Source organism: Amborella trichopoda, chromosome 3 (assembly GCF_054954075.1).
Source record: "Amborella trichopoda isolate Santa Cruz 75 chromosome 3, AtrichopodaSantaCruz75HAP2 v2.0, whole genome shotgun sequence".
Classification (NCBI taxonomy): domain Eukaryota; kingdom Viridiplantae; phylum Streptophyta; class Magnoliopsida; order Amborellales; family Amborellaceae; genus Amborella; species Amborella trichopoda.
The window spans coordinates 54,937,501-55,005,379 of record NC_142338.1 but is presented as its reverse complement, the minus strand read 5'-3'; the positions used below and the strand labels follow the sequence as shown (position 1 = coordinate 55,005,379).

At 35.4% G+C, this 67,879-nt stretch overlaps 2 protein-coding genes across 2 annotated transcripts; both read left to right on the top strand.

The window, feature by feature from the left end:
* Nucleotides 1-31,659: 31,659 nt before the first annotated feature.
* On the top strand, nucleotides 31,660-47,226 carry PAB7 (poly(A) binding protein 7). Its single transcript, XM_006838712.4, has 10 exons — nucleotides 31,660-32,162; nucleotides 35,407-35,525; nucleotides 35,650-35,849; nucleotides 36,151-36,410; nucleotides 36,552-36,658; nucleotides 38,399-38,588; nucleotides 38,784-39,067; nucleotides 39,358-39,507; nucleotides 45,261-45,500; nucleotides 46,691-47,226. The coding sequence occupies exons 1-10, from the start codon at nucleotides 31,976-31,978 to the stop codon at nucleotides 46,886-46,888; spliced, it is 1,935 nt and encodes a 644-aa protein (XP_006838775.1). The 5' UTR covers nucleotides 31,660-31,975; the 3' UTR covers nucleotides 46,889-47,226.
* A 2,425-nt stretch (nucleotides 47,227-49,651) lies between these two features.
* LOC18429425 (wall-associated receptor kinase-like 20) lies at nucleotides 49,652-52,089 on the top strand. Its single transcript, XM_006838711.4, has one exon. It carries the CDS (start codon nucleotides 49,673-49,675, stop codon nucleotides 51,671-51,673), a length of 2,001 nt encoding a protein of 666 aa, XP_006838774.3. The 5' UTR covers nucleotides 49,652-49,672; the 3' UTR covers nucleotides 51,674-52,089.
* The last annotated feature ends 15,790 nt before the right edge of the window (nucleotides 52,090-67,879 follow it).

Sequence of the window (67,879 nt, the reverse complement as noted above, 5' to 3'; positions counted from 1 at the left end):
TATATTTTAATTTTTTTTCTATGAAACATATTGACAACAAATTTTGGGCGTCATATCTTTTGATCGCCTCGCACCTATGAAAAAGATAAAATATATATTTGAAATAAAATGACCAAACTAACCCTAAAATTTTTAGGTGCAGTTTGGTGATATTAGTTTTTTCAAAATATTTTTTAATATTTTTAGGTGCGTTCCGTTGAGATGATGACATGTACCAAATTTCATATTTATTGGATTTATAGAAAAATTAAAAATGAAATATCTTGAGCAGTCAGATCTAGATCAAATGGTCGAGGCTCATTTGTGACATTACGGTTGAGCCTGTCCTAGCCTTTCATTGAGATCCAACGGCCAAGAGAGCATATATAAATTCCCTTGCAAGGTAATAGATGACATTATTAGAATTTGTGCCACCATAACATATATTTTCCTAAAAATATGTTGCAGAGCAGATTGCCCATTTGCTCCATCTGGCCCTATAGGTACACTTCCGAGAATTTTATTTATTTAAAATTTTGGTACCCACCTGCGAAAAGGAGATTATTGATTTCAAAAACTAAAAATATATTTTGAGTTATTAAATAACCTGTTCAATATTTTGAAGTAAATGTGCTAAACGAATTGATATTTTGTCTTCTTTCAAATCGGTCCCTAAAGTCAAGAGGTTGCATCCCTTGGAGTCGTAACAAGCGGGGAGATAAAAAGATAATTGTGGATAAACACGCCACTTGGAGGAAAGATGAAGAGAGGAGGAGAGACGGGTTTCCCCTCAAAGGAGATCGATTAAGAGAGAAGTGTTGGAAAATAACCATTTTGTTTTTTTGGTGAAGTTGTTCAAAAAAAAAAAAAAAAAAAAAAAAAAAAAAAAAAAAGAAAGGAAAACGTGAAGCACTTGAAGAGAGAGAAAGAGTGAAAGAGAAAGGTCGGGAGAGCCATCCAACTAATTATACAACATGTGTTTGGCGAGAATCATTCTCCCAATTAATGACAAGTACAAAGTGGTTAAATGCACCTTCATGGAAACGAAACGAAACGATTCCGAGTTTGGCGAGCCATTCTCTCTCTAGATTCCTTCAAACTTTCTCACTCTACAAATTATTAGAGAAAGGAAGAACAAGTGAAGGGTTATTTTCAAGGGTCTATACTCTATAGAAATCAAAGGATAGCAATCAAATGAGATTGGAAAAATAAGTTGTAACAATGTCCTCTTACCTAACTCGCCCACAAAGATGATAACGCACACTGGATACTTGGAAAGGCTAGGCCGCCACATACATGGCGTAAAATCCCAATATACTCTTGAGAACGATGATGCAACCAATGATATCATTTTCTTATTCTTTGGTTTTTTATTTATATATTTTTTATTTATTTATTGAAACAGTTGATTGATTAAAAAAAGCATTAGGTATGCAACTTACTCGAGCAAACATCCCTATGTCAACGCTTTGAAGGAGTTCTAACTTATAAGCTAGGAAGTATATAACATATCCAGGTCGGGATACATCATAGGGATTATTTTAGAGTCTTGTCATCGATTTGATATGGTTTTAGAAACAGACCAGTTGTTTTGAATGACAATAATTACATTTAATAAAACTACAAACCGACAGTTTTTCTTTGGGATAAATTAAAAACAAAGAACAGTTGTTATGAAAGATAATAATAAAAATTTGAATACTAGTTTAGATTGGAAAAAAAGATACTCTCTCCATAATAATCCCCTCCCCCCCTTCTCTCTCTCTAGTTTTTTATATCTCTCATCTCAATTTTCATTTTTTTTTATTTAATCGAGAAACAGACCAATCATTTTTTAAAAGAAAAAGCTTATATACGTACGAGGTTCTAAATAATCAAATATGTGCACACCTCAAAAATTTCATTATAAGAGGTTGTTTTGATGTCTAAATATACTCAAATTCATCATCTCGACCTCAAGATGCATAGACATGAGAAACAAACGGATTTCAAGTTTTGGAAGTAGTGCATCTTGAAATACATTCTTGGACCGTCAATTTTCAAAATTTTCAAGTTTTCATCAATCGGCTCAATCAACACTATTTTTTAAGCTTTAAATTTTATAATTAGAGATGAAAATATATTTTCAAAAATTTTCATTAATAAAATCGACACTATTTTTATTTAGAGCCTCTGCTATATACAAACCTCACCCAATAATAAAGGACACTAATCTATAATTGGAAAGAGGAGTGTTGATCCGTGGGTATATAGGCGTAAAGTCAAATAACCTTTTCAAAAAATAGTCACTCTCTCTCTCTGCGCATGTGTATTATTGTTTGGAGGGTAGCACTTGAATATCAAACTTGGCCATGTTTCTTATACACATATCTTTCAACGCTTGGTGAAAAGCCGCCGTCTTAGTGCCAAATTTCACCTGAAATGTGTGCGGTTTGAAGGTTGAAACTTAAGAAACTTCCCTGAAAATCGGTTTCTTTCTTCCAATCCCATGGGCTTTAGCTGTCACCATATGGTATTTGACCGCCAGCCGGATAAAGCTCTCTCTCTCTCTCTCTCTCTCTCTCTCTGGATAAAGCTCCTTTTATTTGTCGAACCAATGATTTACATAATTACATTCATTCATTAATGAAGATGGTAAAAAAAAATTAAATTAAATTTATGCCTTATGCCATTGGCCTTGTTTTCCAGCGGCCAGCCTACATATACAATAAATTAAAATCGCTTCACAGTTTCGACTGCCCCTATCTTTTACCAAAACTCCCCTTCGCTCCTTCAAGGGCAATGCATGAAGGTTAGGTTCATATTCCATGCTATCAAATCAGTATTTTAAATCTAGGTGAGTTTTTATTTATATCATTGATTTGGATGGGAATTGGTCAAAACAGAACCCGGTCTAATATTGGTCATGGCCCTTATTCTCCTAAAACCATCATTATATATATATATATATATATATATATATATATATAGGGAAAATATGAGATTAGCCCACTAGTTCATATGAACATATGAGTCCAACGGTTTAGATTGAATCTAGCTCGATCTGATGATCACGGATGTTCGGTAGTGCTTGAATTTTATTTTATTTTTCTACATATCCAAATCACTTGAAATTTTAGGCGTGTGTTCTTCTCATCAAAGCGCACTTAATAAAAAAAATTATTCGTGAAAAATAAAATGAACAAAATACTCCTTGAATCTTTTCAGAGATATTTCGTTCAGTTAATTTCATATAAAATATTTTTTTGATATTTTTCAAATATTAACTTATTTTTGATGAACACACACCTAAAATTTCAAGTAATTTGGATTTGTAGAAAAAAAAAACTAAAATTCAAATACTTCTGGACATCCGTGATCGTCAGATCGGTCCAGAATCAATCTGAGACATTGGACTCATACGTTCATATGAGCTAGTAGACTAATCCCATTTTTTTCTAAGTTCAAGATAGAGAGGGTTGTGAAGGGTGGATTTATTTACTTTTTAGTTTATTTCTTTAAAAAAGTTACTTTTGTGGGGTAATTTTGTAAATATTACTACAAGACAAATGATATTTTTGTCATCTCTATAAAGAGTAAAGTTGAAATTTTAACTAAAAGACAAGAGCATTCTACAAATAAAGTTCCATGATACTAACTTTCAAAATGTCATTGCACTTTTGTGAAAATTTCAAATTTGTCATTGCTTAATGATAAAGTTATCTATTTAAATAATTTGTTAATAAAAAAATAATGTTTGTTTTGATAAATACACCTATCATAACCTCTTTTAACTTGAACCTTTGTATTTTGAGGTCTTGTTAACTTTAGACAAACCTAATATATATATATATATATATATATATATATATATATAATTTGTACATTTGAAAGCGTAACTAATGTAGTTTTAAATCCCCTCTAAATTCTCACGTCGTGAATCCCTATTTATATTTAATTTTGGATCATTACTGCAATCCAACAATCCAATATGGATATGTACATGAACAATCCACCCCCACCCGAGTTTTGAATTAGAGGAAGGCCTGGGGCATGAATGTCGTAACGAAAAGAAAATGGCATTTTTGGTAATTTATAGAAGAAAAATAGGTCAAGGCAGAAAGAAATGGAAAATTTAAGTTGACGTGGCTTCGGGTGAGGCTGGAATCCACGTCACTATGCCTAACCAAACCCCTCAATTTTTATCCCTTGAAAATTTACAAATTTTTGTTTTATTTTTCGCCCTTTATATATACCTATCGCCACCACCAAGCGACGCATGCATAGACCTTCAAGCGAAGAACCGAGAGAGAGAGAGAGAGACGTAGGGAGAAAGAGAGAGAAACCCAATTTAGAGAGAGAAAGCACAAACTGTATTCAGAGAGAGAATGGAAGGCCTCATTCCTCTGGTTTATAGAGCCCTTGTCCAATACAGGGGTGGCGCTGCTGCACAGGCGGCTCTCGCCGGAAGTTCGTGGTTTAGTGAATCACCTTCAGCTCATTACGTGAGGCTTCCAGGTGATTCCGGCCGATTTTCACAGCCAGAGATTCAACTTTTCCGGCAGGACCGTGTATTTTCTGGCGCCTCATCCTCTTCTTCTTCTTCGATGGCTCCATCGACTGGAGGAGCATCGCAGTCCCCAATGCGTCGCTCCGCCTCTCGCCGCCACATGCTTTGAGTACCCTCCCTTCTTTCTTCAGGTCTGGCCTAAAACATAGTGCAAAGAGCACTAGGGGGCAGAGAAGAAAGACATGGGCGGCCTAGTAGAGTTTGTGGATTGTGAATTTAGGTTATGAATCTGTGATGTTGTAATTTGTGGAGAGTATTTCATTTGTTAGGCGGCCGAAGGGCGCCTTTAGGTCTGGTCCTCTGCTTTGTGTATATGGAGATTGTGGGATGAAGGTGAACTTGTACACACTGTTTTCTTTCTTATGTAATAAGTTGTGTTTCCTTTATTTTTCACATTTCACATTCATCATAGAGAAAGCCACAGAGAGAGTTTCCGCCCAAAATAATTACCCCCAATTTACTCCAACTATTCACCCAACAAAATATGATTCACATTTCACCCAAATGTAACCCTTAAAGGCATGTTTGATAACTCGAAGAGGCAGTTTTGGAAATCGAGGGAGACGGATATCCCAAGGTTTTAGGACTAGCAGTATCCACTTTCTAGTTTTAAATATAAGAAAAGTGGTAACCTTGTGTTTGATCGCTGTAAGACACGGTTTTGGAAATCGAGGGAGATAGATATCTCAAGTTTTTATGGTCCCCCGTAATACTAGCGGTTTTTAATTTTAAATATAAGAAAAGTGGTAAAACTTACCCTTTATGAAAACAGGGAAGTCCAATGTTTATTCATAGTCCTAATCGATGGCCAACATCTAGAAAAATCAAAGAAAAGGGCTTTTTGGTCTTATTTTTTATAATTGGGTATAATGCTTTAATCTTATGTTTTAAGACGTAGATGATAGCCATTTGAATATGGAAAAAGTTTATATAAGGTTACAACTTTGTAATGTAGAGCTAAGGATGCACCTCAAAAATCCATTGGAAAATGTAGCTTTAATGTTGAATAACCATCTCGACATCGATGAAAAATAAAAAGATTTTAAGTCTTAGAAATAGTACGTTTTACAACATATTATCTACATTGTCCATTTTCAAGATTTTCATCTATTTATAGATCTACTTGATTTTAACCATTTTTAAAATTTTAAATTTTATAATTAGATATAAAAATAGATTTTGAAATAATCCTAAGAACATTTTATATCAAAATTATATACCATGATAAAATTTGAAGGCGCACCTTACTTCTACAGCTACGGATGCATCCTGCATCTTTGAATATACATGAACATGGCTCTTTGGTCCCATGTTCTATAATTGAAAGTTTAGGAATATGTGGGTATAATTCTTTGGTCTTATGGTGTAAGAAGTAGACCTATATCCATACGCATTTGTCTTCACGAAAATGGCTCTTTAGTCTTATATTATAGTAATTGAGAGTTTAGGAACAACGTGGATTATGCAAAATGCGATAATTATTGAGTGCAGTTTATATAAAGTTGCAACTTTATTTATGAAAGTAAGCTTGCAATGTTTCGTACCGTCGATTTTAGTTGGACGGTTTAGATTTGACATGTTTTATAAGACTATAAAAAAGTGACACTGCCTCTTAAAATTGTATGAAATCTACCATACTTAAATAAAATAGAAAATATAGACTACCACAACTTTACTTCTATAAGTAAGATTACAACTTTCTCCAAGGTCGATATAAACTTTCTCTACAGTTATTTTTCAAGAAAAACCTCTTCAAAAGCTTGTATTCATTACTTAGATTGGACAAAAGGTCTGAGTGTACCTAAATGGGGTCCAACCTGTTAGTTCAACATTTGAAAACTGTGGGGTACTTATGCCTTAAGCTTAAAGTTGGGTGTTTGGAGAGTTTTGATCACTTAAAAAATGTTCTTGATTTAGTGGAGAAGAGGGGCATAACAGTCTTTATCTTAAGACATGGGGCACCATATAGACGTAGAAGCTACACAAGGGCGTAGGCGTCCGATAATCCGATTGATGGAAGAAACCACACACGAGTGGTGTGTGATGCATATGTTACACCCTCGTGACATCTATCCCCTGCCTTTGATTGTGGACGGTGGATAATGGAAGAGGCCCAAGCTCCAAGTCAACATAAAATAAAGTCAGGAGGAAGAGGTAAAAAAGAGGGGCGTCCGGCGCGGATTTTGAAAAGTAAACAAGGCTTCAAACTTCAAAAAAGAGTAGCACACATAGTCACGAATCTATTTTTTATTTAATGTAAAGAATAGTATAAATATAGCATATCTACAAATATTCGAGAATCTTGAAAATGAACGATTTTAAAAAAATATATTACAAGATGAAATATTTTTAAGTCTTAAAATCTTTGTATTTTTTTCCCTCACACCCATATATCTTAAAGTCGAGATGATCAATTGGGGGCTTTTTCGATGAAACGACCTTGTTTAGTGAGTTTTTGATGAACACCTTGCCTTTATAGCATAAGGTTAATGTCGTATATAAACTATTTTTGAATTAATTAAACCATAAATATAAAGATTGTATACAATGAGGATGTTAAGCATTTGGCAGATAATTAACAGTTATTTAAATATTTTTACAAGCAACGTTATTGGTGGCAATGGAAGATAATAGGGAAAATTACTAAAACTCCTCTAAAATCAACTTTTTAGACTCTTTACCCCCTTTTAAAGTTTCTTTATTCTTTTTTTAAGAAAATAAATTTTTATTACTAATACCCCCCAAATCTAAAAAAAAACGTAAGTAAATACCAAAATAACCCCCACTTATTTCACCCTAAATTTACTCTTACTCTTCCTGTAACAGTTCACGGTTTCCTTTTTCTTTCTCGCATTTTCACCGTTGGCCTCCTTTACTTTCTTCTTCTTCACAATTTGGTTTCTTTACCCATTTTCACCTCACGTTTTCACCATGGCCTTCTCCTCCCTCCTCGCGGGTTGCAGGTTCGTCTCCTGTCCTTCTCTTTCCTCATAGTATTCCTCTTTTTCTCTCCACAGTTTTTTCCCCATTGTTTGGGTGAGTTCTTTATTCCCATTTCTTCTCTTCAAATAATCTATTCTCTCTCTACAATTGAAGGTGTTATTGCCCATCTCAAGTTTTTTCTCTCCCACGAGTCTCTACGAAGGCCCCACAACAGAGCATAGCTATCAGAGCATAGCTATATTGAAACGAGGACCATCACAGGCCCAGCTCGATTTTTAAGGCTCAGGTATGAAAGAATAGTTCATTTAAATATTTAAGAACATTTTTTATCTAATATTTATGTTGTAACTTCCACTGTGGACAGATTGGAATGTGAAAACGTGTTTGTTAATTAAGTAAAAATGTGCATCCAAAGCTTGTTAATTGTGTTGAAATTTATGTTGTTTTTTATGAAAATATGATGAGAACCTTTCCCCAAAGTGTGTTGTTGGGTTTTTATTTAGCCATATTGGCGGTATTTAATTTGTCATTGACCATTGAATGAATAGATATATAATTCTTAAGATGTATTGAGTTTTTATTTAATTTGTTATGGGTATTGTCAATGTCTCTCTATTGTATTTATAATGTATGAATGTTATCAATGGTACTATTTTTTGTCTGTTTTTTTTTGTATTAAGTTGATCTTATAGATGTTGATCCACTATTTTTATTTTGTTTGGTTCAAATTTAGTAGCAATTCTTGTTTACAATAATCTTTCTTAAAATTTCCGTAGCTCTTGTTAAAAATATTGAAGGAATGACTTCATAATGGCTTATGATGAATTGAATGTTTTTTCTTAATTTGTTATAGATATTGTCATTTTATCTATATTTGTCATTTTTAGATATGGATGTGATTGAGGGATTGGGAGCCCCTATTTTTACCTCTAGTTTTGTGCGTGATCTTTTGCATCCAAACAAATGAGCAGCATATATGGTTGCTACCCTATCTCTGCTTACTTAAAGGCCATTTTCCATTGCATGTCTGCTTAGGGAAAAACACTCATTTTTCTCACATACAATTACCCCAGCTGTCAGTAGGGCTATGCAAACTTTCAAACTGGCCCTAGAATTGAAGATGAACCTTACTTTGATTGTTTAGTGCCTTGTACTAACAACTATGTTGATCCACTATATTTAATTTGTTTGGTTTAAATTTAGTAGCAATTCTTGTTTACAATAATCTTTCTTAAAATTTCCGTAGCTCTTGTTAAAAATATTGAAGGAATGACTTCATAATGGCTTATGATGAATTGAATGTTTTTTCTTAATTTGTTATAGATATTGCCATTTTATCTGTATTTGTCATTTTTAGATATGGATGTGATTGAGGGATTGGGAGCCCCTATTTTTACCTCTAGTTTTGTGTGTGATCTTTTGCATCCAAACAAATGAGCAGCATATATGGTTGCTACCCTATCTCTGCCTACTTAAAGGCCATTTTCCATTGTATGCCTACTTAGGGAAAAATACTCATTTTTCTCACATACAATTACCCCAGCTGTCAGTAGTGCTATGTAAACTTTCAAACTGGCCTTAGAATTGAAGATGAACCTTACTTTGATTGTTTAGTGCCTTGTACTAACAACTATGTTGATCCACTATATTTATTTTGTTTGGTTCAAATTTAGTAACAATAATCTTTCTTAAATTTCCGTAGCTCTTGTTTAAAATATTGAAGGAATGACTTCATAATGGCTTATGATGAATTGAATGTTTTTTCTTAATTTGTTATAGATCTTGTCATTTTATCTGTATTTGTCATTTTTAGATATGGATGCGATTGAGGGATTGGGAGCCCCTATTTTTACCTCTAGTTTTGTGCGTGATCTTTTGCATCCAAACAAATGAGCAGCATATATGGCTGCTACCCTATCTCTGCTTACTTAAAGGCCATTTTCCATTGCATGCCTGCTTAGGGAAAAACACTCATTTTTCTCACATACAATTACCCCAGCTGTCAGTAGAGCTATACGAACTTATGCGAACTTTCAAACTGGCCCTAGAATTGAAGATGAACCTTACTTTAATTGTTTAGTGCCTTGTACTAACAGCTATGTTGATCCACTATATTTATTTTGTTTTGTTCAAATTTAGTAGCAATTCTTGTTTACAATAATCTTTCTTAAAATTTCCGTAGCTCTTGTTAAAAATATTGAAGGACTGACTTCATAATGGCTTATGATGAATTGAATGTTTTTTCTTATTTTATTATAGATATTGTCATTTTATCTGTATTTGTCATTTTTAGATATGGATGCGATTGAGGGATTGGGAGCCCTATTTTTACCTCTAGTTTGTGCGTGATCTTTTGCATCCAAACAAATGAGCAGCATATATGGTTGCTACCCTATCTCTGCTTACTTAGAGGCCCTTTTCCATTGCATGCCTGCTTAGGGAAAAACACTCATTTTTCTCACATACAATTACCCCAACTGTCAGTAGAGCTATGCGAACTTATGCAAACTTTCAAACTGGCCCTAGAATTGAAGATGAACCTTACTTTGATTGTTTAGTGCCTTGTACTAACAACTATGTTGATCCACTATATTTAATTTGTTTGGTTCAAATTTAGTAACAATTCTTGTTTACAATAATCTTTCTTAAAATTTCCGTAGCTCTTTTTAAAAATATTGAAGGAATGACTTCATAATGGCTTATGATGAATTGAATGTTTTTTCTTAATTTGTTATAGATATTGTCATTTTATCTGTATTTGTCATTTTTAGATATGGATGTGATTGAGGGATTGGGAGCCCCTATTTTTACCTCTAGTTTTGTGTGTGATCTTTTGCATCCAAACAAATGAGCAGCATATATGGTTGCTACCCTATCTCTACTTACTTAAAGGCCATTTTTCATTGCATGCTTGCTTAGGAAAAAACACTCATTTTTCTCACATACAATTACCCCAGCTGTCAGTAGAGCTATGCGAACTTTCAAACTGGCCCTAGAATTGAAGATGAACCTTACTTTGATTGTTTAGTGCCTCGTACTAACAACTATGTTGATCCACTATATTTAATTTGTTTGGTTCAAATTTAGTAGCAATTCTTGTTTACAATAATCTTTCTTAAAATTTCCGTAGCTCTTGTTAAAAATATTGAAGGAATGACTTCATAATGGCTTATGATGAATTGAATGTTTTTTCTTAATTTGTTATAGATATTGTCATTTTATCTGTATTTGTCATTTTTAGATATGGATGCGATTGAGGGATTGGTTCAAATTTAGTAGCAATTCTTGTTTACAATAATCTTCCTTAAAATTTCCGTAGCTCTTGTTAAAAATATTGAAGGAATGACTTCATAATGGCTTATGATGAATTGAATGTTTTTTCTTACTTTGTTATAGATATTGTCATTTTATCTGTATTTGTCATTTTTAGATATGGATGCGATTGAGGGATTGGGAGCCCCTATTTTTACCTCTAGTTTTGTGCGTGATCTTTTGCATCCAAACAAATGAGCAGCATATATGGTTGCTACCCTATCTCTGCTTACTTAAAGGCCATTTTCCATTGCATGCCTGCTTAGGGAAAAACACTCATTTTTCTCACATACAATTACCCCAGCTTTCAGTAGAGCTATGTGAACTTTCAAACTGGCCCTAGAATTGAAGATGAACCTTACTTTGATTGTTTAGTGCCTCGTACTAACAATTATGTTGATCCACTATATTTAATTTGTTTGGTTCAAATTTAGTAGCAATTCTTGTTTACAATAGTCTTTCTTAAAATTTCCGTAGCTCTTATTAAAAATATTGAAGGAATGACTTCATAATGGCTTATGATGAATTGAATGTTTTTTCTTACTTTGTTATAGATATTGTCATTTTATCTGTATTTGTCATTTTTAGATATGGATGTGATTGAGGGATTGGGAGCCCCTATTTTTACCTCTAGTTTTGTGCGTGATCTTTTGCATCCAAACAAATGAGCAGCATATATGGTTGCTACCCTATCTCTACTTACTTAAAGGCCATTTTCCATTGCATGCCTGCTTAGGGAAAAACACTCATTTTTCTCACATACAATTACCCCAGCTGTCAGTAGAGCTATGCGAACTTTCAAACTGGCCCTAGAATTGAAGATGAACCTTACTTTGATTGTTTAGTGCCTTGTACTAACAACTATGTTGATCCACTATATTTAATTTGTTTGGTTCAAATTTAGTAGCAATTCTTGTTTACAATAATCTTTCTTAAAATTTCCGTAGCTCTTATTAAAAATATTGAAGTAATGACTTCATAATGGCTTATGATGAATTGAATGTTTTTTCTTACTTTGTTATAGATATTGTCATTTTATTTGTATTTGTCATTTTTAGATATGGATGTGATTGAGGGATTGGGAGCCCCTATTTTTACCTCTAGTTTTGTGCGTGATCTTTTGCATCCAAACAAATGAGCAGCATATATGGTTGCTACCCTATCTCTGCTTACTTAAAGGCCATTTTCCATTGCATGCCTGCTTAGGGAAAAACACTCATTTTTCTCACATACAATTACCCCAGCTGTCAGTAGAGCTATGCGAACTTTCAAACTGGCCCTAGAATTGAAGATGAACCTTACTTTGATTGTTTAGTGCCTTGTACTAACAACCCCACCACCCCCCCCCCCCCCTCTCAGTCTATTTGAAGATGAGCCTTACTTTGTTTGTTTTGTCATTTTCTTAGTAGTAATTCTTATTACAAAAAGGTTTCTTAAAAAATCACAATAAGATCATTAAAACACAACAAGCATAGTACAAGTTCAAGGCTAGTATTTATGATGTTGTATATGCATTGTATGTAGTAAATTACTACAAATTTTGTGTAGGACAAAAGAAAATGGGTGATAGCAGATTAATTTACTGCATTTTCAGTGGAAACCTCTAGACAAGTGGCAATGAGACTTTAGATTATAATGATGGTGATGCATTTATCTTTTTCACTGACTGTAGAACTAAGTTAGATAACATGCGAAAATACGTAGCAGAGTGTTTCTCACTTGACCTGCATTTGATATCACTGAGGTATTTTGTCCCGAAAAATAGAAAATTTATGCTAAACCTATTTATTGATGATGATATTGGTCGGATGGTGAACGCCCATGAAGACGAGAATCAAGTAGTAGTGTATATATTTCATGGGAGCGAAAGTAGTTGTAGAAGTACTTCACGTAATACTATGACAGTCGAAGATGTCAGACCCCCACAACCATCAAATGTTTTGGTATCTGGTTCTGAACAAAGCAATACACTAAGGTTGCTTAGCACATGCGAGGATGCACTTGTTGGGGTAGGACAACAGTTTGAAACTTTCGAATATTTTCGAAAAGCCCTTTAGTAAGTTTGCTATAGCAAACCATTTCACATACCGTCTTGTTAAAAATGAGGGGTATCGTGTAATGGTAAAATAAAAAGGTGATGGATGCAAATGTGAGATATATGTTGTGAAGCTTGGCAGGACGGATCTTTTCATATCAAAACATGGATAAAAGACCACTCATGCAATATTGGAACAAGCATTGATGTACAGAGAAAAGCGTCATGAAAATTTGTTGCATCTTTAATAAGGACAAATTAAGTGACATTGCGCACTACATGGCTAGAAAAATCATGACTGATTTGTCTCGAGATTATGGGTTAGAAGTACCTATTGGAAAGCTTGGCGAGGAAAAGAATCGGCCTTCAAAGACATACATGATTTGCAATAGGAGGCATACAACCAATTATCAGCATATTTAATCCGTGTGATGAAGACGAATCCTGGTAGTTATGCGACATGACAAGTGTAGCCAGGAGGTAGATTTCGTCGATTGTTTTTAAACTTTTATAGGTTAATACATGACTTTAAAAATAGATGTCGTCCACTTAAATTTGATGAGACATCAATAACGACATGTTACCTTGGGACTCTACTTGTTGCCAATTCACTTGATGGGGATGGATAAATGTTTCCTATTGCATTCACAATTGTGGAAGCTGAAAGTTAGGAATCTCTGAAGATTGCTATTGGGATGGATCGTGAAATTACTTTCTTGTCAGATAGACACGTTGGTCTAGCTGATACTATCTGTCAAGTTTTTTAGAATGCTCATCATGCATTTTGTGAGTGTCATTTAGCGGAGAATTTCAAAAAGAAAGTAAAATACATACCTAATGATATTAAGAAGGCAGTTGTACGCGCATTTATAGGAGCATATTGAACATATTCCCAGCAATACTATTTTGATAAGATGATGGAAATTATATCACTTTCTAAGGACACATTCAAGTGGTTCATGGAAGCATCACCAAATCGTTGGGCCACATCATAGTTCAAGGGTAATCGATATGACCAAGTAACAACCAATGTGGCTGAGTCATTTAATAAATGGATCCTAGAAGTACGAGATATGACAATTCTCCAGTGTGTAGACTTAATTAGAAGACAAATTATGGAACTTATGGCCACTCGCAGTTTGAAAGCTGAAACCTGGAGTACAACACTTACCTCGAAAGCTCAAAACAAATTAAAAAAAATCGTTAAGCAATCACTTTCCGTGAGGGTAACTGTGGCATCAAATGGAGCAGTGTATGAATCAAGGGGTGATCGCTTTAATTATACGGTAAATATTATTGCATGAGAATGTGAATGCCGAGGTTGGCAAATAACATGTTTGCCTTGTAAGCATGCATGTAAAGCTCTTCAAGTAATGAATAGGGATCATGTTGACTATTGTGAGGAATATTTTACAGTTACAAAATTACGTGAAACATATTCTGTGCCTATCATGCCAGTTAGTTTGATTAACTTGTCTGGGAGTAGTTTACGTGGACAGCTTTTTTAAGAGGAACCTAAAAAGAAGCGCATCGAGTCGCAAGAGGTACCAATGCGACTTATTCACTATAGTCGGTGCAAAGGAATAGGTCATAACAGGACAACATGTAAAGCACCCACTTGAAGGCATATACATGTAAAGCACATCTACTTATAGGTTACATTTGTTTTTTTGTTAGTACATATACTCATGTTATTGCATTTATTATTCTCTTTTTTGTTATTGTTGTAGCATCCACTTGTCATTATTTATTGCCGACTCATATGTACATATCCTCTTAATTGATGTAGCGATGCAAGACCCAGAACAGTCAAGAGGAACAAGGGATCCATCCACTTCATCTGATCAAAGGAAAAAAGTACAATAGCCTATTTTCTCTACTTTGTGATGGATATTATTTTGGTAATTCTTATATTGCTTATAACTAATGTATGTCATTTCTTATTGAACTTTATTTTAGAAGAAATTTTTTTTCGTATTAATGAATCAACAAAGACCCTTGGGAATTGGGAGCTAGATCCACGACAGATAGCTTTGGTTGAAAAAACCAAATTGAGCTCCTTGATAGACATTGGGGTCTCCAATATCGATTGTAGTCTATTACGGGCTTTTATAGAGAAATGGTACAAGGCGACAAATACTGTACATTTGACTTTTGGTGAGATGACTCCAACCTTCTACGATGTCTAACATATATTAATGATACCTGTAACAAGAGAGCTTGTAACAGGCATCAAACTTACAAACTACAAGGATTTCATCGTGGAGCACTTAGAAGATTGCCCTAAAGAAGATAAATTAAGCCGTCTAAAACATATTTGGTCGATGCCGAAATTCGGGCAACTACCAAAGAAGCCTACCAAATTAAAACTCCTTGAACACACTCGAGCCTATCTCCTTTATTTAGTGAGCACAACGATATTTGTCGACGCATCTCAGAGGTCAACGCTCATAAGTTACCTACAACTACTTCGAGATCTCGATGAGGCTGGGAAGTATGCATGGGGTGCAGTAGCACTTGCCTTTTTGTATCGTTCATTATCAAAGGTTGCGGACAGGGAATCGCATTTTAGTGGGTTAGCAACATTACTATAGATAATTTTCAACTTTCTTTAGTCAATATTTAGGTATATTACGGTCTTATTGGCTTCTGACTGATACTTCAATTTTTTTTCTTTTTTGTAATGTTGGATCTATGAGCATTTTCCAGCTCTAGGCACCAAACCCAAAACTATCGCCATATAAATACCTAGAGCTTGCAAGTGGAAGAAACAATCACGCTGTAAAGGCCCATTAACAACGTTTGATGACATCTTAATTGACATGTTAAGTGTTATTGTTTTTGTTGTAAGTAACATGGTTAAAACTAAGTTTTTTATGATATATCAATCGAGAGTGTTTAATGCAAAGACCCGTTAACAGTGTTGTGTTATGTTATTGTTGTAGGTAAAGTGGCAACCATATGAGGACTACACCCCAGTAGATACACTCAGTGGCAACCATTTGAGGACAACACCCCAATAGATACACACAGTAAGGAAGAAGCATTGTGTCGATCATATTTGATCAGTTTTCACATTGCAGAATACTATATGCCGGATCATGTACTGCGGCAATTTGGAAAGATGCAAGCTATTTCTATTGGGCCACCCAAGTGGGAGAGGAGGGAGAAGATTGGTCTACATCCCACTCGTTGGATTGATGAGTTGGCTAGCGAGATAAGTGACGGGCGGCAACGAGAGCGCAATGTTATCAAGGCAGCTGCGGATAAATATGGTGGAATGCCTACAAAAGATTACATGGCCTGGTACACCATGTTCACTCATAGATATGAAAGTAGTCCCATATGCCCCCCACTACATTCGCAATCATATGTACCGCCCCTCGCAGACGAGAGGAGATTGGTATCTTATTTAATTTTTGTATTTCAATTTTTATTTACTTAAAGTAATTATTTATGTTGTTTTATATTGTCTACTTGCAACGATTAACCTGTATAGGGATGTTACAAGCTGCACTTAATGATGAAGTATTAGTAGGGGAATCCCGACGTCATGTACAGGTGGCCCGCGATTTATTAATGCAGAATACTCTTGTAGATAATGTCGAGGAGATGGTGGAGGCCGATGGTGGAAGTGAGGGTGAGGAGACAAATGGTGGAAATGACGACAAGAGCGAGGAGGGAGATAGTGGAGATGAAGACAGCAAGACAGACGAGGGAGATGGTGCAGATAAGGAGAGAGACTGAGGGGCAGAGATGATGGAGATAAGGAAAGAGAGAACGAGATTGATGAGGACAATGAGAAGAGAACCAAGAGAAAAAATGATAAGGGTAAGGGTATTGCAAGTTGGCCAAATAAATGGTTGAGGTCAAGAAAGTGAAAATGTAATATTTTTTAATGTATTTTTGTTGAGACAAATGTAAATTGTTGTCATTATGTTAATAGAAGCAATAGCTTTTTAAGTTCTTTTTATTGTCATACTAGCCAGTTGATGAAGATATAATGTATTCTTTATCAATGTAGTTATTGCTTTGAAACTTGGTCAACCATATGCTAATGTATTCTTTATCAATGATTTTGTAAAGATTGATATGATATGGTCAACAACTAGGAGAGTGCTGCCAAAATTATTGATGGATCCATTTTCTTTGATCATTGCATAAGCACTTACATGTTCATAAGTCAATGCATGTTCTAAGACAAACTTGGTCAAGCTAATGCATGTTCATAAGCCAATGCATAGGCCAATTTATTAGATTTTCATCATTTTTTAATTCTTCAGAGCAGTCCGGCAAAAAGAGAAGGCGGGCTGGCATTTCAAGCAGGTCACTCCGGCACACGACTTCCCAGACACATGACTAATCCGGCATTTTATTCCCTCGGTCCGGCTAAAGTCTCACTAGATTGATGAGCGCTCCGGCATTCCTTGCAGGTAAGTCCGACATTCAGCTTCCTGGACAAACGACCAGTCCGACACTTCATTGCATCGAACCGGCAAAACCCTCACTGGAATCATGGATGCTCCGGCATCCACAGTACAGCCGCCCGGCAGTTAGTTTCCTGGAAACATGCGCTCCAGTGTTCTCTAAACTCGGTCCGGGAATTTCCTTTGTGTCAAGGTCAGCCTGACATTATACCATGTAAGTCCGGTGATTGTGTCGACCACTCCGACAGGATTTCAACGCATTCCGGAGCTCCCTTACTGTATGCACTCCGGGATTGTTTGTATCTTTGATCCGATGATGCTGAATCTCGATCCGGCATTTCATGCAGGTCACTCCGGCATTAAGCTTTCGAGACAAACGACCAGTCTAGCACTTCATTGCATTGTACAGGCAAAAAGCTCACTGGAATCATTTGCGCTCTGGCATTCGTAGTACAACGACCCGACAGTTTGGTTCTTGAAAATTATCTGTCCGACGGTCCGTCGATTTTCTTTTCTGTCAAGGTCAGTCTGGCATTACACCACAGCAGTCTCGCGATTTTGTCGACCACTCCGGCAAGTTTGCAATGCAGTCTGACGCTCCTTTACTAGAGGCACTCTGGGATTGTTTGTGCAGTTGATTCGGCGATAGTGAGCAGCGATCCGACATTTTCAGGGGCACACCGATAATTTATTGGAGCAGTCCGGCATCTTACTTACTTTAATGTGTGCACTCTGGCATTCATGAGCAGCGACCCCGCATTCTTGTGCAGCATTTCGGCAATTTCTGTGAGCAGTCCGGCGTTAGCTTATATATCTCAGACCACGCACTCCGGAATTTTCTGTAGTAGTCAAGCAATTGGATTACTGTAATGTGCACAGTCTGACTTTCATGCGCAACGGCATTTTGGTGCAGCAGTCCAGCGATATATGTGCGTGGTCCGGCAGTCACCTTATTTATCATAGACCGTGTACTCCGGCATATTACTGGATCACTCCGGTAATGTGTTTACTGTAATGATGTGTAGGCTGGTATTCATGAGTTGCGTTCCAGCATTCTCTTGGATCAGTCTGGCATTGTATGCACTTAGTCGGGCGTTATGCTTTACTTATTGGAGTGAGTTCAGTGTATGTGCGGTATGGCCTTAGTAATCTACAGTCCGACGTATATTTTGTCCGCCAAATATTTTAACGCAGTCTGGTAAAAATATAATTGGGTCCGTCCAAGTGATTTTTTCGTACGCTGATAGTACAGTGAGGGACATTTTCATCAAATAATATCTAACTTTTTGACTTGGGGGGTATTAGTAATAAAAGTTAGTTTTTTTAAAAAAAAGAGTAAGGAAACTTTAGGAGGGGGGTAAAGAGTCTAAAAAGCTGATTTTGGGAGGTAATAAGTAATTTTCCCAAGATAATATGGATCGAAAGGCAATAATGATGACTCCATCTGCAAAAGGTTCCAAGTATTGTACACCCTGCAACCCACCTTAATGTATTGACAATAGAGCCGGTCTTACTTGAGTTGGATACCCAAGGCAAGTCTATCTAAAGTCCCATTATGCCTTTCCTGTAAGGGATAAATTTATGCAATTAAATTTTTTATTATTATTAACTTTTTGGGTGATAATAATTGGGGTTTTCTAGCAATTTTGGAGTTTTAATTTTTTAGATGTATTTGTCTTTTTAAAATATTAGATAGATGTAGGGGAATGACTTAACATTGAATATGGTTTCTTAAAAAACAAATTGGTTTTATGGTTGTTGTTTTTTAAAAACAAAATGTAACCATTGAAATAAGTAAATAAAAATTAGATAGAGAAGAAGAGTTTATTGTGGATCTTATGAAGAGATACTTTTGGAAGGGACTCCCTTCCAGTTCTTGATAGATGATATATTCTCTCATTTCTTATTTTTGTATTATATGTTTTTGGTTTGTTATTTTTTCTCCTCCTTTTCTATGTTAATTGGTATCAGAGTTTAGAAGATCCATCAATTACAATACCACAAAAATTCGCCTTTACGATTGAGAATATAATCCCTCAAAATCATGGAGGGCATTAAGCAATAAACTAAAGAGAGTATAAATTAAGTCATGGAAGAAATTTGAAGTTACATCCACAAAATTCGAGGAGAGATTGGTAGAATTTTTGGAGAGTTTCGTGAAATAAATTTGCGACTGCAATAATTAGAAAATACCTATCACTAAGAAGAAGGTACTCTCAATCTCGTGGCACTGGCACCAAATCTCATCCAAAGAATGAATAGATATTCATCACATACCCCAAGGGCCGATCCTACACATATTGAATAAATTTCGAGACATGAATCATGACTTGAAGAAGGTCTACATGATATTAGTATCAAGCTCGATCATCTCGAGTTTCATTATGAGCATAAAGGAGAAATTAATATAATCTTATGTATCCCAAAGTTCTACTACATTGCACATCAAATGTTTAATTATTTGGTTCATTGAGAAAAACTATGTACCTAAGTAAGGGTCGCAACGCTTAGAGCATGTCCTTGTTCTCGTAAGGTCGGCCTAGAATGGCCTTCACCCTATTAGGACTAGGGAAGGCCGAGCCGGGCCAAAGTCAAATGAAAAAAAATAATAATGAAAGAATGAACAAGAAAAAAAGAGGGTCAGGCTCGGGCTAGTGCTGCAACCAGGCCAAACCAATGCAGCACTGGCCTTAGCACAACCCTTCGGCCATAGTTTCTAATCCAATACCTAGTTTTTTATGGCTAGACTGACCAGTCCGAGCCAGACAACCCATTGTTAGCCATATACGTAGCTGAACGGTGGGACTCCACCAATTGTTCAAGTGGTCTTTAAAGGATGCCATGTACACAATAAGCTCAATGGCGAGCTTCTCCCAACCTTAAGAGATAATACAATTAGCTTTTTTATTTTAATTTTTAAGAGATAAAAATTACAGGTTTGTAGTTATTTTGGATTTCTAATTTTTTTTAGGGGTATTTATATCTTTTTGTTGTAGAGAATTGGGGGGGGGGTGGTTAGAATTGAAAGTTAAATAGGTGAAGAACTGAGAATGAAGCTTTAGTGTTGTTTTCTTCTATAAATATGCAACTATGGGACTCCGTAGTAGACTTTGAGAGAGGGCATTCCCTTATTTTTGTTTTATATATTATTGGTTTATCTTTTGAACATGGTTTTTATAAGTCCATATAGAAATCAGTCACCTCTTAAAAATCTATTTTGGAGATGGGTTTTTTGACTTAATTTTTAAAGACATGTAATCACTAACATGGAGATCATGCATATTTTAAAATTAAAAAAATTAGAAATAATAATTCTATTTAGAAAACATTTGGACTGTTAGTTTCAATCATTTTTAGATGGACCACCTATTTGCATCCATCTTTAAGATAGATGCTTTATACCTTGAGACTACATACTGTAGAAATATGGTCTAGCCAGCATGAAACAATTTTCCTTAGCTTTTTTCTCCCTCCCTCCTACATCACTAATAAGCATAATTATGCGCTTAGCATGGTCCACTTTGAGACCACACAAAATACTCATTAAGAGAGGAAGGTCATCTGTTTTATACACTGCTCCTGTACTAAAGATATGTGGTCCTGCACATGTGGAATATTTGAATTACCCTTGGTGATGGGGCCACTCCAACTAATTTAACGTCTTGAATTTCATTTCTATTACCAAATGAGGAGCGGTCCCTTATTCCATTCCTAATGAGTAGGGACCCCTTCCTTAACTACCCAAACAAAAAATCCTATATTACTATTGTACGCCAAGTTTTTGCATATCACTTTTCTTATGACTTAGGCATTTGGTCCCCTGGGACCACGCAATCTTTTGCCGGATGTATGCATGGTGGTCTTGCGGTAGCAAATTGAACATATGGTCTAGTTGACAAAACATTGAAAGGGGATTGCTGTCATTGCGAACCTTGGCAAAACATCCTTATGCCCCCCAGGATCAAATTTTCGTTAAGGAAAAGAAAATGAAGCTTAACATTCCTAGGATTTTCTCTCTAACATAATGGGCCATCCGATTTCAAATTTGGATCGGATTTGATTTCAAGCAATTTTTTGAGTTCGAAGTATGTTGGTTTTTCCTTGTAAATTGATCTTAGACTGTTACAAACACCAAAGGAATGTACGATCAGGGTGGTTTTGACGGGCGAGACTACCATAACATTTTTCCCTCAAAATGCTAGATGTGTGGCCATAGTTTCCTCTCTCTCTCTCTCAACTAGTGATTTAAGACCTGGGAGGCTGGATAGTTACATGCCAGACCAATCTAGATCACCCATTTGGGCGAAAGGAGACCAATTCTCATGTGCTGGAAACATTAATAAGAAATTTGATGTAATATTGACAGTACATTCGATTCATATCTCTTTGATTTCTTGATAAACTCGTTCAATTATTTAATAGAACCTGACAAGTTTATCAAAATCGATCAATTCTCAAAGGCTGCTAGCAACCGGATCGGTCCCTACTTAATACCCATTGGACAAACTCTTTCAAACTCAATGCTTGTAACTTAAAGGAAAAAGTTTATATAGAGTCGAGGCTCGAAACAATCAAATTAAAGTGCACTTCAAAACTTTCATTAGAAGATGTTGTTTTGATGCCCAAATATTCTCAAATGGATCATCTCAACATCAAGATGCATGGACATGAGAAAAGAATGGATTTCAAGTTTTGGAAATAGTGCATCTTGTAATGTATCGTTGGACCGTTAATTTTCAAGATTTTCAAGTTTTTATAGACCTACTCGATCTACACTGTTTTTTAAACTTTAAATTTTATAATTAGAGATGAAAATATATTTTAAGGCTATAACAAAGATTTCCGGTATTGAAACCATATTTCTTGACACTATTTGAATGTGCCATCTACTTTGATTGTTTAGAGCCTCGGCTCCATACAACCCACACCCTAACTTAAAACCTACTTGCAGTTATGGACGAAGTACAAGAAAAGTGCGAAACACAAGATCTAAAAGTTTAGGGTAAGGATAGGATGAGAGGGCCCTGCCACACCATAATTTCGGAGTCAATGAGGGCACTCCTTGTTTACATAGTACCGCGCCTATCACAAGTTGCCTGAGGTTGAGGATAAGGCTGGATAATGGTGAGAGTAAATATATGGGAGTCCAACTTTGAATAATTCCTTTTTGGGTAAGTCTACATTATTTGGTGGTGCATAGTTCACATTGAGAATAACCAAAAGATGTTATACTTCATTGGAAGAAATATGTTGCCCATTTACTCCCTCGATAAAAGGATTAATTTCATGATCTTAATGGGATATAACCTCTTCAAGACCTCAATAATTTTTTTTTTCTAATTATACCCTCTACATACTTGAAAAAATTAATGTCTCAAGATTGGATAGAGGCCGTCCAATTTTTAGACAACTCGAGTTTGAAATATTTCTTTTGTGTAATCTTCTAATAAACTTTAGGTGGTTTTCAAAATTTTGAATTGAAAAAGTCCTCCCAATTAAGTCTTTTCACCAAGGGAGTAAATATAAATTATACTCCCGCAAGAGTATAATATACGAGAGATTAAGTAGACATAAGATTTACATCTAGGATTCTTGTCCTTGTAACTACATGCTGGAAAGGAAGACGTAGAGGAGTGTTCATTTTTTTTAACAAGTTCGGCTCGATAATTAATTTGAAGGTACTTAGTTTGAGCATTGCATGTTCTTCATTCTTGTATGTCCAAACTAAAAAAGAGAGCCTCATTTTTTTTATTCACAAAACAACAGATAATCTTCTACACGAATATGTTAGTTTTTTTTGCTGTAAAAGTGCTCAAGTGTAGTTCAAATCAATATTTTTTGTGTTATTATTCTTTCCTAAATTGCTTTGTAGAGAGAGAAATATGTGGGTTTGAATCCTTAAGAGGAGAGAGTTTATTGAGTTGTATTTAAGAGCACACATTGCCATACAATATATTCTAAGTACAAAAGCGAGAGAAGGTACATGTGTGGAGCATGTGAAATGTTGCAACGTACACATGCGAGGGCGTAGGTGCAAAGGTCATCTAGCCCGTTGATGCGACCATTGATGAGATTAGAGGCTAGTAACAGTAGAGCACTTCAAGTGTTGCATGTAACTTGTAGCTATTGGATGATGCATGTTAATAACCATCACATGGCCCCCTCTATTATAAGCACCGTCTTACGCATACGAGTTGGTGACTTAGAACAATTTTTGACCTCTCAACAATACTTATTATCTGTAATTCCAGCAAGCAAACCTGTGGGCTAAACTCTCTCTTCTTCTTTTTTTTTGAATGGGGCTAAACTTTCCCTCTCTCTACTCGATTTCTTTCTTTTTCTCTCTAACACATCAAGAGTTTAGTGTCTAGTGTGTGGATTCCAAGCTCTACTTATTCTATGTAATTCTAGCAAGGAAACCAGTGGGCTAAACTCTCTCTCTCTACTCAATTTCTCTCTTCTTCTCTCTAGTACATCAAGACTCTGGTGTCTAGTGTGTGGGTTCCAAGCTCTACTTATTCTCTACAATTCCAACAAGCAAACCAATGGGCTAAACTCTATCTCTACTCGATTTCTCTCTTCTTCTCTCTAATACATTAAGACTCTGGTGTCTAGTGTGTGGGTTCTAAGCTCGAGTGCATAAAGCTTGGGAACATTGTAAAAAACCTCTATGTTTTTCTGTATCCCGTAGATGAATTGCCTTTCTTATGCACATCAAATACTCAATCGAAAGGGGGCAAATATCATCTTGAGATATCGCTCTTGCGTGCCCAAAAACAAGAAGAGTTCGAGCTTTTATTTTTGCAAATCTTACCATTTTCTACCCTCATTTCACCCACTAAAACTCCAACAGAATAGCTAAATATATATTTTAGATATGACTGCATGGAATGCAAACATGACCTAAGTGAAATCAATGCTTCAAATAATTTAATTAATATCAATTGATCATGATTTACACATAAAATTTCAACTTGGGCATTTGGAGTATATACATACGGAAGCTGTAACATCATCATCATCACCATCAAGTTTCATCTCAACTATTTGAGGTTGGCTACATGAATCCTATTCTACTATTCCGCTCTATCAAGGGTCGTTACGTTCAGTCAGACCATAAGTCACAATATTTCTTTTCACTACTTCTATCCATGTCTTTTTGAGCATTCTTCTTGTCTTTTTAAAGCCTTCCACTTGAGACCAAATGGAAAGCATCCTTTCCCTTTCATGTAGTAAATGTTTTATGCTTCCATCAAACCTAATACAACCCTCCTTTTTGCAGCATGGAATCAGCAAGCCCGGATTGGGACTGGCCATGGCGGAGTTACTCAAAAGCAATGACATGGGGCATTTAAATTCTCATTAACTCGCAAGTGCTGAACTCCATGCCTATCCAAAGGCTTGCACTCTTTGAGGTTGCAAGGAAATTAAATCTATTAAATTTATTGATATCTAAAAAATTCTTCTTATTTCATATTTTATGTTCATATTCTATTTTTCATGTTCTTTAGTGTTGTACGAATACCTCAGTTTAGAACTCCAATTACAGAAACAATGTTTATTTTTGTTTTGAACGTTATTAGTTTGGAAAGTTCCAAACTTTTTGAAAATTAAGCGGTTATGAGCTTGAAATTTCGAACTTCTTATTCCCTAAAGAGAAATAGGCAATTGATCCAAGCAGTTCAAGAATTGAGGACACATGTAATTTATGATTGAATAAGTTGTTGATAATTTCAAGTTGTCAATCAGTCCCTTGCTCAAAAAATGCACAAGGGAAGCTCGTGAAGTTCCGAATCTAGGACATTTGGTTTACTTTTTTTCTTGATGAAGTAGTCCACAATTTCAAGTTCTAAATTGCTTGATTTTCAAAATGTCAGTTTGGGAACTTGAAATTCCGAATCTAAATTGATTGATTTTCAAAATGTCAATTTTTTTTTATTTTTTAAGGCACAAGGTTTAAAGTTTAAATCATTTTTTATTAATTGATGCAGCTTGATTTTTTTTTTTAAAATATTTGAAAGGGGCTGGGGTTGTGGTGGTAGCATCCTCACACCCAGTTATCACATGGTGGTATCCATTCTTACTGCTGATACCCCCAATTATAACACTTTCAAAATATAACTCTCCAATCCATTGAAAAAACAGGAAAGAAAAAAAAATGGACATACGTAAACATATTTGAATACGTGCTTTCGGTATCGAAAACTCCTATGATAGTCTACCAACCTCTTTCTAACCTTATGAAATTTAAAGCTCTAAAATGATGCATATCATATAAATCTATAGATATCAAAAATATTGAAAATGGACGGTTCAAATAGTATGTGAGAAGATGCACTACTGTTAAGATTGAGATCTTTTTTTTCTTTTTATACATCTTGTGGAGGAGACGATCAATTAAAGGATTTCTGATGTCCAAACATTTTTGGTGGTTTTTGAGGTGCGGCTTACTTTAACCTTTTGGATCAAATAATCCATTTCAAAGTTTCTTTTGAAAGGCCCAAATGGATATCAGTTTAACAAGCTTTATTTGGGAAAGTATAACTGTTGTCGGATTTCTATAATCTAGACAATGGTGTTCATAAAGATGTAAAATAAATAAAATTAAAACTGTGGAAGTAGTTTTCTTTCTTTTATATTATTAGTTTTAAATTTTGATCGGGTTGCCTTTTACAATATCCATCTCAAAGATGGTCGTTTGATGCTCAGGAGTCGCATGGGTCCTAGGCTCAACAAATGCTTTTATATTAGTTGAGGAGGTCATAATCACCTTCGGTTGTTGATTGTGAAATAAAGTTGTTTTAAGTATGCCCTTGTCCCGATTCAAAGTTTCAAATATTTTCAACTATTTTGGCATATATCAAAACTGTCAAATTTCATATCCGACAGCTAAAAATGAATGTAACCTCTCAGTATAAAAGATAAACGGTGTTATAATACTTTATCAAGAAAAATAATGGTGTTATTGTATGCAGCTCTTACGTTTAAAAAAGCGAAACCAAGTGCAGGCCCTTTTGTTTAAATTTAATGTTTGCTCTCTTGGCAACAGCCTAATTAGGGGTGATTTGTAGATTGGGAATGTAACCTACTCATCTTGATGACCCACATTTAAAACAATGGGACGGTATGATTCCACTCTTGGAGGGTGCACGTGCACAAGCAACGTTGAATGGTTCAGATTGCACATTGGAGAATTCCAGGGTTGGAAATTGATTTTATATTTTCTATTTTTATTTGCAAATTGTATCCACATGAAACTTGGGTTAAATAACATGAATAAAATAATAATAATAATTTAATAAAATTGATCAAAATATCCTTGAAAGCCATGATCTCTATAATTTCTTTGTAATTTCCAACATGTAGAAGTTATAATGATATATTTCTATCAACCAAAGTAGAGCCATGTACATGACATATTTTGTTTTTATTTTATGATTTATCTACATTCCCCCTATAAAATCTCACAAGTGTACCTACCAGGGTTTGAAAGCTCGTCGAGTCGAACCGGACGGGAATCGTCTGCAACCGAGCATGTTCCACGAAAAAACCGGGAATCGTCCGTGTCCAGAGAGGCGATTCCCAATAGTGAATCGCGAGTCCTACACGTGGCCGCGGGCGATTCACTATTGAAATCGTGAGTCTTACAAGTGGCCGCCTCATGGGAGCAACACGTGGCACTTAAAAAATGAATCGTGAATCTTACATGTGGCCGCGGGCGATTCACTATTGGAATCGCGAGTCTTACACTTGGCCGCCTCACGGGAGCAACAAGTGGCACCTAAAAAACCTCCACACGTGGTAACTCACCTCACATGTCAGCCCCATCGCTTTCTACACGTGTAATGTAATATCTATTACACATGAATATATAGAGAACAAAGCAACGCTCATCCTTTGATGTGAGATAATTCCCACAAAAAATCATTAAAGCAAAATGATTGAATATATATTATTATAGAAGCTAATATATTCACATTAGGTGATGTGGCGGTGTTGGTTGACATATCCAATTTTAAGGGGGAGGTCTAGAGTTCGAACCCCTTGGCGCCCGAGTCCCTCGTTTTTTGTTGTCAAAAAAATTTTTGTTATAAAAAAATAGAAAAAATAAAAAATAAAAGGCTTTTCAAAATAAAGATAAAAAAATACAAAGTAATATACCAAGTATTTCTTGCAAATAAATAAAACAAAAGGTATAAAAAAATAAAATGTATTTTGGCAGTATCATTTTTTTATTTTTCTTGTAAAAAAAAATAAAAAGTAATACTACGAGCAAAAAAAAATGTACTACAACATCTTTTTCTTTTGTCAAAAAAAAAAAAAAGATAATCAACAAGTATCATATTTTTCTTGTAAAAATAAATAAAAGATAACACAATAAGTATTTCTTGTCAACAAAATAAAAGGTATTTCTTAATACAACCTAGGAATAAATGGTCTGATTATATTTTTTTATTTTTATAACATGATGGTCTTTAACATAAATTTAGTAATATTAATTTAAAGATAGGATTCATAGAATGAGGCCATTTGAAATCTCTCTCTTTCTACTAAGTAGTATTAACAATCTCTTCCACTAATTTATTCTAGAAACCTAAAAAATTAAAGAAAATTGGTACGCATTCTAATAATTTCTCCATTGATAACCAAATTTTTTATTTTATTTATTAATTTTTGTATTATATCATGTATTGTATTATTTTTATTACAGTTGTCAATAATACATTTAAAATTAGATGCTGTTATAAAATATTTTGGATTTGTTATTATTTATATAATAAAATAATTATAAAATATTGTTGGTATATAATATTATAGTTAGTTAGGTTGTAATAATTTGGGTTTTTTTAGCGGATTAGGGCTTTCCGCCAATTCGAGATTTTAGTGGCCAATTTTTCATCGATTTAATCAGCTCTTTATTGTAGTCCCTATATGATTATATGCTTAATTCATGATAATTCTACGATTTCTTTTGTGTGACGTAAATTTAATGGTCAACATAAGTTCATACAGGGAAAAAACATCTCAATATTCATAAATTGATGAAAACAATGAAAGTTAATAATGTAGTACCCACATTTCTTATTGGATTCCTAAAAGACAACATTTATAATGAATTTAAATAATTTTTTTGAATGTTTTTAAGGCTTAATCTGAGCGATTAGGCCCGATTTCCGATTCGGATCGTTGATTCGCCGATCCGAATCGATTTTTGGGATATCCGATCGGTGTCACCGATCTATTTTTTAAAACACTGGTTGTCACATTTATTTATGACATATGAACATTGCTATTGCAATATGTATGTTTTACATGTATGTGTGCATATCTTGTTATTTCTTCAATAATCTTTAAGTAACTTTATTTTTTTGTTTGAAAGTATCTTTAAATAACTATCCTTTAAAGTTGTCTCACACTCGTATATTAATGATTAAAATAAGGAAAAAGTTTGCTCCCTCTCTAAATATAATCTCTATATAATCTTTAAATAACTTTATCCTTAAAATAATATAAATTTTGTTATTATTTACTCCCTCAAATTGATGTATTTTATGTTGGGATTGTATAGTATAAGACTCTTTATAATTGTTATAAAGAAGTTACAATCAATGACATTTTTACAACCGCCCAATTTAAAATTTGACAAACAAAAATAATGGTTACCTCCTTATATCAAAGGTAAATAGTCTATTTATATAATTTTTTCTTTTTTTTTTCTTTTTTTTTTTAATATTTCCTTGGTAAATCTCATATTGCATAATGGACCACCCATGAACATATTTACTAATAGATTTAGTTTGTGTGTCTTAATCCCTTTAATGTCAAAATATGACCTGGGCTTAGGGCTGTTAATGGGCTGAGAGGCGGCCTGGCCAAGAAAGTAGGTTAGGGCACATAATGATGGCCAAGCCTAGGGCACCACAACCCCAGTGTCAAGGTCGGGCCAGGCCTTGGCTGGGGTGGGTTGGGTCAGACCAATGCTCTTCAGCTAGGTCGGTTGGGTCTGGGCAGCCCGAGTCATCCCTATAGGGACCTAGCCAAACTAGGGCTAGCTTGGCTTCCGAGAGCCATGCCATTGAACTAATGTGTCAAAGTGGGGGAATTTACATGATTGCCCCTGCCTTTCTAATCGCTTATGTTGAGTCATGTTCCCAATATACCATGCACAATAAATTCATGAAAAGTTGGCAAAGGTGGTCAATGTTTTATGGTTATGATATATGTAATAATTGCAAAATAAAAGGTAGTTAGTCCTATACTTTCCATATGATGCATTCGCTTCTTCCAAATCCACGTGCTTACCTACTCAAATAAGAAAATTCGAGGAGAATAGATAAGAAAAGGGTAGGGTACACGAATGGATGGTGAAAGCATATTCCGCTATAAAATTTGGTTTAAAAAACAGATCGGTAATTCAGATCGAACATCTTAAAAATCGATTTGGATCGACGAATCAGCGATCTGGATTAAGAATCGAGCCGAATCACTCGGATTAAGCTTTAGAAAAATTTTAAAAGATTATTAAAATTTATTATAAATGTTATTTTTTAGGAATCCAATAAGAAATGGGGGTACTACATTATTAACTTTCATTGTTTTCATCAATTTATGAATATTGAGATGTTCTTTTCCTGTATGAATTTATGTTGACCATTAAATTTACATCACATAAAAGGAATCATAGAATTATCATGGATTAAGTATAAAATCATATATGGATTACAATAAAGAGTTGACTAAATCGATGAAAAATTGGCCACTAAAATCTCGAATTGGCAAAAAACCCTAATCCGCTAAAAAAACCCAAATTATTACAACCTAACTAACTATAATATTATATACCAACAATATTTTATAATTATTTTATTATATAAATAATAACAAATCCAAAATATTTTATAACATCATCTAATTTTAAATGTATTATTGACAACTGTAATAAAAATAATTACATGATATAATACAAAAATTAATAAATAAAATAAAAATTTGGTTATCAATGGAGAAATTATTAGAATGCGTACCAATTTTCTTTAATTTTTTAGGTTTCTAGAATAAATTAGTGGAAGAGATTGTTAATACTACTTAGTAGAAAGAGAGAGATTTCAAATGGCCTCATTCCATGAATCCTATCTTTAATTAATATTACTAAATTTATGTTAAAGACCATCATATTATAAAAATAAAAAAATATAATCAGACCATTTATTCTATTAAGAAATTCCTTTTATTTTTTTGACAAGAAATACTTATTGTGTTATCTTTTATTTATTTTTACAAGAAAAATATGATACTTGTTGATTATCCTTTTTTTTTTTTTGACAAAAGAAGAAGATGTTGTACTACATTTTTTTTTGCTCGTTGTATTACTTTTTATTTTATTTTACAAGAAAAATAAAAAAATGATGCTGCCGAAGTACATTTTATTTTTTTATGCCTTTTGTTTTATTTTTTTGCAAGAAAGACTTGTTATATTACTTTATATTTTTTTTACAAAAAAAATAAAAAAGTGTTTTATTATTTTTTTTATTTTTACCTTGAAAAGCTTTTTATTTTTTATTTTTTCTATTTTTATATAACAAAAATTTTTTTGACAACAAATAACGAGGGACTCGAGCGCTAAAGGGTTCAAACTCTAGACCTCCCCCTTAAAATCAGAGATGTCAACCAACACCGCCACATCGCTTAATGTGAATATATTAGCTTTTATGATAATATATATTCAATCGTCTTGCTTAATGATTTTTTGTGGGAATTATTCTACATCGAAGGATGAGGGTTGCTTTGTTTTTTATATATTCATGTGTAATAGATATTACATTGTGCGTCTAGAAAGCGATGGGGCCGACATGTGAGGTGAGTTACAATGTGTGGAGTCTTTTTAGGTGCCACGTGTTGCTCACGTGTATGACTCGTGAACACGTGTAAGACTTGCGATTCACTATTGGGATTCGCCCGTTTCTCTCTAGACACGGGAGATTCTCGGTTTTTTCGTAGAATCGGCTCGGTTGCAGACATTTCCCGAGTCGAACCGGGCAAGTCCGGCTCGACTGGGCGAGTTTTCAAGCCCTGGTGATAACTAATAAAAAATAATAAATTTTTTTTAATGTAAGGTTGTTTCGATGTTGGAAAACCTGTAATTGATAATCTCGACATCGAGATATATGAATATGAATAAAAAAAAAAGGATTTCAAGTTCGAAAAAATGTATTTTGCAATACTTTATTTTGATAGTCTATTTACAAAATTTTTATATGTTTTTAGGTCTACTTCATTTAAATTACTCTTAAAGTTTAAAAATAAATTCTCAAGCCATTCTAATAATTTTTTGTTCCAAAATTATATTTAAGATAAAATTTAGAGGTGCACCTTAATAGGATTGTTTAAGGTTGCAACCTTATTGAAACCAAACCCAAAATAATAATAAAAAAAATGTGATAAAAATCAATCCTCAAGCTACAAAACTAACAGCAAAACATGAACGGAAAGCGTTGAATAAGATTTGTTGGACTCGGTCACGCGCTGTGGAAGAGCGAAATCTCTGTCTCTCTCTCTAAACGCGAAAGCCTTCTCTCTCTCTCTCTCTTCCCCGCTCCGCGCCATCTTTCTTTCTCTCTCATTCCATCGTGCTCCTAAACCACACTTCCCCACATTTTTGCGCTAATCATTTTGTGAGGACTCTGCAAAAACCAGGAATCTCCATTAACGTTGCAGAGAAAAAGCGCAGCAATGGCGGTTCTCTCTGGTACTGCTCCGCCTCTGTATGTGGGGGACCTTCACCCCGACGTTACAGATGACCAGCTCTATGAGGGCTTCTCCTCTATTGGTACTGTTTCCTCTGTTCGTGTGGTTCGAGATACAGTTACAGGTCGCTCTCTTGGCTACGGTTATGTCAACTATGTTGCCACTCTTGATGGTAAGCCCCCTTTCCCTTTCTTCTTCTTTCTCTTGTCTGTTTTCACTTTCTTTTCTGGTTTTTGGTTCTGGGTTTGATGAATTTTTTAGTTATTTGTGTCAATGGGGGAATGTCTTTTTTGGTTACTTTATCTCCCTTTTTATGTTATGACGAGTGTGCATTATGGTTTTCTTCAAATGAATGGATTCATGGGGTTGTATTTGAATCTGCATTATGGTTTTCTTTGAATGAATGGTCGAATGGGGATTTCTGGAATCGTTTAGTTCTCGTCTTTTTGGTTTTCGTTAAATCAATGGTGGAATACATTTTTTTGGAATAGATAGACTTGCGCTTTTCTTCTAATGAACGGTGAATGGGGTTTTTGTACATTGTTTACTTTCTTATGTTAAACTGCATTTGCATTCTCATTTTCTTTATATGAATGGTGGGATGTGTTTTTAATGGTTCTGACTTTCTCATTGTCTGAATATGTAATATACATCTGCATGCAGGTATGCATGCATGCACGTATGTATGTATCTATCTATCTTCTGAGTATATGATGCTTCTTAATTCTGAAGTGCTTGCAATGAATGATGGAATATGTCTTCCTTGGCTTATTTTTGTCTTTCTTTCAGTACTGAGTCTGCATTTCTTGATTCTTTTTTTCCTTGCATTAAAGATTTTTCAATAGGATTTATTTTTCCATATATTCTGATTATAAGCCTTTTCTGGTTTGTTATTGGAACAAAGAATGGCAGGATTTGTTTTTCTTGGATCCTTTTCTATTTTCTGAGTCTGTCGATTCTCAGCTCTTATTCTGTGTATATATTTTGATTGTAATTCTTGTGCAATTGTGTTATGTAAAGTATATACAGGAAATGGGTGGATCTTTAATGGTCCATTTTTCTCTCTTTTCCTGAACTCTGGTGTTTTTGTGGAACATTGGTGGAAAGGGTTTTCTTATATTCTCTCTCTTTTCTAGTGAGCAAATGACTGCTGCTGCATTCTAGTTTTGTTGGAGCAAATGGTGGAGTTGGTTTTGCTTGGTCCCCTTTTCTCTGTCCTCAATGCATTTGCGGCTTGGTGTTTTTTTGAGAAAAGTTGGCTGTATTGCTTATAATATGTATGTTCTTACAAAATTTTGGCATACACAAACTATGAATGTCAGTCAGATGTATTACAAAATTTCCTTCCACAAAGGTCCTTGCTCATGGCTTACGAAGGCCAAGGATCCGTTATGGGAAAGAGGGAATAGAGGGGGGAGGTGGAGAAGAGAAAAGAAAATACAATGGGGATGGTTCTTAGGCCAAGGTGACTGAGACTAAAGGCTTTGCTGACCCGGCAAAATGACGTCTTAAGATCACAGTTTGCCTCCTTTTATATTCTGTAATGGTGGATGTCCTCTGTATTCTGGCGTTTATAGAAAAGAATTTACATCTCCGTCTTTGTGATATATCAAGAAAAAGAACAGTTCAGATTGATGCCAGAAAAATGGCAAAACAATTGGTGAATGAATAGTCAGTAAGGTACTGTTGAGATCGTTAAGGTTTCACGGAATCCTAATGCGTACAGATAGTGGAGCGTTGAGAGGATATGAACTTTCTAAGCTGTTCAAGCTTGGTAGCAGTAACGTTCTGTTTAATCTATTTGGTAAATGCATCGTCTCTCTGGTATTCCACAACTCATTTATTGCTCAAAGTTCCTGTCCCTTAGAGAACCCAAGACACCCACAAAAATTAGGTTTCCTCATTTTGTACTTAGGAAAAGCAAAAAAACTGTATGATAATTGGTCATGAGATCACTTGCAGGCAACCTAGTGTTTCCACTAGTGAATAAAGCATGTAGCAGTCAGTTCTCTCTTTGTAAGGTGATTCATACTTACATAAAGATAGAGGTCCACGCCAGATCTTAGTTTCTTTCTCACTATATTAATAGCTTTTGCATTTATTTTTCTTTACCCTTCCATATTTGCTTGAAATTTATCTGTAACTGTTTTATCTCTATAAACATGTTTTTTAAAACATGGGATTCATAAGTCCTTCTTTCCATTTCGGGTCATGTAGTCAAATACTTTTATTTGTATATCAAATATTTGATTTGAATACTTTTTCTGCTTTGTTTTGATTTCATGTTACTTGTGATCAGCAATATGTAGTACTCCCTTATATTCTTTTGATGATTGTCTTTGTAGCTTTAAGTGACTGTGTACGTCTCATATGTCAGGATCTTCAATTGTGGTTTAGATTTCTTAAGTTTGGGCCTTGGTATTGTTATATTTACTTGAGAATGCTACAATACCATAATGAAGTTTCATAATTTAGAAAGTGATTTTATAATGGCGGGTTGGGATATGAAATGCCATCCTCTGAGGATGTCTTAGTCATTGATTTATTGGACTCTTTCTTCTTATTATGAACTTAGTGATACATACTGGACTCAAAGATTGAAGATTTTGTGGGATTCACAAGGATTTGTGTGGCCAAAATTTATGGAACACCTATCCATGGTTTTGTTTTTTCTGAATGGCATCAGGAAGGTTGTTGTTCTTATGATTTGTTCTTCACTGATCCTGTTTTGTATCAGAGAGAGAGAGAGAGCAATATGTCGTGCCAATCTTTTTCATTGCTGGGGCTAAAGCTGTTGGTGGTTATGCGGTTACCTCTTGGGGATGCCATTGTTCCACTAATTATATTTTCCTTGTTTCTCAAAATTCATATTGACAACTTGTGTAAAAGGACTGCTAAGTTCTTATTTGTGTCTACAAGTCCAATCAAAATTTGCCTGTTTGAAATTTTAGGTCTTTGATTTTTCAGCTCATTTGACCAGCTGGCATCAATGACCTACTACCCATCGTGTCATCGATGGGGTAATGCAATAAAATGTTTCCCTTGTAACATTTGAGAGACTGTGCCTAATCTTCTCAAACTGCCTGTTTCAGTGGTGCAAATTGTTTATTTGTGGTTAATGATGTAATAATCTCTGCACTTCTACAGTTGTTGAATAGTGATAGATAAAAAAGATGGCTCAATATGATGTAAAGTTTTTCTGGAAAATGGTGAAATGGTTTGCTTTTTTAAGTCCTTTTTTCTATATGTTCTGTTTATACACTGCTGAAATCTGGTGCTTTCCAAATGAATGGTGGAATGGATTTTGAATACTTCTTTGACCCTCTTTTTGCTTATGAATTCTGGTATTCTCCAAAAGAATGGTGGAATGATTCTTTAATAGAGCCATTTTTTCTCTGTATTCTGATTATTCCCAGCTTCTAAAGCCGTAACAGAGATGAACCACGCAATGTTAAATGGGAAACCGGTCCGAGTTATGTGGTCTCTGAAGGATCCAATTGCAAGAAACAGTGGGGTCGGGAACCTCTTTGTTAAGGTTAGAGAGAAATACCAGCTTTCTGTTGGTTTCTTTAAAAGTAATTTCTGAGAACTAGTCTAAAACTAAGAATTTCTCTCTCTCAGTCTCTCTCTAACTAAGGATTAATCTCTGTCTTGCATAGAACTTGCACGAGAGTATCAATAATGTGGGTCTTCAGAATATATTTATGAAGTTTGGGAGAATCCTTTCCTGCAAGGTGGCTACTGGCCAGGATGGAAGGAGTAAAGGCTATGGCTTTGTCCAGTATGAATCTGAGGAAGATGCAAATAATGCTCTCCAGAACCTTCATTGCACCATTGTTAAAGAAAATGAAAAACCATTGTAAGTGGACCTTATATTGTCTTCATGTATTTTGGGAACCAGTTTGTCTTTAAGATTGGTTTATGATCCAAAATGTATTTTGTGCTATGTTTTGTGATTTGTTTAAAGCATTATCATCTTTTGTGATTCTTTTTCTACTTAGTGGTGTACGTTTGTTAATTGCCCATGAGATGGGATTAGGAATGGATCTGTATTTGCTTATTCTTTGCATTTCTTTCTTTTCATGTTTTGAGGTTCCCAGCCTTTCCTTTTGGAATATTTGGTGATTGGGTTTCTGGGTTTGTATCATTGAGTTGTATAGGTTTGTGGGCAAGTTTATTAAGAAGAGTGAGAGGAACGTGCCCAACCCAGAAGCTAAGTTCACCAATTTGTATGTAAAGAATATCGATCAGGATTTTACAGAAGACCTCCTGCGTGAGAAGTTTGCCAGATTTGGGCCAATATCAAATTTGATTATCTCAAAGGATGAAAATGGGAATTCAAAGGGCTTTGGATTTGTGAACTTTGAATGCCCGGATGATGCAAAAAGAGCTGTGGAGGCCTTGGATGGGATGGATCTTGGTATGTATGAGAATTCCCTTGACTCTCTTCCCCTCACCCCCCCACCACACACACCTACACACCCTGCATACATACCTCTCTTCTTCTTCCAATATACTGATTTCAACTTTGCCTTTGTTTTCTTTTTGCAACTGGAACCAGGATCTAAAACTTTATATGTAGCAAGAGCCCAGAAGAAGCACGAGAGGCAGGAAATTCTACGCCGGCTATTTGAGGAAAGAAGAAATGAGCAAATACTCAAATATCAAGTTATAGTCTTTTACCATTCCTTGTTCTAGTTAAGATATATTCCTCCCCATTCTGTGACTATTTTCTCTTGGTGTTATTTTCAAGGAAAACAAAGAGAAACCTGGATGTAATGCCCAAGAAAAATGGGGGAGGTTGTCTGAAATCTGAACACACACACTTGCACATACATATGCCTGAAATCTGAACACACACACTCACACATACATAAAATGGGGGAGGTTGTCTGAAAAATGATGGGGACCAAATTTCTACATTTGCGGCCCTAGAGGTATAAAAACTATTGAAACTAACAGTCCAAATGTTTTCTTAATAGAATTATTATTTCTAATTTTCAAAATTTATTTATTTTTTCATATTCATGATCTCCATGTTAGAGATTACATGTCCTTAAAAATTAAGTCCAAAAATCCATCTCAAACATGGATTTTTAAGAGGTGGCTCATTTCTACATGGATTCATAGAAACCGTGTCAAAGCCTATATATATATATATATATATATATATGGGTGCAGTTTGTATGGAGCCTAGGTTCTAAATAATAAAATTAGAGCCTACCTTCAAATAGTGTCGAGAAATGTGATTTTACTATTGAAAATCTTTGTGATTGCCTTAAAATATATTTTTATATTTATTTATAAAGTTTAAAGCTTCAAAAATAGTGCAGATTAATAGATCTATAAAAACTTGAAAACCTTAAAAATTGACCGTCCAAAAATGTGTTACAAAATACTCTATTTCCAAAACTTAAAATTTATTTTTTTCTCATGTCCATGCATCTTGATGTTGAGATGATTAATTTGAAGATATTTGGGCATCAAAATAACCTCATCTAATAAAATTTTTGATGTAGGCTCAAATTTGATTGTTTAGAGCCTCGGCTCTATATAAACATTTCCCTATATATATATATATATATATATATATTTGGAAGAGACTACGTAACGCCTATAGGCGATATGCTACAGTGATTTATAAATATATATCTAGAAGAGACTACGCAACGCCTATAGGCGAATTGCTACAGTGATTTCACCTATCTGTTCATTGATGTCCGTTTTTTTAGGACGGCGTGGATTTTTTGACTGCCATGGGCCTAGCATGTCTGTGGCGTTACCGCCAGGGACATGCTATGTCCGTGGTGGTCAAAAAACATGTGGAAACCACCACGGACCACGTGCCGTCTGTTGCGGTTCCATTTGAAATACCGTCTTTGGATATAGCAAGTCCGTTGAGGGGCGAAATACTGTAGCATTTTGCTTATAGGTATTTTTTAGGTTTTTCTTATATATATGTATATATATAGGCTTTTATAGATGATAAGATGAGGGAAAGTAGACTTAGGTGTGCTAGCCATTTGCAGTGTAGACCTAAATATATAGGCTCTCACAGATGATAAGATGAGGGAAAGTAGACTTAGGTGGGCTAGCCATGTGTAGTGCATACCTAATATAGCACATGTTAGGAGGGGCGATTTGATCCAAGTGGAAGGCTCAAAAAAGGCTTGCTGAATGCTTAAAAAGACATGGATAGAAGTAGTGAGAAGATATATGGTGAATTATGGCCTGACTGAGGGTATGACCTTGATAGAGCAGAATGGTGGAACAAAACTCGTGTATATATAGGTTTGTAAACATAAACACTCGCACATATACATGTATATTGTAAAAAAGATATAACTACCCAATAAATTAATTGATTGTTATATCTTGCTTATTGTGACATTTCTTCTCCATTTTCAGGGGTCGAATTTGTACGTGAAGAACATTGATGATAATGTCACTGATGAGGAGCTGAGAAAACATTTCAGTCAATGTGGCACCATTACTTCTGCAAAACTGATGAGAGACAATAGAGGACTCAGTAAGGGGTTTGGATTTGTTTGCTTTTCCTCCACTGAGGAAGCCAACAAAGCTGTGGTCACACTTCATGGTAAATTTCAAAACACACCACTTTATCACTCTCCCTCTATTTCAAAAATTTTACGTTGCAATCTCTAGACTAGAACTCCTATCCTCGTAACATAATTCTGAAAGGCTTGGTTGCACTTTCTTTATTTTAAAGCATGCCATTTTTTATTTTCTGGAGTCCATTTCTTAACCTCAAATGGCTGTATTCTATGCACAGGGCATATGTTCCATGACAAGCCTCTGTATGTTGCTCATGCACAACGCAAAGAAGAGCGGCAAGCACAGTTGCAGCTCCAGTATTCCAGGTTATCGGAGCAAGCAGCAACTGTAGTCCCTCCTCCATACCAGCATCTATACTATCCATCCCCATCTGTTATGTCCCAAATGGCCCCGAGGCAGGGAGTTATGTATCAACCTTTTGGTTTAAGATCATCGTCATGGAGGCCTAATGTGTTCTCTCCTTACACTGGACAAGGTTACCAGCCCCTTCCTATTCCCGTGGTAAGAGGTTCACAATTCAAAATTTGGGAAACTATGGTACCATAATCTATGGGAGTATGGTTTATGGTAATCCAAATGGGCATCCACTGTCCATTCCTTATCATGGACTTTAGAGATTAATGGTGGTAAAATGAATTGGATTCACCTAGGTATAATTAATCTTCTATTCAGGAGCCCCCTATGGAGTACCGTATCTTCCATAGTCCTGTATACTTTTCCTTGAAAGTTTAGTATTATTTATCCACGAGTGTTGTATTCTTCTGTTATACATAAATTTTCCTATTCTCCAGGTACCCAATAATCAAAGGCATCATAGGCAAAACAGGGGCCGCTCAAATGGGCATTTTCAGACTCAGAACGGTCAGACTGCATCAGTTATTTCAAACATGCAACAAGCAGCTCAGTCATTGGCTATATTGAAGGATACTGGAAGTAATCAGGTACTACTTTCTCTCTGTTTCTTGAATATGGCTTTAGAATGTTTTCTTTTTTCCTTTGGTCTTGCACATCTCCTTGTTTTGCTTCATGTGTTACTCTTGGAAACTTGCATGGTCAATAACGAAGTTATGTATTATTCAAAAAACATGACTAACCTTTGGGTCTCCCTTTTTAGTTCAAGTGACCTGTGGTCATCCATATGTTGTCAATTTGACACTATGATCTAGAGTAGGGAGCTCTTATCACTCTTGACCAGTATCTTTTCATTTTAGTTGTTATTTTTCATTATGCAATGCCATTTTCTCATAAGCTCTGAACTCAGTAATGTCAGAATCTAAGTCCACCTTAATTACTCTATCACCTTAACCTTTTGACTCTTTTTGTTTTTGCAATTTTTCTTCTAATGAACAGAAGACTAGTTGGTTGTGAAAGAATTTGTGGTAGTTGACGGGGAACATGTTTCAGGCATTAATACAATCAAATATCATAGGTGTAGCCAGTTTTAAAATTTGAACATGGTGGCTGAGTTGGTCATGGCTGAAAACCTGTTAGGTTGAATGGTGAACTGAGAAAAACTTGGCCAATCTTTCAAATTCTGATGCGAAGAATTCTAAGAGGGAATATTGTTTTTGGGCATCGAGCCCAACTCTTCACTTAAGGTATACCATAGAGCTACCACATTGGAAACATTATATATTTGTCAAACTAAACCCAGGATTTTAGAAATAATGAAGTACTTAGATATATCGTGGGTTTTCTATTTAGGTAAAATATCATTAAAGGGCTTAAATTATCTTACAATATCATTAAAGTGGTCAAAAGGTCCATTTATCACTTCAGGGTTTACTCTTTACATTTTATTTCATAAAACATTTTCTCAAAATAATTGTCCAAAAAGTCCTTAACTCCCCTTAAGGTTGGGAACCTGAGCAACTAGGGTCATTCTTGTAATCTACATCACTGATATGGCTCAAGCCCAAATTACAATCCGAAAGTACAAAAATAACCTTAGTTGTTTTATACTTTTTATTTCCCAACACTGAATAATTGGAGGTTCTTCTTTTGTAATTTAGATCGAGCCACTTGAGTGGGACAAATTATCTAAGTAGCCCTGGTTATAACATTTGTTTTGACATTATGGCTGAGGTTCTCTTCAATAAATTTGTATGGAACAATAAAGAACTATGCACTATCATAATTATTAATACATATTAATTTTGAATTTGGAATGAATTGCTTGAGATGAGTACCACGGTTGAAGTTATTGGTGGTGAACCAAATTTATCATAAACTAGATTGGCAGTTGTTTAATACCAATAACAACTTTATAGTTACTAGCAGACATTTATATCTAAGTCAGCTAAGCAAAAGTGGCTTGACCACAGGAACTTATCCCTTGGGCAATCCGAGGGACTCAAGTGAGTCTAAGTCGACTCGTCTGAGTCCATGTTGAGCCCAAAAAAATTGAAAAGATAGCAAAAAATACGAAAAAAATATGAAATAATTGGAAAAATGGAAAAAATTCTAAAGAATATACAAAATAAAAAATATATACAACATTGAATGTGAAAAAACTTGATGGTATTGGCTTGGAAAAGAATGAAAAAATTCAAAAAGTGGGGAAATTAGAAAAAAGAAAAAAAATATAAAAATAAAAAGTATATATAGTATTAATCATAAATCAACTATAATTAGGAAAAATATAAAATTAATAATCTCAAGGCTGATTGCCCAATCTTCGGGTTCAGAGTGAATCAATGTGTCCTTGTCAAAGTTTCTTAGACAATTCCAATTAAAACTTGCAAACCAGATTTGGGTTTTGAGTTCAGATCTAGGTGTGATTTGAGCTCTTAGAAAACTCTGATGAATAGTATATCCGAATTTAAAAATCTGACAACTATGAGATTTTCCATGTTTTCCTTGTGAGAGACTGCCTATAATTAGATTGTAAACCAAAATAAGCTTAGGGAACACACTTCATTATAGATTAACCAACCATTGTGAAGTAATTGCTACTTTTGAGATCTGGCAAATTTAGGTTTGGAATCTTCCATCTCTCAAATGTGTCAAATTTTATAGTTTTTACCAGTGTTCACAAAATCGAACCGGAACAGTTAACCGGACATGGGCTTGGAAGCGGTTTAACCTGCCTAATTGGTAAACCGGCTGATTTAACCGCTCTAACCGGGCAAGTCCCGACAGTAAAAAAAGTGTCGAAAAATAATAAAAAAATCTACTAAAATATGAAAAGCATATAAAGAATGATTAAAACAAAAAACATTCAAATGAAGTTGAAAATTAATGAAAAAAATGGATTTTAACCCATTTTATATTTTCCAATGGCTATTTTTAAAATTTTCTAAAAAAGATGGGAAAATATAAAAGTGAGTATTAATGACCAAAACAAATTTTAATCTTTACCATAATGTAAAGAATATTTAAAAATGCATTACAAATCAAATTCCTTATTTTTGATTTTTTTTTTAAAATATCGGTTGATCACCCTAACCGTCCAAAACTGTCGGTTCCGATCTAACCGAGCGGTTAGCGGTTAGATCGGGTGATTTTGCGAACAATGATTTTTACTCAAGTCCAATCTATGTAGTAGATAGGTCTTGAATAACATATCTATGGGCAAAATTTGAGCTCCAATGGATGATTATTTGACTAAAAAAAATGAAAGAAAATGTGTGACTGATTTCTGCTCACCTTCATATTTTAGTCGCTCTTGAAAAGTGTCAAACTCTGTCGAGTTATAGCGGCTTGCTCATGATTTTGAGATACTTGGATGAGTTACTACATGCTTGCTCGAGTACTGTACACTTTTTTATACACCGCTGAGTTTAAGGGTATTATGGGCTTGATAACCTGCTGAGCCCGAGCGACTATGGTGAGTCTGAGCGACTATGGGGAGTTCGAGTTGACTCGACCTTATTAGCCAACACAACCTAAATGCTGTCTGTGTTGTGTGGTTTATAGCATAGTTATCTAGACCAGAATGGATCGGCTGGTCGAATCTGTCGGCCCGCCGACAATTGCCTTGGTTGGTTTGGCCCACTAGATTTGGTCATAAATTACTGAAAACCAATGTTTTACCAGTTTTGTCCAGTAGGACCAACCAGGTTTGGCTGGTTCAATGAAGTTGGACTTTTTTCTATATCTTTTATCTATTACTTCTATATTCTTTTATTTTTTAAGATCCGGTTGGTCTAGTTGGTTCAATCGTTGGTCTAACCCATTTTGACTGGACCAGATGCCTCACTGGTTCGATGGCCAATTGATGGCCTGTCACTTGGACACCTACAATTATTGATTTGTTCAATTGATGGCCCGTCACTTGGACACCTACAATTATTGATTTGTTCAGGCTGAACAAGAATGACTCGTTGGACTTGGATGGAATGATCACTAGGGGATCCTTAGCATCTTCTATAGTTGTAGAAATAGGCAATGGCTAGATGGGTCAACAATTTGTAGTGATCTAAGGTTGTCCCTAATGGCCTAATCCACTTAGAAATGAACTTGTACTGTTGGTGCAAGCCTTAGAGGCGAGGTTGTTTGACTCGTGGACTGTGGGTCCTGTTGGATCACAATCTTGGAAAGTTTGTGGCTGATTCCCTAGCTAATTTGGGGTCAGACAACTATCATGAATTTATCTTAGAGGTGAGCCTTTGCACCCTTTACTTAAAAGATTTTCTACATATGAACTCAGTAGGTCTACCAACTATGTGTTAAAAAAAAGAGGCATGTTTGAAGAATTCTTCTTAGTCTTGTTTACAACCTAAATCAATGTCTCATCTTCTTTCATTTCTTGCTGAAATTGTATCTATGTGTAGGCTAACGGGATGCATCTTTTTTGTACTTGAGCCCATCTCTACTTGGGCTGTACACAGGTTGGGTCGAACTTGACTCTCACTGGATCAGATTGGGTCTAAGTTAGACCTATTCCTGACATAGACCTGGCTCGGGTCCAGGTCAATTTGACCATTGACCTGGACCCGACCAATTGGGTTGGGTTGGGTTGGGCTTCGGTCAAGATATATTAAAAGAATATTATATATAAAATATCCATTTAATTTAGAATTGCATATTTTACACGTGTATAAGGGTCAGGTTGGGTTGACCTAGACCTGGAACCAACCCAACTCGACCCGAATTTGCCCATATTGGATCCTGACCCCGACCCAACCCAGGTAGGGTCCAGGTCACCTGGACCTGGATTGACCCGCTTGGTCCATTTTAAGGTTTCGGTCTTTCTGACCCGGACCTAGGTCCGGTCAACCTGACCTTATTGACACCTCTTAAATCTTATTTTCTATTTACAATTATTCGAATGTTTGGAGCATACTTTATTTTTCATACATTACTTGGTTTATTATCTACATGTTCGAAGAATATTTCTTTCTTGCATTGCTTGCTACAAGTACATTACTGATGTGCATCTTTTCCACATACTAGTGGGTGATTATAATATTCCTCAGCCTACAGCATGTCTCAATAATGCTTTGTTATTCTTGTGGAACTTGCTGAAATTACATTCCCCACCAATTTCCTGGAATTACTGTATTTTTCAAAGGAGAAAAAGTTAGGCTCACGGTATAACAATAGAGAATGTGTTTTCAAGAAGCAAATCCACAGGTTTATTTATCAAAAAGGAAAAACTTAGCCTTTGCCAAGACTTAGGTCATTAATGTGGATGATTATTATCCACAGGTATGTGAAGCCTTTGTCAAGGCGTAGTGTGGAACTTGGTGATTTCTTGTGTAATAGCCAGATAATTGAGAAATAGAAAAAGAAAAACTCAAAAGCTCTTAATGTGGTGGCAAAAGAAAGAAACAAACAATGAGAAACTGAGAGCCCAACTTGAAACATGTATATATGGCTTACCACAGTTAATTTACAATGGAGACAGAATTGTCTAAACTGCAAACAAAGGACACAATAAATCATTAACCTTGATTTTTTGTTGGAGAGCATTCTTGACACGTCTAGAAAGAGGTAATATGCAACTGTAAGTAATTAATTGGCTAAATCCCTTTCAGTCTGTCCTAATCTTAGTTAGCAAATCACCTAACGACAATAAACCTGTTGGCAACAAAATCAGTAATAATTCTTTTTTGTCCAAAATAATATAGTGAAAAATTCGGGCCATAATTATAATGTCGTTAAAAAACTGAGAAACTATATATGATTTTCAATTTGCCAGCTAGAACTTGGACTTATTAAAATTCTCTGGCTAAATTGCCACAAACTAAAATTGATTAAGGCTAAAGTTGTAAAGTATGAATACCAAGTTCTATGACAAGGCTTTGGAAGATGAAATGTAAGAGCCAAGAAATATTGAGAGAGAGAGAGAGAGAGAGAGAGAGGAGAGAGAGAGAGATGGGCCACTGTCCAATGAGCCAAGAGAGATAGAGATTTGAGTAAGGAACTTCAATGCAATTTGAGATGGGTCTCTATTCCATGAACCACGAGAGAGAGATTGGAGTATGGAACTTTAATGCAATTTTGAGAAGATTTTTTCAGAATTTTTTTTGATGATGTTATATAATGCACCAATATTTCATTTTCTTCAAATAATGAGTTTTTTGGAATATATCTGTCAAACCATGCCTTTGAAAACATTTCTTAACAAAATGCAGTCCTGTCCTTTCGAAAAGATTGTGTTTTAAACAGGGTACTCCTAACTATGTTCTAATCAGTATATGATTGGAATGAATGATTTTCTAATTGGAAATGTTTGGTTATGCCCCAGCATAATGGGCAGACCACGAAGTACACATCGAATGGACACGCTTCAAAGTACACACCAAATGGACGATCATGGGAGATAAGTGATGGGCAATCCATGGCTCCATCATCAACAGCCGCTTCTTCAAATGGCAGCGGAGCTCAAGGATCCGAGATGCTTAATAGCCTGCTTGCTGCTGCTACTCCGCAGCAACAGAAGAATATTCTTGGCGAGCGTCTCTTCCCCATTGTTAAGAAGCAAAAGGTATGCCTTTTTTTTTCCTTCAAATTTATGACAAGTGTCTTAAAAGGTTCCTGAAGCACCTGCTTCTTTTAAGGCAGGGGCAACAGACAAGGCTGAAAACTGCATAGGCCTGTACTTGTCTTTAGAAGTAGCTGTGTAGACTTTTTTTTTTTTTTGACTTTTGTCCTCAGTCGGTATTCTAAACAACTTTATTAGTTCGAGAGAGCTCTCTATTACAACGTACTTGTTTACCCTCATGTTCATCATTCTAAAACCCATAGAGTTGTTATTGGTTATTTAAAACATTTGATCATACTATAAAATTTGTTGAAATATATTAGACCCAGGGTTTTAAAATCGGTGTTATTCCATTATAATGGGCAATAGCCATTTAGTCTACAGTGGCCATTATTGTGGCCTCACAGCTATGATTTAAAAATATGGGGATAGTTGCTGTGATCGCCAAGGCCTAACACTGTGTAATACAAGTTGTAGCCATGAAGATTGTGGTTATCAAATCTTGATTAATCTGGAATGTTAATAGAGCAATGATCAGGTGGAGCTGAGTTCTACATGAACTATGGTAGAGCTCATCTTGACATTGTCCAATCAATGGATGAAAGTTGTTAGAGTTGACATGATATAAGTGGTAGATCTCTTGTCTCCAAAGCTGTCCATCCCTTAATCGGGCAGCCTGGCAACTATAATAGATCAGGCAGAGAACCTGGATATACTTTATCCTTCCTCACATTGTTGAGCTAAAATTCCTAAGGGAATTTGGTGTGGGGGAATAGGGGCTCTTGCCAGCCCCTTTCCATTCCAAGACCAAGAGTAAAACGGTTGTCTACTTAAAGAAACCAATGTGGCATGTTTTGTTGCACAAACTATTTGAGGCATTCTTTTTTAACTGTTCAGAATTTATCATTTAGTTTCCATAGGAGCATGGTTAATGTGATTCCTATATGCTAGAATTATTGAACACTGAACTCACCGAAGATAGAGAGTTCCAAGGGTGTAAAGGTGTGACATCACAGCGCTGTAACAGCTGTGGCTGTTACCATAATAACATGCATAATAACTTTTGAAACAAGTTAGAGAGAATGTTTATGGCAAAGCTGTTATTTCATATTACAGCGAAGTATAATGTTTATTTAAACCTTCAATTGGGTCTTGACGGACATATATAATGATTAGTGTGTGATTGTCCTCAGAATGATCTTGCTGGGAAAATAACGGGGATGTTATTAGAGATGGACAATAGCGAGCTGCTACTGTTGTTGGAGTCTCCAGATTCATTGAATAACAAAATTGAAGAAGCAGTGCAAGTGTTGAAGCTCTCCAAGGCCAAAGTGGGAAGCCAAGAAGTGCTTCAAACCAACTACTTGTCTACTGAGGTGGCTGTTAGTTAAAGCGAGTGATATAGATCAGAGGATTTGATGTTCTTTTCATTGGGGTCTGATTCATATTCTTTTCAATGGATTGGGTTTAAATTGAGGCACTATACTGTTAGGGATAGGGAATGGATGGGTGGTAGGACACATAATTTAGTCAGAAGGAACTCCTTTTGTATCCTTTATTTCAAGTTTTGAAAGCATTCTTTGTAGGTGGTGAGGATTTAAGTTCTTTGTATGGCGGGACATGAAATTGATGTTCTTTATTTTGTAACTCTCTATACGAAAACCTTGCGAAGAAAACTCTCTGACTGAATAATTGGTTCCATCCAATTTAACAGCTGGTGTTTTTCGAATATGTGTTTTCTTTATCTTTGTAATGGTTTGTGGGGAAATGATGCAAATCAGATAAAGATGTGAATTGTTATTGAATTGGAGTTTTGTTACCAAAATTTCCCTGGAAACTTTTGAAAGGTGGCCATCCCTCTTAAACAGGGATATGATATTTGATTACTTCATCGTTGGAGTTTTATGTTCTTCTTTTATGGTGTTTCTCTCACTTTGTTATGGAAAATGGGCTGATATGCAATCAATTAAAGATGCCAATTGTTTTTGAATTGGAGTTTCCCTTATCGAAATTTCCTTTGGAAACTCTTGAAACTAGCTGCTTAACCATGTATTTACGAAGGTTGGTTTTGGGGGGTTTGATTTGATTGGATATTGCTGGTGTGTATCCTCCTTGAATATCTTTATGATATTTGAGCCAATTTAATAATTAGAGTTTTATTTTTTATTTATGGTGTTTTTTCTTCTATTTTTCATGTTATGGATTATGGGGGTCATCTGTAACCGTGTTTTCAGAATAGTTATGTAACCGTGTTTTCAGACCGGATGGGTTTGGGTTTGGGTTTGATTTGATTGAGCATTGCAGGTGCTCATTCCTCTTGAATAGGGATTATAATGTTCAAATTGCCAATTCAATAGTTGGTGTTTTTTTTTTTCCTTTTTCTTTTCTATCATGGAGTATGCTGGAAAATTCCAATCAAATTTGATTGGAGATTGTTGGTGTGTATCCTCCGGGATTAGCATTTGTGAAATTATGCTCTTCATTCTAGTACTCTTGGTGTCGAAGGTTCAACCCTTAAAAAGAGAAGGGAAAATTACAAATAGCCCTCAAGACTAGCAAGTTATCCCCAATTAAACTTTTTTTCTCATTTTTTCTCCAAAAATGCATTTTTCTAGCAAATACCCCCAAGCAAAAAAAAGTACATTTTTTTTGATGAAAATGTTTTTTTTTTTTTCATAAAAATTGAATTTTGGTTGGACATTCACGTGGGTTTAAATGGGTTGTTGGATCGTTCTTTGACATTGCCGGACCTTGTTAAACTAATAAAAGTGCCAGGCCGCTCTTCGACATTGCCGGACGGCACTTTGGGCTTATTACTGGACTGCATGGGCCTATTGTCGGACCGATCTTTGGCAGTGCCGGACCGCATGGGCCTATTGCTGGACTATTCTTTGTTAATGCCAAATTGCCACTTGTATTGCCGAACCCCTATTGTTCGTTACTGGACCGACATTACGTTGTCGGACTGCCTTAAAAATACGTCGGACTGCCTTTTCGTGGGAAAGTGGAGAGAGAGGCGTGGCTAAAAGTAAAAGAGGATAGTTTAGATTTTTTTTTTTTGGTTGAGGGATATTTGCTAAGAAAGTATATTTTAGATAAAAAATGAAAAAGTTTTTTCATTGGGTAACTTTGAGAGTTATTTGTAATTTTTCCAAACAAAAAGATCCATGTACATAGAAGACTCGAAGATCCACATTAACCACAAAAGAGCGAACCGACTCGAAAAAGTTCTGTAACCTCTGTTAAATGATTGTAGTTCTAAATGCATGTAGTAGTTCTGAATCCTTTTCATGCCCAAGGTGTCTACCAGTGTTTGACTATTCGGTTCAAGTCCTGAGTACTCAGGCTTGTCACCTAGGCGAGTCCGCGTTTCTGGGTATTTCACTTGGGGGATACTAAAAAAAATAAAAAATATAAAAAACCTCAAAAAATAAAGAAATTATTTTTGACATATATTTATTTTTTTATTTTTTATGTTTTCTATTATTTAACCTTTTTTGCAATATTTAGCAGAGCTGAGTTACTCTGACTCAGGTGAGTAATCAGATCGGGCATGGGCCGAGTACTCACCCTGAGTAGTGGTTTCAAACACTGATCTATAGCATACCAAATCTCGCCCTCTTGTTTATTTTTTTTTAAAAAAAAGAAAAAAGAAAAGAAAAAAGAAACGTACATGATAGTATGGTCTAGTTGTATAAGAATGTAACAGTCACCCAAAGAAAAGTATTTTCCATCCAATAGTTAGAAGTAAGTGTGAACTTCTTATACAAGAAACAAACAATTGTAAAAGCATATAATATCAAAACAAACGATTGTAAAAGTATATAATCTCAAAATTTAAAAAGCGGGCATAGAAGTGAAGGCAGATAGATGTAGCATAATAAAGTGTTAGATGGAAAGAGAGAATATATTGATAAAAGTATGAGTGGGACTTAGGAAGCTAATGAATGGGAGGCAAAAGGAAAGTTTTAACAAGTGAATGCAATTAGCAAGAAACAAAGGAGTGGCGACCTGCATCCTCAGTTAATTATCACACTCCCACCAATCTTTCACTGGATTCTCCTCACTTTTTTCTCCACTTTATTCCCCCCATTAACTGCTTTATTTTATACCCCCCCTTCCCTATATATATCTTTTCACCACTTCCTCCACCACCCCATGTCCCCTTTCCAAATATGGCAGCCATGAATTCTACATGCTCTTGTCTTCTTAACTCCATGCTGTTACTTCTCTTTATTGGGGTGGCTACTTCTCAAAAGAGCTGCCCCAATTGCGGTGCCATGGAGGTGCCATATCCCCTTAGCACTGGGCCAAACTGTGGCGATCCAGACTACAAACTTTTCTGTGATCCCTCTAAGCAACAACTCTTCTTTGAGTCCCTAAATCGTAGCTCGTATCGAGTGCTCCGCATAGACCGGACCATGCAGCGCATGGTGGTGCAAGCCTCACCCTGGGTGCCAGGCACCTGTGTCACACGGGACATGGTGGCTAGTGAGGGTGTTTGGCTCAACCAAAGCCTCCCTTTCAATATCACAACCACAAATACCATCTTCCTCTTCAATTGCTCCCCTCGGCTCCTGATCTCGCCGCTGAATTGCACCCCGAGTAGTCTGTGCCACCGATACTTGGCCTCGTCTGGGAGAGTCGATCCGCGACGTGCCCTTCAGTGCTCCGATGAGGCTGTTAACGTGCCCTGTTGTACGTTTGTGGCCGGCGGCTCACCGTCTGCATATAAGATCCGTCTTCATAATGGTGGATGTCGAGGCTACAGGAGCATCCTCAACCTAGACCCCTCGGAGCCGGCCTCAGAGTGGGAGGAAGGGATGGAGATCCAGTGGGCCTCCCCTCCGGAGCCTGTCTGCGGCTCCCAGCAGGATTGCTCGGCGGCATCCACATGCTCGCCTCGGTATTCCAATAACACAGGCACCCTCATCAAGCGTTGCATCTGTAGTGCGGGATACGACTGGGATCATGCACTGGGTGCCTGTGCCGAGAAGAAAGCCGGCTCCGCCTCCTCCTCCTCCAGCGCTGGACATCGTAGCCAAATTATCATGTTGACGCTGTTTTTGGTGATTGCGGCCTTGGGGGTGATCGCGGCATGGGTGCTGCTATCTCTTAGGAGAGGTTTTTGCAAAGTACGGAACCAGGCAAGGGTAGCTAAGGAGAGGGATGACATTCTGAGTGCGAGCAAAGCAGGTAGGTCTGCGAAGATTTTCGAGTGGAAGGAGGTGAAGAAGGCAACCGGAGGATTCTCCCCAGACCGGCTGTTGGGCACGGGAGGATTCGGAAAGGTCTACAAAGGAGTGCTCAAAGATGGTACCCTGGTAGCTGTGAAGTCTGCAAAGTTGGGCAACACCAAGGGCACCGAGCATGTCCTTAATGAGGTGGGCATCCTGTCTCAGGTGAACCACAAGAACCTGGTCCGCCTCTTGGGCTGCTGCGTCCAAGCCGAGCAGCCGCTCATGGTGTATGAGTATGTACCCAATGGCACGCTCTATGACCACCTCCAATCAAAGGATGCTGAGACCTTCCTGAGGTGGAGTTCAAGGCTGAGCATTGCACTGCAGACAGCTGAAGCCCTCGCCTACCTCCACTCTTCGGCGCACACCCCTATCTATCATAGAGACGTCAAATCCACCAACATCCTCTTAGATGAGAAGCTCAATGCCAAGGTTGCAGACTTTGGGCTGTCTCGGCTAGCGGAGCCGGGGCTCAGCCATGTGTCCACCTGCGTTCAGGGGACACTCGGGTACTTGGACCCCGAGTACTACCGCAATTATAAGCTAACAGACAAGAGCGACGTCTATAGCTTCGGGGTGGTTTTGCTAGAGTTGTTAACATCGCAGAAGGCCATCGATTTCACGAGGGAGCAAGAGGAAGTGAACTTGGCACTATGGGTGGCCGAGAAAGCAGAGAAGGGGGCAATCATGGAGGTGGTCGACCACCGATTGCTCGGCGAGGCGGCGACTCAGGGGCTAGCACAGAGCATCAAGATGTTTGCTGCCTTGGCTCTGGCATGCGTTCAAGAGAAGAATACCAAGAGGCCAAACATGAGAGAAGCAGCTCAAGAGTTGCTCTCTGTCATACAAATACCCAACGGGGATAGCCCAAGCGATGCTTCCTCTCCCTTTTCTACCTCTCTTGCCCCTCGATCTTCCAAGGGCGATGTACCATGAATATATGGACGCTCAGTGGACCACTAACCTTTTTGTTTTTGTTAGCAATTCGTATAAAGTAATGTATGTCAAAAATTATAAAATTATGCCTTTTGCTAATGTAAAATAATAGGGACGACAAAGGAATAATATCCTTGTAAAAGATAGCTAAATGCTTGGATATTCATTTCTAGATAAAGAGTGGACCCGCATAGGGGATCATATTATTATATGCATTGTGTCTTTGGCGTGGGGATAGCGCACTTTATTTGAGTAAGGTTTAGCATTGAGAGAGAGAGAGTAATGTTCCCACCTTCCAAAAACGGGTGAGGTTTGTATAATGTGTCAACTTTATACTATTGAAGTAAGGTGCATTTCAAAACTATGCCGAAAATGTAGTTTCCGTAAAACCTTGTGATGATATAAAAATCTATTGCTGCTCCGATTTGTGAAATTTAAAGTTCTAGAAATGGTGATGATCAAGCATATCTACAAATACTTGAAAGTCTTGAAAATGGATGGTGGAGATAATGTGTTAGAAGATAAACTCTTTTTAGGACTAGAAATTCACTTTTCTTTTTTCTTTTCTATGAATCTCGAGATCGAGATGATTGATTTGAGAGTTTTCTAACGTAAGAGCAACCTTCTTGAGTTTTTATTTTCCTCCAAAAAGTGAGGTGAACGTCAAGAAGGATCTGATCCCTCACCCAACAATCGTAAAGTGTTAAATTCCCTATTTTGGGCGTGGGGATATCCTTGCTTTCTTTCGGCTTTTGTTGAACGCATTACCTTTTACAGAGCCTCGTCTTTCAAACTTTTCAACCAATGTTTCAAAACCGAGATCAAAGGGGCAAATCATTTACCTAGAGATCCATGTGATCAGGTATGAATTAATGATCCAGAAAATATTAAAAATAAATAAATAACATAAAAATTAAATGGTACGGTTTGTATAAAGCTTAGGCTCTAAACAATCAAATTTAAACCTACCTTTAAATAGTGTCGAGAAATATGGTTTCAATACTGGTAATCTTTTTGATAGCCTTAAAATATATTTTTATCTTTGTTTATAAAGTTTAAAGCTTAAAAAATAGTGTATGATCAAGAGATCTATAAAAACTTGAAAATCTTGAAAATTGACGGTCCAAAAGTACCTCACAAAATATACTATTTCCAAAACTTAATTGACATCCTAGATCAGGTATGAATTAATGATCCAAAAAATATTAAAAATAAATGAATAACATAAAAATTAAACGGTACGGGTTTGTATAGAGCCTAGGCTCTAAACAATCAAATTAGAACCTACCTTTAAATAGTATCGAGAAGTATGGTTTCAATACTGGTAATCTTTTTGATAGCCTTAAAATATATTTTTATCTTTATTTATAAAGTTTAAAGCTTAAAAAATAATGTAGATCGAGAGATTTATGAAAACTTGAAAATCTTGAATATTGACGGTTCAAAAGTGTGTTACAAAATACACTACTTCCAAAGCTTGAACTCCATTTTTTTCTCATGTCCATGCATCTTGACGCCGAGATGATGAATTTGAGGATATTTTGGCATCAAAACAATCTCTTCTAGTAAAATTTTTGAGGCAAGCTAGAAATTGATTGTTTAGAGCCTCGGCTCTATATAAACTTTTCCCAAAATTAAAATAAAGGTTTATGGGTGGGGGGATCTAGAGGGGACCTAAAATACATAACATACGTTTAAAACCATTTATGTCCCAATTTATTCCTATTCAGATTTACGATCCAGAATGGCAGGTTTTCAAACATGGGGTCAACTTTCAAACCATGGCCAACAAGGATCTCGTGAAAAAGAAATTAGATTGCGCTACAGAGTCAGATTTCTCATTGAATTTGTGAAGACTATGGTCCACTAGTACTCCCAAAACTTAAGTTGGATTAATTTAAAAAGGAATATTTAAAAATGGATAAAGTTTCTATATAGGTTTTTTGCAAACAAAATAAAGCTTCACCTTAAATCCTTGTCCCGAAAGCACTTTCGACGACATACATATCAATGAGGTTCTAAAATCAATTTTCAACACCGATAATAAAATTTGAAACTAAAAAACGGTACAGATCTAGTAGATCTATGAATACTTATTTTTAGGGCGAAATGGATGATCGAGATAATTTGTTACAATGTACACTATATTTAGAGCTTAGAATCGTAATTTTTTTCACAACCATAATGTTCAAGCCAAGATGATCGATATAAAGGTTTTCCAACGCTTGAATCGTAATTTTCAATAAGTTATGAGGTGAGGATTTACTTGTTCTAATAGGGCCGCAGCTCTATCAAACCATTTTTTTTTAAAAATAATTTTAAAATATAAAATATATTAAAAATATCCAACCTTGTTTAGATTGTCCAATAGCAAAAAACTGCCAAATCCTAATAATCAAATATTAAATTTAACTAGTTTTTGTTCGAACTTAATTTTTGCGTTAGACCAAACTTTCAAAAGCATTGACTAATGGTTGGACTTTGATCTGGTCCGGTCTTGATAAGTTGTTTTAGATCTAAAATAAGAAGACAAAAAAGCATAAACTGAATATCTTTATGATGTTTTTTTGTTTGCATCAAAATGCATATGGTTCTGTTTAAAGTTGACCATAGCCACTAGAAGAGCTATATCTTATGCTACTGGATTAAAAGTCCTAATAAAAATAGACCTCGCGCAATTTGAATATCTTAATTAAAAGAGGCAGTTCTCAAGTTGTCGATAATGTGGCCTTTTAGAAAAGGGTGCGGTTTTATTAGAGCCTGGCCCTAAACCATTAAAGTAAAACACACCTTCAAATAGTGTCAGAGAAATATAGTTTCAATATTGAAAATCTTTATAATAACTTTAAAATATATTTTGTTCATTAATTATAAAATTTGAAACTTCAAAAATAGTGTAGATTCAACAGATCTATGGAAACTTGAAATTTTGAAAATTGATGGTCCAAAAATGCATTACAAGATGCATTATTTCCAAAATTTGAAATCCATTTTTTTTTCTCATGTCCACGCATGTTGAGGTTGAGGTGATCAGTTTGAGGATATCTCGACATCAAAACAACCTCTAGTGAAATTTTTGAGGTGCGCCCATACAAAAGACTTTCAAAAAATTGAATTATGTAGGGAACAACTATAGATCTTCATTTTTTATCTTTTTCTAAAATGACTTTCCGAGAAAATATCCACTATTTTCTTGTCCTTCAAAGTTCAAACCCTTTTGAAACTTCTGAATTTTGGTTTTGAGATATGCTTACTAAGATTTTGGATTAAATCAACAATCTTGATTTTACTGAAAATGTCATCAAAAGTTTCACCGAAGCATTCTCAATAAAATGTATTTCCCTGAATAAATTGGCAACACTCAAAAAATAGTCAACAATGTATTAAAAAAATATTCTAAAAATGAACCCGTATTTCCAGAAAATGTAGTACATGTAGAGGAAGAGTCATCAAATGAAAAATCTTCATTTTTTTTAATCAAAAGCGCCATCGCATAGAGGAAGAGAGTGCATTAGTCGTAGCCAAACATTCAGGTGGCTGGGAACTGTGGTTGAGGTACGAATGTTTATGCTTGCTTACCTAGATTGTTTGATATGATCAAGGCTTCTATTTGATTAAGCCTTTTTTTGGACTTTTTTTTGTTCTTTTGTAGTTGTACAGGATGGACTAATATTTTATGTTTGGAAAGGTTTATATGCCCTAAACAATCAAATTAAGGTGCACCTCAAAACTTCACTAGAAGAGGTTCTTTTGATGCTCAAAAAGCCATAAATCGATCATCTCGACTTCGAGATATGGATATGAGAAAAAATAGATTTCAATTTTTGGATATAGTGCATCTTGGAATGCATTTTATAGACTGTCAATTTTCGAATGTTTATAGATGTGCTCGATCTACACTATTTTTTAAGCTTTAAAGTTTATAATTAGATATTAAAATAAAATTTCAAGCCATCACAAAGATTTCCAGTACTGGAACATTTTTCGACACTATTTGAAGGTGCTCCTATGATTGTTTAGAGCCTCAGCCTTATACAAACCACACCCTTTATGTTTTTGGATTTTGGTATTATTGTTACACAGTAATCCTACATCTTTTCGTTTGTTTTAATTAAACAACAATCTCTGCAGCTGGTTGTTGTTCTTGTTAGTTTGGTATTGTTTTTGCGGTTGTTTTGTTAAGTTCCCAATCAAACCATTACATGTTTTGTGCTTTTTAGGTTGATTTTTTTAATGTCATTAATTGGTGCAAGCAGGAACAACGGATTTCCTGGTTGCTTCGCGGTTTTTGGTTGAAAATTCATGATCTGTGAGCTACTTCGGGGCTACGGATTACAATCTTCCACATCTATCGTGAAGCCAATGATGTCGCCGATAGTCTTGCAAGGCATGGATTTTCTTTATCTTCTTTGCTCATTTATAGTGCTTTAATACCCTCTTGGTAATTTGATGCTTTTTAAGCACTTATTCAATAATAGCTCTTAACATTGTAAAAAAATATATAAAAAATACAGAAAGCATGCCATATTGTTGTGCTTAGTAAAAATTTAGACAAAAAATTTGTCAGGTAGGGCGCTAAACGATCAACTTATGACATAAAATTATTGTTCAACAACTTTATTACATCGGCATAATAAAATCATTGTATGCACTCTCTGCGCATTGTAACTCTATTCCATGTCACCTATATAAATCCAATGTTTCACTATTTTTTTGCACTAAATCTGAAATATCAATAAAATTTCTAGAAAAGTATAGAATGAGATTATTTACTTTTGCTATAAGGTGGTCACAACTAATTTTGGCCATTAGACGTAAAATTAGGAGGTTGCATTTATGCCATTGACTAAGCTCAAACTTCAAAAGAAAATTTCTCACACTTTGTGACATATCCAAGCTATCAGATTTCACATTAGATGGTTACAAGTAATTGCGACTTCATTGTACAAAAAAAATAATTGTGACTTCCTTGTATCAAAAGTAAATAGTCTCATTGTATATAATCTTAAAATTTATAACTTACCTAATTTCCGGTATATTGCCTTGATTATCTATCTCTAAATTTTGTTTAAAACCAATTTAATACCATCTTTTATTTGGTTGATAAACTATTATTTCATGATTTGCTAACCATGGTTAACTCCTTCATTGATATTTTCCTGCGAGGCCAATTAGTGCAATCCGAAGGGTCAGATTAATATGATGAGAAAGGTGGTAAGCATGACATGTATAGCCCACGAATGATGGTGCTTTTTTCTTTCTCTTGGTTGGTAAGCTATGTATAAGAACCTTGAATGTTGTAATAAAGTTTTGCACCCCAACTACCTAGTTAAAGCCCACACTTAAGGATGTTTGATACCTTTTTATTTCATACTTATGTGATTATTCTGTCGCTTGATACCCTTTGGTCATATGCTGTGAAATAGCTAATTTAGAAATTTATCTAATATAAACATTTTAACATTTGTCAAAAAAAAAAAAGAAATTTATTCTACGTGAATCATTCAGCCAGAGTGTCGTAATTTACGTGTTAAAAACTTAGGGTGTCTTTTTGCATTTTTGCTATATCGTTTAATATACATTGGCCTTAGTTAGTGTAGTTAAAAGGAAAATTAATCAAAATATACATGTGAGATTAATATTTTTGATTTAGTTGCAACATACCCATCAAAATATGCATTACCACGAGTTGAAATAGCAGAAAATAGATAAGTTCTCTAATTATTGAAAAATTAGGTATATTTTGATAAAATTTCCCTTCAATTCGGACCTTAAAAAATGTGTCCTAGTATTTGAGTGATGAGTCACAACCTTGAAATCACTCATGGGAAAATTGATGCAAGCAACTTAAAGAGTCAATCCATTATTCTCACGTGTCAAATTATGACTAATTTTTTTTTTTAATTCTCAATCCAAACATTGTGACTGTCCATTTTTTTTAAAAATAATCTCTCAACCCTTCTCTCTCACGCTCTCTCCCCCCGTAATCCACCTCTCTCCCCTGGTTTAAAATAATCTCTCAACACTTCTCTCTCACGCTCTCTCCCCCTGTAATCCACCTCTCTCCCCTGAACATGGTAAAATAGATAGGGCAAAGGAGAACTCTTGGAATCGAGCACATCACGAGGCCACTCTCTTTCATCGAAAACCATTCCAAACCCTAACCTTAAAAACACAAAGAATTGCTCTATAAAGGGCTATGTCTTTATAAGTACATGGATATGTATAGGTATATATCTTTTAAATGTCTTTTGATTATGATAAGATTATCTATAACCGTTGGTATTTATCTTTAATAGTTACTCATCGTATATTTATTTGAGTCTTTTATATTCTTTATTAATCACTCAATCAATAAAGAGAGAGTTCCATGCCATGGGGCCTAAGGCCCACACATACATAAATACAGTTTCGCTTTCTCTATGTCTCTTCACATGTCTTTTTTGTTTAACATTTTTTGCATGTTTAGCTTTAGCATGTCTCTTCACATGTTTGTCTTTTTTGTTTAACATTTTCGCATGTTTTGTTTAACATTTTTGCATGTCTCTTTTGTTCTACGCTTTCGCATGTCTCTTTTGTTCAAGTAAGTTATATTTTTTCTCTCTAAAAAAAATTTCAATCTCTCTCTAAAAATTCTCTAAAAAAAATTTCAATCTCTCTCTAAAAATTCCTCACCCAAGATTCATCTTAAAAAAATTCCTCTCGTCTCTCTTGTCCGTCAGTTGGGCTTCCTCACAAGCTTTGCAAGCAAAGCCCTTTATTGCTTCCAAAATTTCCATGCAAAACCCTTCTATTGCTTAAAAAAAAAACAAAAAAATAAATAAATTGCCCAACACCTCTTTCTCTCACACTAAAGCTCAAACATACCTTTCTCTCTCAATAGTCGATACCTCCACCTGTTTTTTGCTTTGTAGCCAGAACTCTCTTGTCCTCTTGCGAGGCCTTTGATCCCTACACAATGAAACTAAGGCATCAAAATAAGAGCAAAACTAACCAATCAAACTATCATGACGCTCAAAAACAGTTCCAGGAGAGACGCTGCGCAACAGAGCTCTTGGCAGCAGGGGAGACCCTGTCCTCTCAAATAATGGAATCCAAAAGAGCCTGTGCGAGGCCTTTATCTTCTATCATAACGTATTCTTGCTGGGGTACCAATCCATCTTAAGTGATCGCAATCTTTAGATTGGATTAACCAAAATTTTTTTCAAAAAAGATGAGGGTGATGAAGAAGAAGAAAAGTATGATTCATTTTAGAAACGAGACTCCCATAATTGAGATAGGTTACGAAAGAGAAAGATAGTTTAGGGGCAGAGAGATCATGAGAGAGAGAAAACTTGCTGGTTTTGGGGAAGAGAGAGATAGTTTAAGGGGAGAGAGAGCATGAGAGAGAGAAGATTTGCTGGTTTTAAAGATAGCAGATAGCTGTGCGGTATTTCAAAGTTTGAGGGAATTCGGGGAAGAGAGAGCATGAGAGAGAATGAGTTTGGGGGAATTGGGGGAAGAGAGAGCATGAGAGAGAATGAGTTTGGGGGAATTGGGGGAAGAGAGTGTGCGATATTTCAAAGTTTGGGGAAAGAGAGAGCATGAGAGAGAGAGGGCTTGCTTGTTAGTTTGAGGAAGAGAGAGCATGAGAGACTTTGGGGGAAGAGTGAGCATGAGAGAGAGAGGGCTTGCTGGTTAGTTTGAGAGAAGAGAGAACATGAGAGAGAAGACTTGCTGGTTTTGGAGATAGCAGATAGCGCAGAGGGATTGTTGGTTCTGGAGATAGCAGATAACGTGTGGGGGTAGTACTTGTAATTTGTTCGGTATTTCAAACACCGTCCGATATTTCAAGCACTACGTAACTGTTTTTCGGTATTTCAAACACTGCAAACACCGCATAACTGTTTTTCGATATTTTAAACACCGCATACATGGTGTGCAAACACCGCATACATGGTGTGCACAGTATAGACTCCAGTGTTTACCGCGAAGGGATTGCAAACTCTAGTGTTTACCACGAAAGGAGGATGGCAACTTCAGTGGTTACCGTGAAGGGACTGTTTACTACAGAAAGATAGCGCCCGTAGTAATCTGACACAAACGTGTTCTCATTTTATAATAGAACTACTATAATCCATATATAAATTTCTCTAAAATATATCGTGACATTCGAGTGATGGGTCGAGATAATAAGGTACCAAACTCCACAACCTTGGAATTGTGGGAAAATTGATGCATTTGACTTTAAAGAGTCAAATCCATTATTCTCACGTGACACGTATAAAAGGATGAGTTGCAAGAGGGGAACACCATCAATTTATTGTCCACTAAGTATTGACACGCTAAAACAACATTAGTATTGGTTCCTCTTTTATTTTTCCTCACTGTTGCCAACTCACGAACTTACGCAACAAAAAAACAACGTTGTCTTTTTTTTTTTGGAATGTTCAATTATTTGGTAAGTAAGCTGGCCTATGCCAATAAATGCTCCGAAGGTCATCAAACCTTGGTTACGAAGAGCGAATCGTACTAGTTGTCCACTTCGTTGCCAGTTTGGCCCAAGGTAAAAAAGTTGGATTTAGTTGAAAATTTGTCAACTCATTGTTCACCTTGGCTGACAGATTAGTCGGTTTTAAGCACTATGACTTGTTAACAAAATGGGATAATTTTTAAATATATTTTATATTTTTAAATTATTATATCCTTTTTTTTTTTTTTTTTTGTTTCTAAAACTTGATTCAACTAGTTCCATAAGTGGTTGGACGTTTTGACTTCATCAAGCTTCTCAACACTCAAAATGTAGCCAATGTAGTGCTCACACTAATCGGCCGTTTCTACTAGTTGGCCAATAATCCTATAAACTTGGAAGAATCGTATTTTTATTTTGCTGTATTTTATTATGTTGAGTATGTTTACAACATACTCTTGTACGAGCATACTGTGCATTAGTTCCCTCGAGCAAAAGAGTTCGTTGAGAGTATTTTATTGAGATGAAAATTTGAGATCCATCTAAGAAATAATAAAAGTTGATTTTCAAGAAAAACAAAGTGCATTTTGAGTTCTTCATTACTTATATGTGCCTTCCAAAAATTGGATTTTTCTTGTCAATCTTGTGATATTAAATTTTTTGAGTACGCAGTATGTGCAATTTAATTTTTGTTCTTAGAGTTGTCGCTAGGTTCATTGCCAGTATGCTCCTTGAGAGTTGCAAATCTGTTTTTTTTTTTTTCCCTTTACTTTTTATCTCGTTTTATGCTTAGCTAGACCGGATGTGATAGTTTAGAACTATCTAAACGGTCAAAATGCCGGTCCAATCTTGGGGTGGGAAGTAGGTTCGGTCGAGCTTTGGAGCTGACAGGTCGACCCAACCGGGTTAGGGTTTGGATCCAGACAATGGATCCAAAATGTCAAACTATGCATGCACTTTGACCTTGACCCAATTTGGTCAGTGTCCTAGTGTATGTCTAGATTGGATCCTATCGGTCAAGTTGGTCGAGGCCAACCCTACCCAACCCGACCTGAATATATTATTGAACGAGTGCTTTGATGTGTAGTACAGGAATCAAAGCACCCTAAACAATTGGAAGTTGCTACCCCTGGCAAAGTAAGAGCAAAAAGCCCTTGTTATTGAGAGCTTTAACAAGACTTGGCCAATGGCTTGCTAAGCAGAGGCTTCCAATAGTTTAGAGGGATAATACTATGATATATGGTGTAAAATATAAAAAATAATTTTTTATAATTTCCATTTATAGACTTGGACCTGACGCAACCCATTGGGTCAGGTCCGAATCTAATTGACTTGGACCGAACTGGGTCGGGGTTGGGTCTAACTTAGACCTTATTTTGGTCGACTTAGACCCGACTCGAACATTGCCTCCTAAAGTTGAGTCCTAAGTTTATGGCTTTGTTTAAGTTTATTGCCATGTTTGGATGCACGTATAAGTGCTGCACAAAAACCGCCGATTCTTAACCGGTCCAATCTCATATGTTTGATGCTGAGTTTATCATTATGCATATACGAATTTCCCCACCGATATTCGTGTGCAAGAGGCCGCTTGTTTGCGGTGACCCAAAATGATGTTTCACGTCAATCACTTATAACCCCGCTTCGTCAATCACTTATAACCCCGCTTTGTGCCGGCTAATATAGGTGCATCCAAAACATGACCTACAACAATGTTTTTCATAATCACCTTTAGTTGTTTTCAAATACAGTATCAATTTTTTGGCACTTGAAGTCATGATTTTTTATGTTATATAATTTAACATGGTAGCACCTTCACATTCTAATCATCGCGTTATGGTTTTCATTTCCATCACTAACACCACCCCACTAATACCTTCCAAAAGCTAATTATTTTTTCCCTATTGAATTACCCAAAAACAAAAAAAATTAGACGCGTGCATGACACTAAGAAGTGCATAAGCATTATAAGCATGGGTGCGTGGGTGGTGGCCCCTTGGTCAAGCATCTTGTGTGGGACTCAAAAGCAATCAATGTTTAATCCCACCAAAGGTCACAAATTGCATAATAACTAGAGGAGACACATATATAAAGTAGAGCACCATATGGGGTTCCCATAAAAGAGAGCATCTAGTGACTTGTATAGAAGTACCATTCTCTTGTTTGCTTCTTAAAATAGCAATTAGTGCAATAGGCATTTCCCATTAGTGTCAAATCAGGAGTCTTTAGGCTAAGATCGTTTTAATCATATTTAGGTAAGAAAAGCATTGGGGGACCTCAAATTTTGAATGAAAGAAATGAGCACGATGTAAATAAATGTACAATGAGAAACTGCTTTAGCTAGATTTGTAAAATTAATGAAAACATCACATACGGTCAAAAGAAGAAATGTGGAATTACTGCAGGGTCTATATTTTTCCAGTTTTATACCCAAGTTCTACTTTCGGTGAGTTTTTTTTTTATTCTATTTTACCTCCGGTTCGATGTTAACAATATCAAATATTTTGTTTTTAAATTTTTTGATTTTTGTGACCTCTAGGTTGTACAATACCCTAAAAATCCTACAATCCAATATTTGGGACTGTTCTACATTAGCAACATCCACTGTGTATCAATCTAGCCTAAGTATAGGGCAGTTCGATGATGTTCATCTCGAACCACCCATAATAAATACAAAAAAAAGGAAAATAAAATTCTATTCTAACACAGGAGGCAGTTCAATGTCACCATCATCAAATTGCCCCATGCTTAGGCCAGACCGTAGATTTGGCCGGTTCAATTTTGTGGTATTGTTCTACCCTACAGTCCACAAAAATATATTCTAATTTTTGTTTTTTTAAAAAGGGGTTCGATGATGTTAACTTCAAATCGGTACCAAATTTGGAATAAAAATCCAACAAAAGTAGGACCTTGGTGCAAAATTGGGGAATATGGACAATGCGGTAATTTTGCAATTGTTTTCTGGCTCATATGTATTTTTTCCTAAGTTATTTTATTCGTTCGTTCGAATGTGATACTAACCTAAGACATACTTAGCTATATTTTTATAAGAGAAATTTAGTCTAATATACACCCTAATTATTGATAGTTAAAAAATCACTAAATTTTAGAAACCCCCCTTAAAAGTTCATTTTTACGTATTTGTATTTTTTAAGTTTTTCCAAATTGCCCCTACTTCGACTTTCAAGGTAGGATGTTGAATTGTGGACTTCCGCCAACTTTGGACCATACATATGAAGTTGTCAACTTTCCCTCTAAGATCAGAAGCATGTTCATGAGGACCATCTCTTGGATGAGACCTAAAGTTGAGGTTTTGGATAACTTTTTACTTTGAATGTCTGAAGTTGACAACTAATCTTCAAAGTCCAAAGGTCTTTAAAACCTCAACTTAAAGTTATGTTAGATTCAACTCGAAGAATCTCCAAGGTTTAAAATAGGGGCAACTTGAAAAAATAAATAAATAAATGAAGGTGTGTAAAATTTTGAGAGGCCAGATGAGCACTAAATTTTATATGATTTAAGTGAGCGATTTTTATAAATGTGGATCTCCGGATGAGCAGTAACTTCTATATGATTTAAATAAGGAAAAGTACATAGTAAGAGTATTACTTTTGGTATGAGGAGGTCACAATTACAGGTGACCCGTTAGACAATGAAATTGGGTTGTTGGAGATGTGCAATTAACTGGGTACAACATCTAAAATAAATTTTGTTTGAATTTAGTGAGTCAGGTTTACTTGTTAAGTAGGAGAGTAGAGCAATTCGAGGTTATTGACCAATCAAAGTTTAAAACAACTTCTTTTTTTTTTTAAAAAAAACACGTCCTGTTGGAGTTTATATTAGGAAAAGTATGCAATGACACTATTTATCTTTGGTACAAGGTGATCATAATTAATCTTGACTATTGGATGTGAAACTAGATGGATGCATTTATTCTATTGACCAAGCTCATTCTTCAAAAGAAATTTTGCTAAACTTTGTGATGCACCCAAGCTATCAGATTTCACATCGGAGGATTGTAAATAAATGTGACCTCTTTTTATTAAAAAGTAAATGGTCTCATTGGATACAATCCATTTATATTAAGGGTCATCACGAGTTTTTTGTACCAAAGATAAATTATCTTATACATATAGGAAAAATATATAAAGAGACTATTTATGTTTAGTATAAGGAGGTCACATTCACTATTGTCAATCCGATTTTAAATGGGGTAGTTATAAATGTAATATTGAATAAACTCAAAGTTGAAAATAAAAAAAAAAATTCTTGAACTTCGTGACATATCCGAAGCTATTCAAACTTGACATCTAATGACTAGGAGTGATTGTGACCTCCTTGCAATAATGGTAAACGATCTCATAATATATGATCCCATAAATATATAACCCCTAGTTTTAAAGGGAAGGTTTGTATAAGACACACTCCTTTTACTGTAGAAGTAAGGCACATATCTAAAATTTGCTTAGAGATGTAGTTTCAATGTCGGCAACCTTATAATGATTTGAAATTTTGTTTTATTATTAGTTATAAAATTTAAAATTTCAAAAATAGTATAGATTGAGGGGATGTAAGAACACTTAAAAAAATAGTTTGTATAACTTGTTACGAAATGTATTATTTTTAAGACTTAAAATTCTGTTTTCTCTTTATCACACATCTTTGGTGGAGATGATCAATTAGAGGGTTCTCCAACATAAGAACATTCGCTTCTAGAGGGTTTATGAGGTGCACCTTACTGCTACAATATAAGGTTGCAACCTTATATAGACTTTTTTTTTTTTATTTTGATTGGATGATAAATTAGATAACATCATTCACAATTTGTAGAAATATTCTCACCTTTACAAATATACGTTAGTTCGCTGCTTAAAGCGTAGAGCCATGGTTGTGAGATGACTATAATTCCCTTCGTTTTTTAAAATTGAACCATGGTAGGGATTTGCAAGGTTTTCAGTTCCAAAATGAGTTTTTGTGTGAAGCTTTGAGCCGCAGTTAGGAATTGGGTTTGGAATTGAGTGGTTAGTAGCTTATGTTCAGGAGTACTACATCTTTAGTTTGATTCCTATAGTTGATTTACTCAAAAAGAATAAAAAGAGAAAAGAAAAAACGATTCGACCTCCGCGGTTTTATACTTTAGAAATATTTACTCACTATTGGCACGAGCCTTAAGAACTCACTAGCTATTTGCAAGTGCCTTACATGACGCTTCTATGCAAAAGAAAGAATGGGGAAATCTATTGGGAATTGAAGCTAAAGAAAAGAAAAACTGAAAAAAAAAAAAAAAAAAAAAAAAAAAAATCAACACTAGAAGGAGAGATGAATACCGACATGATTTACAGTAAAAATAAGAAACAAAAACAAATTCAATAAATTAGCATTAGGAATGAGATGAATACAAACATGATTAGAAAAGATTATATCAAGAGAATGTCAATCTCCATCTTAGTTTCAATTAGGAGAAGATATAAGAGAGGGTGAACTTAGATTTGGTGTAAGAGAGTTATTCCCTTGACACCATGCACTAAACTCTTTCCTTTAGAATCTTAAGGTGCATTTGATTTCGGAGAATGGCAGCTTCCAACGGCATTGCATCTGTAGAAGTTCTAGAAAAAAAAAAAATGATTTAAGTAGAGGAACGACATTGTAAAATATGACGTTAAAACACAGTAATAAACTTTAGTATGTTAAAAAGACCCGGCAAATGTTTACGATTTTTCTTGTTCTTTTCCTTTGTCTGATGTTCTCGCAGAAGCACCAAATTGTGGTTAAAAATTTATCGTTGTATTTCTTTAAGCAATCTTGAAATGTAAAAACTACTTTTTTTTTCCAACAAAATTTTCATGTTTTGAAAATGAGAAAAGTTTATACAAGGTGTTAACCTTTTAAAGTAAGGTGTCTATGAAAATCCCACTAGAGAAGGTTGTTCCTATGCTGGATAACTCTCAAATCAATCATCCCGACCTCGAGATTCATAGACCAAAAACAAAAAAGTTTTCTAGTCCTAAAATTAGTTTATCGTCTAACACATTGTCTGGACTGTTCATTTTCAATATTTTCAAGTGTTATAAACTTTAAATTTCATAATTAAGGGCAACAATAGATTTTCATATTATTGTAACGTTTTGCAACACTGAAAGTGCACCTTACTTCAATAGTATAAGGTTGACACCTTATTCAAACCTCACCCTTTAAAAATAGTTTATGAAAAACTTTAAAGCTTCTCACAACTTTCAATATTTCATAAAATCCTTATGGATATCTACAAAAATAACCATGATACTACTTTTCTCCCATTGCTTAAATACATTTCAATTCTTATTTATTTTCCACAATTTAAAGGGAATTTTTGTAACTATCTTTCCGAGTTTGTACGTACTAAACATTCTTATTGCTAACTTCTATTGATTCAAAATAAAAATATACTCTTCGCTGCAAAACCGTATAGTTATATTTCCGCCAAATGTTCTCCTCTAATATAAGTTTGCAATAACTATGCTTGTTCATTAGTTATTTGTAAATGTAAACGCCGAACTTTCTTTTTTTTAAAAAAAAGGTTTGTGTTACATACTGCATACATTTATGTAACTCGATTTTTTTTGTATTTTATTATAAATTTACAGATTTTTCAAAAACCTTACCATGTTTCATTAATCAGATGAATTTATAATCTATGAATTTATTTCTCTGTTTTCAAATCATAATTATAGTTTTTAAATCTTAAAATTAGTTTTGTTCTATTGACTTGAAAGAAAGAAGAAACCTTTGAAGAATTTATAATTAGCATGTGGAGTAGTTTAGATGGCAAGATTTGGTGTTTAGGGTTGATCTTATTGTTTATTTTAAGACTTAGTTATATATGTTTGGGAAAATTATAGGTACTCTCACTTTCAACTGTCCACACATTTTGCCCCCAATTATTTTTTTTGAAATATACCTTAAACCTCAACACTATTTTTTTTAATATCTACCTCCAGTCAAATATTCAATGAGGTACCAATTTGTCCCAAAATACATTTTTTCTCTCTACCTCTCTCTCTCCACCATCTCTCCCATTCTTTCTCATTACGTCTCTCACATTCTCTCTCTTTTCCTCTACCTATTGTCACTCCCATTCTCTCTCTACACCAAATGATACAAGGCTTGAAAATACGGTTCGACACCAATCTCTCACATTCTCTCTCTTTTTCTCTACCTATTGTCACTCCCATTCTCTCTCTACACCAAATGATACAAGGCTTGAAAATACGGTTCGACACAATTGGTGTCAGACCGAAATTTTTTAGCCATAAAACTTCTAGAAAGTTATCAGTCAGGCATACTTTATGTTGAACCGAACTTTTTATTTTTTTATTTTGTAGTTCAGCACATTTTGTGCTAGACTGTAAAATAAAATTTCAGGTTCTAAAAGTTTTATGGCTAAAAAGTGCGGTTCGGCACAAAATGTGCAAAATTACAAAAAGTTTTTTCAGTTCGGCACGAAGTGTGCCAAACAGGTAACTTTTAGAAGTTTTAAAGCTAAAAAAATATAGTCCGGCAAAAAATATGCTAGACTGCAAAAAAAAATTCAGTTCGATACAAAATGTGCTAAACCCCAACTAGAGAGTATACGGATGAGAGAGAGAGTTATTTTGGTTGGATAAGTAGAGAGAGAATACCGATGAAAGAGAGTTTGTTTTGGCTTTTGGATAAGTGTAAAGAGAGCTGAGGCTCTAAACAATCAAATTTGAACCTACTTAAAATATTTCCTTATAAGAGGT

Bases quoted from the DNA above. Each gene is read 5' to 3' on its own strand.
- PAB7 (XM_006838712.4), top strand. From the start codon at position 31,976: ATGGCGGTTCTCTCTGGTACTGCTCCGCCTCTGTATGTGGGGGACCTT. The intron at 35,526-35,649 runs GTTAGAGAGAAA...TGTCTTGCATAG, and splicing joins TCGGGAACCTCTTTGTTAAG to AACTTGCACGAGAGTATCAA. The intron at 39,068-39,357 runs GTAAGAGGTTCA...CCTATTCTCCAG, and splicing joins AGCCCCTTCCTATTCCCGTG to GTACCCAATAATCAAAGGCA.
- LOC18429425 (XM_006838711.4), top strand. From the start codon at position 49,673: ATGGCAGCCATGAATTCTACATGCTCTTGTCTTCTTAACTCCATGCTG.